Genomic DNA, 72,089 nt, shown 5'->3' with positions numbered 1-72,089 from the left:
TAAGATTATAAGATAATAGAAATAGATTTGGAATACTTAGGTTTTTAGAAAATAATTTACATAAAATAAATGCTATCTATTATTGTTATGGTTTTGAAACACTTCTATAAATTGTTCCCTACCTACTTCTCTAAACTTTTCTCTTGCCAATTCATCTCAGTTTAAATACTCATGCAGATTTTTATGAAGTTTATAGTTCCCTGCAATCACATTTAATTTCATGCTCCTCTGACTTTGTCCTTTCAGATCCCTTTGCCTGGAATTTTCTAGATTATTCCTACTCTTGTGCATACTGTATTGTGATTGAATTTTATGGAAATAGCCCCCCCCTTTTTTTTAATGAGCATGCTCTCTGCCACTGCAAGTGACCTGATAGAAATGTTCTTCCAATACCTAATTTACTTGATAACACCTACTCTGCTTAAATTGTAATAGTTCCTAAAATCGTCACTCACTTGAATAAAACAACTAACTTTTAAAAAATTTTCCCTTATCCCTGTGTTGAATTTCTATCCTTAGTACTCACTCTGCTCCCAAATTTAGAAACCTTTGCTAATTCACACACACACACAATTTCTATTGCCTAGATTCTTCCTTCCCCTCATATCCAAGCTGAGCCTTCTCTTTTAGCCTATGATTAGTTTAATCATATATTAATAATTTACCCTTCTATCTTTCCTCCTACAGCTCAGCAAGTTAGCTTCCTTCCAGGGTGCTAACAACTCCACAAATTATGCCTCCCACTGAAGTTAGGTCTGATTATTTGGAAGACTGACCAAACTAAATACATTCTGCCTTTTCATAAACATAGTGAAGAATCCAGGTACAGTTTCTTGCCAAATATGTGAAACTGTGTTTAGTGTATATTTACAACATGAATAAATTATATGACTTAGGTTGTAAATTCATGGAAAAAAATAACAAAATCAACCATGCTTTAAATATTCCTTTAAACGTTATCTGCTATACATTAAATCATTCATGAATGTTGATGGATCTTTTGTGCTTTTTATTTAATCATGGCCTCTGTCTTCTTTCTTCTCTTTTCTCAAGAAAGGATAATGTGGTACTTCCTAGTCTCTGCTGCTTATATTATTATTACACTACTTACCTTATACTCTTGTTATGCATTATTTTAATTCTATAGTTTTAAGACAAAATGTAGGTGAAATTGGAGAAGGAGAAATTTCCGTGAGTTTTAAAGGTATTACGAAGGCATCTCTGAGCCTGTAAGATAAAAGAAACAGATTCATTTTGATCCATGGATGATAATTACTTCTCTTCAGTTTAAGAGTATTAAAATACTTGGGAACATTTTATTATTATCCTTAAGTAGGAAATTGTACTTTTTGAAATGCCAGATTTTAAATATTTAATTTAGGAATAATGCCAGCTCCTATGTTTCTGTTAACATTAGGACAGAGAAAATCAATAGCTCCTAACAGGTTGATATGTCACATGAGAAAGATTATCTTTACTGTGAAACTGTGCCAATGTATTAACTATTTTTATTATTATTCTGGATCAACACCATAATTAAGTTCATAAACCTATGACAGTTGGTATGGTTTAAATTTAGTTTCCCTCAGAGGTAAATTTGGAGAACTAAATATTGAACTGACTTCGCTAACATACCATATGAAACATCAATGGCTCCACTTATTCATGTATTCACTGTTAAACCCCTCTTTGCCTTGACTTCTGCATCATAGTAAAGATTAACTATACCCACCCACTTGCTCAAACCAAAACCCAGGGGACATCGTTAATTTTTCACTTTCCTTCACACACCACATTTAATCCACTAGTAAGTTGCTGTTTCTACCTCCTAGTACTTACTGTATTTCATAGTTCCTTTCTGGGTTCAAGGCTACAAGTTTAACACAGGTTCCTATCATCTCCCACCCTATTACAACAGAGTCTCGGCTGCTCTCAATGAGCCTCTCTTACCCTCATGTAATAGTTACCTTTGTAAATAAATAAGTCACCAAATGCTTCCACCTACTATCCTCTAATGGCTTCTTAATGCACTTAAGATATAATTAAAAACTCCTTATCAAAGCCAACCAAGGACTGAATATGACATGAGTCTTGCCCATCCATTTGACCTCATTCTGTCAACCTCTTATCAGCAACAATCAGGCCAGTCACACTGGTGTACTTTCTGTTTCTTGAACATGTACAGCTCATTATCATTTTTTCCCTTTCTATTCCCTCTAAAGAGAATGCTTTTCTCCCAGATATTCTCTTTGCTGGTTCCTTCTCAAATGTTAACACTTCAGAGAATTCTTTTCTGTTACTTCATCTATAGTCACCTCCCAACAGCCACAGGGCAGTCAATTTCTTTACTATATCACCTTGTTTCACTTCATACAATTATATGTGAGTATCTGAAATTATTATCCTCCTTGTTCATTGTCAGCATCTCCTCCACTAGAAATCTTGCTTGTTTCATGCACCATTTTGTTAGGAAGGTTAGGATAATGTCTTACATTATGACAGAAGAACATCAAACACCTCTTTCATGAATGAAGTCTAATATTTTTTATAAAATTTAAAATTTAACTTGATCTTTTAAGAAAGTATAGATACTACATGAAAAACTATGATTCTGAAAAATTCTGAAAATCTGAAATCTCAGTTTATACATCCCAAAATGAAAATCTGTAAAACATTTGACTTTCTCAGGAGTAATAGACACTGAGACATGACTGCTGCCTTGAATCTTTGACTCCAGTTTTGCTATTTGGTGAACAAAATCATCATACAACGCAGAGCATATCACTTTACTAGATCTGAATACTGTTAATAAACTCAAAACCTCTGAAAAGTGGCAGAGAGCCTAATTATGAAGAACATGGGGAAAAGAGATGCTCCCTCCCATACAATGGATTGCATAAACTGTCACAATTCATTGCAGCTGAGAGCACCTGAATGACAAGACTTGGCTCTTTTGGAAGCCTGGCACATGATGACAAACAGGATTGTAGGATGCCTCTCGTAGTGTTGTAATATGAGTGATTACAGTACAGAAGTTTTGGTTCCTAGTTGTTCCCACTACTTACACTGAGTTCTTATGACACTAGAATTGCTCAGTGTTGCAGAGGAACACCCCAAAATGCCAAAAGGGATCCTATATTTTCTAGCAAATACTGTGAAAATAAAAAACCTGAGAGAGCACATAGAACAAAACTTACTTCACATGATCAAATGAACTTTAAAGAGACTCATCAGTTTTTTAAGCTCTATTGATGTATAATTAATACAAAAAACATTGCACACATTTAATGTACACATCTTCATGAGTTTGGACATATATAAACACCCATGATATCATCACCACAATCAAGGTACTAAACATATACATTACCTTCAAAACTTCTGTGTGTGTGTGTCTGTGTGTGTGGTGGCAAGAAAAATTAACAGATCTATCTTCTAAATATATGTTATTTTTTCCAGCTTTATAGAAACGTTGACATATAACATGTAAGTTTCAGTGTACAATGTGATGACTTGATGCATGTATATATTGCACAACGGTTACCACAATAAGGCTATTTAAGACCTCCATTCCCTTACATAATTACCTTTTTTCGTAGTGATATATATTTAAGATTTACTGTCATAATAAATTTCAAGTATGTAATACAGTACTATCAGTTATAGCCATTATGCTGTACTTTATAACCTCAAAACCTATTCATCTTATAGCTGGAAGTTTGTACTCTTTGACCAATATCTCCTAATTTTCCTCATCCTTGGCCTCTGGCAACTGCCACTCTAGTCTCTATTTCTATGAGCTCAGTTGTTTAGATTGCATGTGTGAGTAAGAACATACTTATTTACTTATATACTCATGTAGTTATAGATATAACATATATATATACACATATATATACACATATATATACATATATATATATATACACACACATATAGTAGTTGTCTTTCTGTGTCTGAATTATTTCACTTACTAGAATATCCGCAAGGTCTATCCATGTTGTTTCAAAAAGCAGAATTTCCTTCTTTTTTATGACTGAATAAAATTCATAAAATATATATAATACATATGTAACATTCATATACGTACACATACATACACACATATATACACACACATACATACATATATATACATTTTCTCTATAAACTTGTCCTTTCATGGACTTAGGTTGTTTCCACGCCTTGGCTATTGTAAATAATGCTGCAGTAAATATGTAAGTCCAGGGAGCTCTTCAGAATAGTGATTTAATTTCCTCTGGATATATACCCAGAAGTGGGATTGCTGGATCATATTGTGGTTCTATTTTTTATTTTGTTGAAGAATGTCCATACTGTTTTCCATAGTGGCTATACTAATTTGCATTCCCACCAACATTGTGTAAGTCTCTAAACATATTTTAAAGAGTACCATGCTGTATTGTTAACCATAGGTATTATGTGGAATAGCAAATCCCTAGAATTGAATCATCTTGCATAACTGAAATGTTATGTACACTGAGCAATAATTGCCCATTTCCCCCTCTCCCTAGCCCCTTGCCACCACCATTCTATTCTCTGCTTCTATGAGTTTGACTATTTTAGATTCCTCATATAAGTTCAATCATGATGTATTTTGTCCTTTTGTGACTAGCTTATTTAATTTAGTATAATGTAATTCCCTCTAAGACCATCCATGTTAACACAAATGGCAGGATTTTCTTTGTTTAAGGCATAATATCTTGTTGTATGTATATACTACAGTTTCTTTATCCATTCATCTGCTGGTAATATCTGTTTTGTTTCCATACCTTGGCTATTGTGAATATTGCTGCAGTGAACATGGAGGTGCAGATATCTCTTTGAGATGCTGATTTCAATTCTTTTGGGTATGTATCTAGAAGTGGGATTGCTGAATCATATGGTAGTTCTTATTTTAACTTTTTGAGTGACCTTTGTATTGTTTTCCATAGTGGCTACACCTTTCTACATCCATTCTACGTTCCTATCAACAGTATATAGGGTTCGCTTTCTTTCACCATGTCAGTATTTGTTATCTGTCTTTTTTTTATAATAACATACTAACAGGTTCAAGGTGATATTTTATTGTGGTTTTGACTTGTGTTTTCATGATGTTTAGTGATGTTGAGCACCTTTTTATATACATGGTGTCCATTTGTAAATATTCTTTGAAGAACAGTCTATTCAAGTTCTTTGCCCATCAAATCAGTTTTGAATCAAGCCAGAACTAGCCTCAGTTATCCTCATTCCTCTCTTTATAATGTTCTCCTTTCTTATGTCAGACTTGATTTCTTTAAAAGAAACTTAATTTTTAAAATTTAGTCACAAAGTTCTGAAAATAGATTACATGATGCATAGATAATTGACTCATATATTACACCATTGCTATAATACAAAGACTCTAAAATGCCTTCTCATGTCTGAACATGCATTTAGTAAAATAAGCTAAACATAATGTAAATTCATAGAATATAAGTTCCATCATTGCTAATACATTAATTGTCACGACCAAAGATTCTTTTTTCTCTTTCTCCCTATCTGTCCACTCTTCCATCTTTGGTGGGAGTAGGTGTTTTCACAGCAAGATAAAATAAAAGAAGTTATATTTTTGTAAAAGCAATGGAAGTCCAGAGAAGAGATTAGATACTGGTGGTGGTGGTGGTGGTGGTGAAGAGTTAGGTACTAACCAGAAATTTGGGGTATTGATGAGAATTGGAGAGACAAGATGTAGGTCTAAAGAGTCATTCTGCTATGTGGGAGTCAAGGGAATGAGGGAGGAAAAGGGCATACCAGAGGGGATCATTTGCTTATCCCCCGGAGGCATGAGTAATGAGAGAATGGACAGTGTTATCTAGTGATCTATACAACTGAAGAATAGTACCATTCGCATTTTTACAATTGGGAATTACAGAATGTAACTCAAACTGGCTTATGCAAAGAAAAATATAGTGATTCATTAAGTGAGACCAATCTAGAGTTAATCTAAGGTCAGAGAAGGTAAAGTCCAAGGCCATTGATAGCGTTTTCTCTACCTAGTTTCTTCATCTGCAAAATGGGAAAAATATCAGTATTTACCTCATAGGGTGGTTGTGAAAACTAAGTGACTTGGCATATGTAATGTACTAATAAAAATGCCTACCATGACATAAGTGTTAGCTATAATTCTTTTTTATTAACAAAGATATTTTTCAAAACCTATAGAGTAGTTTTTGCATGTTCTGGTTTTCTTTCAGGAGGGGTTTTTCTAGTGAAAAAAAAAACATTTCAATTAAACTAACATATAAAGATTTTAGCACAATTAAAAAAGAACATTTTGAAGAAAATAAATTAATAAAATATTTAATAATTATGCCAACTTTGTGGGATAAGATTCTACTTCCTTGACCAAAATGTGAAAGAGAATTATAGCTCAACATTTTAATTTTTAAATCTGAAACACATTATTAAATCCATTTTAAATATGCTTCCCTGTTTTAATGTTCACGATCATTGGTATTTACAAATATGTGAGCCAAGAATGTGGATGAAGCAAATGAGCAGGACATATTTTCTACAACTCTTATGGGGTAACACCTTACATGTGTTCAACAACAACAACGACAAAATATACAAGCAATGTCAGGCAGGTGATAAAGCACATGCTCAAAGCACAAGCTTTAATACTCAGTCAGGTATAAGATCCCTTAACTTTCAGTCTTCCCTGCTCCAAAGATAACACCTGCCCTAATTTAATAGTCAGACTTCCCTCCTTCTTTTTCATTTTAAGTAGTCTCTCTCTTCCAGACCAAGTTGGACTCTCCATATGTACATTGATTCCAATCCCCTCCCAGTCTCAAAACAACATCGTTGACCTTTTTTCTCTTTCCATTTGTCATGATCCTTTAAATTCTCCCTTTCCATGTGCCTTTTCATCTGCTAATCATGATAATAACCTTTCTTATATTAACAATGATTCCTTACCTGCCTATATTGTGGCTATGTCATTTGTCTCTATATCTTGTCAAATCTAAATACCTCAAAAGATGGTTCACGCTCACTACCTCTTCAGCTTATGTTTTGTTCCTCTTTCCCTCACTGCAGCCTGACTTCCATGTCCTCCATCACATCAGCAAATGTACTCTGACTTTGGACAATTGGCCTAACATCTCCAGCTTTAGTTTTGCCATTTGCAAAGCAAAATATCAGCACTTACTTTTTAAGGTTATTATGAAGATTTAATGAAATAACATAAATGAATTTTTATGTGCAATGCCTGGCACATAAGTAACACTCCAATAAATCTTTATAAATTAATAATGGTGATGTATTTACTGAATAAATTTAAAGTTATTCTTGTGAAATTTCACTAATATAATGTAAGTGGAAAACTATATATAGGAAATGGATAAGGCATGAAAGTGAGTATATTTTCAGAAAATAACTGTCTGCTTCATGGTGGTGGTAGTGGGGAGACCCTTTTATTTAGGTAGATTGACACTTTATGAATCTTTTTGAAGAGTGGCCAAGATGGCGGAGTAGAAGGACCCTAAGCTCACCTCCTCTCACGAGCACACCCAAATCACAATCTGCAGAAAAACTAACATTGAAAAAGTCTGAAACCTACCAGAAAAGATCTTCTACAACTAAAGACATAAAGGAGGAATCACATAAAGGAGACCTGTGGGAAGGGTGGACTTTTGGTATAATCAAATCCCATACCCTCTGGGTTGGCAGCCCACAACCTGGAGAATAATTGTGTTACAGAGCTTCTCCCACAGGAGTGACAGTTCTGAGCCCCATGTCAGGACCCCCAGCCCGGGGATCTGGCACCAGGAGGAGGAGCACCCAGAGCATTTAACTTTGAAGTCCAGCGGGGCTTGATTGCAGGAACTTCACAGGATTGGGGGAAGTAGAGACTTCACTCTTAAAGGGCACACACAAAATCTCATGTGCACTGAAACCAAAGGCAAAAAGCAAAAGCAGTAATTTGATAGAAAACTGGACCAAACCTACCTGCTGGTCTTGGAGGGTTTCCTGGGGAGGTGGGAGTGGCAGACATATCTGGGAGTATTCATCTGCATGAACTCTCCTGCAGGCTGACACCTTGCTTTGGTCATTAGCACCAAGACCTGGCTCCACCCAACAGCTTGTAGGCTCTAGTGTCAGGATGGTTCAGGCCAGATAACTAACTGGGTGGGAACACATCTCCAAGCATCAGCAGACAGGTTGCCTAAAGAATTCCTGAGCCCACAGCTGCCTCTAGACCCACCCTTTGACATGGCCCTACCCACCAGAGGACAAGCACTGGCCCCTCCCACCAAGAAGCTTCCACAAGCCTCTAGACTAGCCTCACCCTTGAGGGGGCAGACACCAGAAGCAAGAAAACTACAGTCCCGCAGGCTGCAGATGGTATCCACAAATGCAGGCCAGACACTACCCTGGGACCAGCTGGCCCCTGGCTCTTGGATGACGAGAGGGGAGTGCACTACTGGGATGCATATTACATCTCCTACAGAGGGCCACTTCTCCAGGGTCAAGAGACATAACTATATATAATATGGAAATATGTATTATTTCAGCATTATTATTTCACAGAATATGTACATAGGTAATATATGAAGTAATAAATGAAAAAGTAAGTAAAACCCATCCTCCAATAGCCGTAACTACCAAAATAATCATGCCACTCAGTTATGGATAAATTCCAAGATTTAATTTGTTTTTCTTTGCAATATTTCAAAGCCTGACTGTAATCAAATAGCTAATTGATTTTAAAGACAGTTTTTCTTCAATTTTTACATTATGTCATCAATACTAAATGATTCAATTAATATTTTAAAATCCTTGCCTCGTGTAAAATATATAGGAAGGAGAGTGTGAGCTTAACCCATTTTCTGTTAGAGGATTTTGTTGGAAAAACGTCACTTTTTTTCAGTCACATTTTCATAATGGAAATTGGTTCCTGTCCCTAATCTGACTTAATGGAAAGGAAGATCAAGTTCTTGACGTATCTGATAGGATATCAACACAATTTTCTGGAACACTTGCCACTTGATGATAACACTGTCAGAACTGAACTAATGAGAAAGGGATGCTTTGATTAGATGCCTTGTTGAATGTTAATTATGAAGTTAGGAAAATAGTTTATATTCTGACATGAAGCTCCTAGTAGGATAAAATGGATTCATAAAGGGTCAGGAAGTTGAGCTAAAACAAAGTACCATTTCTGATATGTTGGCCAAATAAATACCTTCAGGCTGACCTTGAAAGTTCATGTAACTTGCTGGTAGCAAAGATAGTGTCCATTTAGATTCCAAACTCTAATGCTCAGAAGGATAAGTTTTAGTAATGCTGGTTCCATATTCTAAGAATAAGAGTTGCAAGTTAGTGTGGAGTTAGAGTTAAGCAATTAATATGAAAAATCTAGCAAAGATGTTACATAAGAAATACATAATATGATACTGTGATATATGTTTAGCTTGGATACATAAATATGTGTTAGGCATCTTCAAATATTTGAAACTCTATCATGTAGAAGAGAGACCTGGCCTATTCACTGTTTAGTTAAATTTGCAAACAGTGCCGATATTGCAAATGCAGCTGTCCAACCATGGAAAGCATAGTGCCTGCTAAAGAAGAGATTCTATGTTAGGACAGCCTCCACTAAATGGGTCTATGATATCTTTAAATTTGGTTTTCTATGATTTGCTGAAGTTAATAATCATGTTTTCTGTAAGTTACAACAATATTAACATAAATTATTAAAGTACATCAGAAGTAAGTGAGTTGACTGTTAGCTTCAAGAGACTATTATATATTTACCAGAAATTTTGCATTTGGGTTCCATTCAGAAATTTCTCTTTGACCGATTACAACCATTTTATCTTTTAAAAAGTAATCCAGTTTCCTACCAGTTGCAGGATGATAAAGTAAGAGATAATAATAAGACCATTTTTAAATTTCATAATCATTCAGGGAAAACAATAAGATTGTATCTACGGAAAAGATGAGGCAATTTTCTAGTTAATTTAATTTGCAAACCACTTTTACTTGACATTTCGGGTAACCTAGGAAAAAACTATTTTATTTTCAATTTTACTTGTAGAAACACAGAGTCACTTGAATATTGCACTCCTGCTTTGCAAATGAAGCTTTAATCAACTTGGATAATTTGATAATATTGTGCCTACAAAGGGACATTGTTGCATGCATGCCTGTAAATGTTTTATGCTTGTTACTCTTGATAATGTCTGAAATCTGAAGGACTATGCAGTAATCCCCATATAATATCTTCATGTACACCTACTGCAGCAGTTTCATTTACATATTCCAAAAACACTAATTATTTTCATAGAATGTACTTAATTAACTCTATCCCACTGCAGAAATCTCATCTAGAGGAGATGATGAAACAGTTAATTGCAATCTGAGAGAGTATGTGCCTTAAACAGGTGCAATGTCCTGCATCTATTTTGTGACTCTGTTTATGAATAAACATAAATTTTAGGCTATCATGTTTAGTCTTGTTCTATACACAAATGATAATTTATGGGTGTTTCCATCCAAGCCTTTGGTTACTGGTTTAAGGTTATTATTAGAAAATAAGTAAAATTAAATCACGTTACATAACCTATAAGGGGTATTTATAGGTATTTTAATTTAAGCAAATTTCCTATCAGTGTCTGCTTTTAACTTAGAGTGAAAATAATCAAATTGGTCTACTTTAAAGTCATAGCTGGTGAATTGTTATTGCTCAATACATTTGATAAATGCCTCTAAATTCCTTGCAGTAGAGAACATTAGAAGAAATTGAAATCATTCCTCTAAAGGCAGTTGGAAGTATTTTGAATGCTTTTCAACGTCTATAAACCTTATCAATTTTATAGTATATTTAATATTTTGACCTTATAAAGTGTGTCTTCTAGAGCAGGGCATATCAACAACACTATGTAGTTTTGTGCATAAGTGAAAAAAAGAAAGAAAATTCTACATAATATATTTTGTAAGGTTGTGAATAAATAGCTTACCTACTGGCCCTCCAATTTTTTTTTTTTTTTTTTTTTTTGTGGTACGCGGGCTTCTCACTGTTGTGGCCTCTCCCGTTGTGGAGCACAGGCTCCAGACGCGCAGGCTCAGGGGCCATGGCTCACGGGCCCAGCCGCTCTGCCGCATGTGGGATCTCCCCAGACCGGGGTGCGAACCCGTGTCCCCTGCATCGGCAGGCGGACTCTCAACCACTGCGCCACCAAGGAAGCCCTGGCCCTCCAATTTTAATTTCAGAAATTACAATATTTCTTGGTTCCTCTCAATGAAATTTTAAAAATAACCAAATCAAAGGCAAAACAAATGAAAACAAAAGCAAAGCAAACCAACACACACACACAATTATAAAATAAGTACAGCAAAGTCCAATAAAATCTTGGTATTTTCTCTGAAGATAAATTAAAATACTTTTGAAATTTCAGATTATTTCCAAAATATTTGTATTGATACCACTGCTTTGTAACTCCACGGCCTGTATTAGCTTACATGAGAGATAGAATTATAAAATAGCTCCCAAGTTTCCCTGCCTTTTGTTGTCCATGCCACACAAATCTCTAGGAGGGTAAATATGAGGGATTTTATTTCCATGATTAGATTATGTTATGTGAAGCAGTTGACTTAAAAGAAGATTATCAAGGTGGACCTAACTTAATCACAAGCCCTTTAAAGAGCAGGAGGTTTTCTCTGGTGGGTAGAAGCAGTAAAGGAAGTCAGAGTTTCAACGCATGAGAAGGATTCAATATACCATTGCTGGCTGGAGATGTAGGGGTCACGTGAGAAGGAATGTGGGTGCCCTCTAGGAGCTGAGAGCAACCCCTGGCCAACAGCCATTAATTAAATGGAGGGCTCAGTCCTATAACTGCAAAGAACTGAATTTGCTTAACAGCAAGAATGAGGTTGGGAGCAGATTTTCCTCTAGAGCATCTATATGAGAATTCAGCCTGGCCAGCACCTTGATCTGAACCTGAGATGCTAAACATTGAACCCAGTGGAGCCCATTATACTTTTGACCTACAGAACTGTGAGCCCAAATACAGATTTTTAAAAAGAGGCCAAAGTTTGTGCCAGCACAAAAAAAATAATAGCTATAAAAAATCACAGTTAAAAAAAAAAAAAAGCTAATACAGCTAATATTACAATACTTCAGAGTATCTGATGCTATAGGCCAAGGTATTAGTTTTCCAATTTATTTTAACAGCATTATTCACTTTTGAGATGAAAACTGATATGTACTCTCAATACCTATAATAAACAAATGCACCACTATAATAGAATTGAGACAAGCCTGTCTGGATTAAGGCAGGTTCTGTTCAATATTAATTTAACAAAATATTAATTTCACTAATATTACATCACATCATACTTTATTCCATATTCTTAATACTTACCTGGTATTTATACAGCACTGCCAAAAGTTCGGATGATAAATGTTATTAGAAAACAACAGGATAAAGAATAATTAGCATTTAGGGGGACCACTTTTGTTGAGATAGTTAGGGAAGGCCTGGGTGGGAAAGTAATATTTAAGCTGAAATCTAAATGTCAAGATGAAGCATACCAGGTAAACTGGTGATAGAGCATTTCAGGTAATCTTCCACTCATCACCATGAGATGCCTACTACAAATTCTCATTCCTTAAAATAAGTTGGAAAACCATTGGCTTAAGACAAGAAGTCATTATAGGCAATAATTATAAACTGTGTTTTTTTCCCAGAACCCAACAAAATTAAGGTCACAGAATGATTAATCATTGACTATTAAGTTAACCTCATGAATCCATGAATACTGTCACTCTCTCAGTGTCATTGACTCAGCTGGAAAGGAGTGTAAAGGACAGTTTACAACCAGAAGCACAGTTACTTCCAGCATTTAATATTCCATGGCTCCATATGGAGCATGAGCAAGTAGGACTATACTGAGGAACTATAAATTGGGTGATACAGAAAAAATGCCAGCTATGATAGGACTAATCTTACACAATAAAAGGAGTAATATCTTGTGGAACACATCATAAAAATGTATTTTTCTATGCCCCCTATTCCACTTGAGAAAAAGTAGATCATGCTTATCATTGTGAGATTTAGTGTAATTTAATCAGTTTTGAGGAGACTTGGGGACCAGGCTCATTTCCTATTCACTTAGCCACGTCAACCTGGGTAGGACCCATTTCATTCTAGAGGGGAAATCTTTTTCCCTTTAGTGAATTCCATAACATATGCTAACAGGGAGGAAAAGAAGGATCCAGTGTAATTCCCCCTTTGACTTTCCTTTGCAGAGTTTACTCTCTGTGGCTCTTTGTACAAATGCATACCACATAATTTTTTTATTATAATTACTGGTTTATACAACTGAATCCCTCCCGCACATGATTGTGCATGTTGCCAAGGCAAAGAGAATATCAGTTGGATATGTTCCAGGATCCAGGATAGCAATTTAACAATACATGTTTGTTAAATGAATAAACCTAATTTGCTCTGTAATGTTATTAGCTGATGAGAGTTCCTTATGTTAATGCTTTAAGAGCAGTGGGGGTTGACATAAAGTTGGCCCTTAATACAAGTGTGTAGACTGAATGAAGATAATGTAGACAAATATGAATCTTTTGGGATTTTTTCCCTATCGAGTAGGTATAATAAATATAAATATTTCTTTCTATGTGTGTAAGTAGGGAAGAATGATATGAGAAATTATGAGTAAGCCAGAAGAGAACAGGAAACACTCATCATTGGGTATTTGACTCACAAAAATACTATACACACACAATTATGTATACATGTCTATACATAAATAAACATATGTCTCTGTGTATATTTGTAGCAAGGAGTACAATATTTTGTTTTTAGTCCCAAGGGATATACACTGTGCTGCATTTAATTTAGTTCACAATGGAGCCTATTTTAATTAATCTCTGATTAGAGCTGGGGTGGAGCAATTCAGGAATAGAGAACTATTTCAAGTTTATGTAGAGCAATGTGCACACAGAAATATTGGAAAGTGGTCAGGGATTTTTTTTCTGTCTTACTTTTAGGCAAAACAGGGCAGATCTCAGATGCCCTCACTGGGAAAGAAAAAAGAGGAAGCTGAATGCTTTCTAAAGATCAGATGTAAATCATAAACTCTGAAATGTTTGCTGTCAAAGCACTGATTCTCTGTAAAAATAAGGCATTGTGCATTTCTTTCTTGTTTTTCATTTTCATTTGAAGTGGCTCTGATTTCTACTATTTGCCAAATGTTAGCCTCTCAAAACTGTAGTGCTTGATAGCCTCTCAAAGGGAATTTCTTATAGAATAATCCACTGACATTAATGCTGAGGGAAAAGTAATGCCCATGTCAAAACTATAGAGCAGAATACAATTAAGTGAGACAGCCTGTATGTTATAAAATGAGAAATAGATTCTTTCATTATTTTAAACCTTCTCTATCTCAAGGCAGGATTTATTAGCCACTCTTTTATTTTCTATGAGATCTACAAACTGTCATGGATCAATGAGAAAACAGACATTGGCTTCTGTGTCATCGATTTTGCCCACATGTTAGTATTCTAAAATTCCCATTGCTAATAAATTGTTCTTTGTTTTAAATTAAAAACAGAAAAATCAGGGCATCTCATGTAATTTGTAGACATTTAGATTTTTCTCATAGAAGTATTTTTTAGAATCTCAAAAATGTTATACACACATACTAGAAAATGTAGAACATATAGAAAAGTGTGACATATAGAAAAGCCAGACAGCAGGTGAATAAGCATCAATATATAGACGTGGGCAAGAAATATTCTATTTCTTTAGGTATTGGAAAGCAACATCTAGCTCCACAACTGAGCACACGATGGAAAACTTAACCTTTCTCCTGGATCACACCACAGTTTGGGGATCTTTCAAAAGATGAGATTGGGGGTGGTCCTGGCAAGTTGTAATTTGTCCATTCAACTTACCACTGAGACAGCCATTAGCCCATGGCAAGGATCAGTTTACATCCAGCTCTTCGTTGCTAGTTCTCTGCAATCAGTGAACAAGGTGATTGTCTATATGGCTGCTTCTGGTCCTGTCTTATTGAGACTAGGTCTTCTTCTCAGAGTCTCATCCATCGTTGAAGGGCAATCAGCTAACCAGTCTTGCCAATACACCTGCTCTCTCTTCTCCATGAATTCTGATGCTTCAAATCTCCAAATGTTTTCTTCACGTTGGGAAATCTTTTCTTCTCCTTTCTTCAAGCCTCTGCTCGATCTCCTCAGAAAACCCTCTTCATTTTTATTCTTCTACAATAAACGTCAATGGTCCCTTGACCTCCGAATCCAAATTTACAAAAATATTGTTGGTTGTTTTCTTTCCAGACTAAGGAAAGAAGACTTGACTTGTAATTATTACAAATTTGACAGCAACAAAAATGTGGGATCTTCCTGGACCAGGGCTCGAAGCCGTGTCCCTTGCCTTGGCAGGCAGATTCTTATCCATTGAGCCACCAGGGAAGTCCCCTAGATATGTATATTTTCTTGAAGAAAGAAATTAGCAACATTGGATCAGAATTCAATTCTTGCAATGCTTGATAATAACAGTGTAGGGACAGCAGCCCCTTCTAGTTGGGGCACATTTTGTGAGTTCCCTGGTTCACCACAGTCTCCACTGGTTATTTCCACTGACTTTCTTTATCTTCCTGTCCCATAGTTATTTGTATCTGTGATTCCTGTTATGCACAGGTTTCTATAAAAGAAGTGTCCTTCATGACAATAATGTATAATGTACAATAATGTCTCAAACCAATCTATATATAAAGCTGTGGTTTTCAGTGTGGGTTGGGGAATTTGCCTTGCTAGGGAACATCTGACAATGTCTGGAGACATTATTGTTTGTACACTGTGAGGGGACTGGTGGATGATTATATTAGAATCTAGCAGGTAGAAGCCAGAGATGCTGCTGAATATTCTACAAAGTATGAGAAAGCGCCCACAAGGAATATCCTTGATGTGGATGATACATATAGTGATTAACTCTTAAATAATAAAGTAGATTCCTATAAAGGAGATCAAAGGATAATGGCAGGTTTTATATAATTGGTGGCCATTGTCAAATTTCTCTCAAGAAAGGCTTTTCCAACAGATGCTGTTTTAATTTCTTATTTATTTAATAAGAATATTCATAAATAAATACAGGATAGATTGTGATCGAATTTGAGAAAAAAAATCCTGGATACATAATCTTGCCTTGATGTACTTCTGAGGTCAAGAATCTCTTTGAAGTATAAACTTTTCCTGTATCTTCTTTACAGTGTTGAGGACACACCTCAAGTTCAAGAAATATTTAATCACGATAATGGGACATTCTGAGGCTGCCTGCTAGAAAAACATTATAGTAAGCAGTTCAGTGTTAATTAGCATTTGTGGGCATTAACAATGCCTGGGGACTACACAGAAGCTGAGAAGTTATGACATTTTTAAAAGTAATTTCAAAATAAGTAAAAGACTTCTCTTTCCTTTAGTTTTTATTTACTTTCCTCTTAAAAAATATTGTAATTTTTTTTCCCTTAATGATGAGGTTCTGAATGTTCTGAAACTAGATTCAAGAATTAACCAGAGATAAAATTTCAAGAATATCTAGTTTATACAAATAAGGAAATTGAGGGCTAGAGAGAGTATTTTCAGCTTGACCCAAACTCTGATGTGGACTCAAATGACTCAAACGAAATCAAATGGACTGAGGTGTATGCCAGTGTAGGGTAGGGGCCATTGGATGCAGCAACAGTCTAGTACAGGGAGTCAGAGAGCAAACAGAGTGAGGAGGGTGTAGGGAAGTGGGGAGAGCAGTGGCATTGCATGGTATTCTGAAGCCAAAAGAGGTTAAAGAGGATGGGTCTCAGGGAAGCCAGTAGGGTTAAGGCATCCATGAAATTGTGGCACAATGGTGGTGGTGGCCTGGCGTCATGTGTCATGGGCTGAAGTGGGGTGAGATGGGTACTATGCCTAGGGCATTGTAATAGCTCCCTGGCTGAGAATTGCAGTTCAGTCAGAGTTGGGGGCATACATATTTGAGTGAGTAACAGTAGTAGTAGCAATCCAGCATAATGTGTCATGGTGGATGTGGAATGTGGGAGCTTGAGCAGGTACAGAGGGCTCCCCTCTGGTGAAGGAAACGATAGATGGTCAGAAGTTCACCGTGATGGTAGATTGTTTACATATAGGGGGATAATCACATAAGTAAATATACTAAGGAAAATAGAGGCCAATTTTCTGGCCGTCATGGAAGGAATTTGCAAATATGCAAAGGGAGAAAATTACAATGAATCCTGTATGGAAGATTGAAATAGAAAGCATCAGTGTTCAAAGTTTGTAGTATATATAGATCGATATTAAAATTCAGATGCATGTGTATGAGTGCGTGTTTACTGTGAGAGCTTTAGGGTAACAACACCTCAGTAGCTGTGAACGAACATATCACCCAGAAATCAGTTTCTAAATTTGATGTTCCACCGAAATTAAAGAAACTATTTGAAGATATGGTAAATTCCAGGGCTGGGGTACAAAATATACCAGATGATCCATGAATACCATGTCATGCCTAAGAGTAAGGAAATGCTGAAGGAATGATGGGTACAGGTGAAAAAGACACCTGACCAACTTGAAGACATTCACTGGCCAAACTGGAGACAATCTTAGATACTATTAAATAATAATAATAACTGATTATAAACCATTGAATAAAATAGGAATCCACATGTTCATGATGATAAAAATATATAAATGAATAAATGAAAAGACATGGAGAGAGAAATTTTTTTCTTAGAGTAAAATGCCACTTAATAAAAGTGGAAAAATGATTGAGTTATGATCAGATTTTGACAATTATGAAAGTAATAACTAATTCAGCCAGGTAATATCAATGAATGCTAAAATAAGCGGGTAGAAATTTGATAAGATATTGGATATTTATATAGTCATAAAACACCTCCCCACAAAATAGTATAATTACTGTTAATTATAATATTAAAAAATGTAATTTTTTAAAGGAGAAACACTGAAAGTGTTTTTTATTTAAATAATCAAAGTTAACATGGGAAAAACCAAATGGAACTTGGGATAAATCAAAATTATATGCCACATGGCAAAATACAGTGTTGCTAGCTCGAATATCATCATGCAGAAACATTAGAAAAACTAGTTTAGGGATGTTCTACAAAATAATTGTTCTACAATTCTTAAAACAATATCCGTCCTGAAAAATCAAAGGAAGATTAAGGTGTTCCAAACTGAAATAGAGCAAAAGGATATGACAACTAAATGTGACACATTTTGGAATAGATTATTTTGCTATAATGGAGATTATTGAGATAATGGGCAAACTTGAAATAATTCTGTGAATTATCTGATAGTTTTAGTTTCATTATATTGATGGTACATTGTAGTTATATAAGAGATATTCTTGATAGTATGGCATCATGTTGGCTACCTATATTCAAATAGTTCATGGCAAATAATTACCTTGCAACTTTTTTGTAGGTTTGAAATTATTTCAGTGTATACAAAAAGATAATATTTACTTTTAAAATAAATTTTAAATTTCTTCAGTGTATTATGCTAAGAAAAGAAATGTGACTGTCAGAAATAATACCTTTTATGATTATCTTCTTTTGCTTAGTAATGTGCATTTAAGGTTCCTCACTGTCTTTTCATGGCTTGACAGTTCATTTCTTTTTAGTCTTGAATAATATTTTGTTGTCTGGATGTACCACAGTCTAGTTATCCATTCACTTACTGAAGGACATCTTGGTTACTTCCAAGTTTGGGCAATAGTTAGTAAAGCTGCTATGAACATCCATGTGCAGATTTTTGTGTGGACATAAATTTTTAACTACTTTGGGTAAATACCAAGGAGCACAATTGCAGGATCATGTACTAAGATATGTTTGTAAGAAACTGCCATTCTGTTTTCCAAGTTGGCTGTACCAGTTTGCTTTTTCACCAGCTCCACATCTTGTCAGAATTTGGTGGTGTCAGTTTTCTGGATTTTAGCTGTTCTAATGGGTGTGTTATGTTATCTCATTGTATTTCTTATTTTAAAGAACATAATCGACACTCAACATACCATAAGTGATGTACAATGTTTTCTAAGGAAAATCAAAGTCAAAAGTGGTTAATCATAAATGTAAAAACATAGTGTCATAAAGAGATACTAGTTATAGACTTAATTTTTTTTAACCAAAGTATATGAATTTTTTAATAATAGGTGAATAAAATAGAGGATTTAAACACAAATGTATATGTTGTAATCATGCTGAAAAAATGGGATGGATCCCCACCCAAAATTTGTTTCAGATATTGAGACTAATTGTTAAGTAATTAAAAAGGGCAACTCTCATTGAACTCCATTCTATGTGATGTTGACAAAGCCTTCTATAAAGTAGATGAACTCAACTGCCGTGACTCACTTCATCCTAAGGGGCTCCCAAGTAACCAGTGGATTTGGAAGAAGGCTGAGCCACTCCAGGACCAAGGTATCTGGCAAGGGAGTAAGGATACGAGAAGCCTCTCCCTTTTGCAAGTGGGATATACCAGGGGGTTTATCTTTCACTCCATCTTATAGCAAGTAAATCTTGGTAGTCTTACTGAATCTGTGGGGTGCTGCTTTCATGATCAAAGGAATAACAGGCAGCGGAGTACAGAGTGTCACAGGTTCAGGGCCTATGAGATACAGGAGAACCTACTTATGTGGTTAGCAATTGCTGCATCAATGGTGTATGTAGCACAGGGCTGAGGAGGGCAGTTTCTTGTATCAGAAGTCAGTGGGCAACTTATGGCCCTCATGGATTGTCTAGAGATTCCAGGAATCATGAGAGGATGTTGCTAAAGCACCTACAGATAGCAGTCTCTGGGACCATTAATGGGATGCTTGTTGTATTGCAATTTGGACAGATTCTAGAGACTTGTTGGAAGGAGACCCATTCAAAATGGGCCACTTTGCAAGTAACAGTGCAAATAGGCTAAAGTCAAATTCATAAATGAGAAATATGTTGCCTCTCAAGACAGAAAGAGTTTAAAAGAAGTTGTGGATGCTGAAAGAGTCAATAGAGAGTCAATGCTGTTTCTTGGCAGTGTTGGGGTACAGCTCTCAGTTTACCAAATAATTTCCAGAAATTTAACTGAGGTGGTGGCGTCTTGCATTATGTGTAGGCAGTGGTTTATCCTCTTTCTGTGAGCTCCTTTGTCAGTATTTGTTGGTTTATGATTGAATGGGGGTCAGTAATTTCAATAATATTGTCTAAGGAGGTCTTAATGGGTAATACCACAGCATTAATATGGCTAAAATGTACCAATTGACAACCTTCATGGTCCTAATTAATCCTGGGGATCAAATTACAGTTATAAATTGGGATTCCACTAAGTTTTTCTGTGGTTTGAAATTTTCTTACTGCTTTCACAAATTTTAAGTATCAAACTAAAAGTATTGTTAACCTAATCACACTCAGAAAAATAAGTACTAATTTGATTCTCTTTTGATTTACCCACATGAGATTTAGTCTCAATTCCAAGGCTGATGACACCACACATATAACCAAGAAGATACAGGAAAGTTTATAACTTACATAGTGGAGGGCTTCTGGGGAGAGAAAGGCAGGTTTCCAAAGATGGGCAAAACTGACTTGAGAGAACAGGGAAGGGAGACTGACTTGGAGCTTTAATGGTGCTTAGTGGGTGGAGCTCATGAAGATTTTCACATAAGCTGGGACTTGAAGTTTGAATCTCTTGCCAGTGTCAAAGGGGGGAGCATCCAGGCTTTCTTGTCAGCTTGCCTAGATGTGGGACAAAAGGGGTAAGAAAGAGTGGTGAGGATAAAAACTGTCAGCAGTCAAATATCAAAAGAGGGGAGTCTAGCTCTTTAATACAGTATAATTAATTTCCTGCTTAATACATTCTTTTAGAATATAGTTCATAATTTTTGTTATGAATTCATTGTATCTCAAGAATAATATAATAAGTTAATTGTAAGGTTATAGCAAAAAGCAGAGCTCTCTGAGCCATTTGGAAGAAACTCCTAATTTTATAGTGAGGAAAAGCCCCCTGAGGTTTACTGTTTTTCTCAAAGGGCAAATTCAGTGAATATTTCACAAAGAGTTCTGGTCAATATATTTAGGCAGGAGTCTAGATGCTTTTGTTGAACGTAATTCTTGCCCTCGGGTTCTTATAGTCTAGTAGAGGAGACAGACCAAAAATAAAACAAAATGAATTCCAACAGAAAGAGATGTAAGGAAGTCACATACACATGATATTTGAGCAAAGAAGAGAGAATTCCGTGTTAGAAAACATGGTCAGGATATGTTTCACAGGGAAGAAAACATCTAGGAGGTAACTTTCATAATGAGTAGAAGATTTTGAGCCAAGATTTCTACCTTTGGTAGAGGATCCATTACATATAAATAGTCCTTCACCCTCAATATGAGAGAAAGCAGGGGGTAATAAAATATTTCTCGGGCACACGATTTATATGAAAAAACCCACAAAACATTAAGTCAGTCTACTCACTTTTCCTAGTATAACAAAGTATATGTTTATTTTCTTGTATTTGCATAGTAGATATCCTAAATTTAATATAATTTAAGATTTTTAAGTGGTGTATGTATGTTTCTGTGCACAAGAGTTTAAACAAGAAAACAAATTTTATTGGATTCATAAACCAGCAAAATATTCATAAAGTCAAAAGATGTTGAATTTATTTGTTTTGCCCATTTTGCCCATAGGGGGAGTACACAGTGGGATTTCAACCTGAAATCATGAGCTACCTCTACTAATTCCTGCCAAGTTATTGAGAAAAAGTTCTCAATGTTACAATTTTACCAGGTCTCTTTCTACATTTTCCTTTGTTAATTAACTCACTAATCACACAATGATGATAGCAGGTATAGAAATTAATTCAAAGACATTTATTTATCACTTTGTATGTGCACGATAATGTACTACAAAGTGAAAACGAATGGAAGAACAAGACATGGTGGTCCCTTTTTCTTATGAAACTTCCATAGCATACCAAAACAAAAAATCTTACAAAGGTATACAAAGAAACAAAATAAAAGTTATGTTTCATTATGAATCAAAATAGACTCAAATCTGTACTTTAGTTTTCTAACTAAAACTAACATTATTTTAGGGTTTTTTAGTTTTTTAGATCTATACTTGAAATTTATGAAATAATAAAATTTCCAACCACAGAAAACTTAATTGAGGGATACATTATTTTTAATCCAAAAGAGAATTTTCAGAGCAAAACTACCAATTCAGTTAGCTATAAGTCAATTATTTATTCCTCAGTAAGGATTTTCTAAGCACTCCCTCATCTACCTTGGCACATTTTTTCCAGACTGCATGTCTGTACTTCAGCATGCAGCCAGGAAAGGGAGTTAATGTTATCTATCGCTCCGTTAAAAAAAAAAAAAAAAAATCCCCAAAATTTATTGGCTTAAAACAAACGTTTATTATCCCACAGTTTTTGTGGGTTTGGAATCCAGGTGTCCCTTACCAGGTGTACAGTGCTTAAGTCTCTATTGAAATTATGGGCAATTTGTTGGCTGGGATATTAGTCATCTCAGGACTCAACTGGGGATAAAAAATATGCTTCCAAGCTCCTTCACATGTTTGTTGGCAAACATCAGAAGATCAGCTTCCAAACTCATTAACTTCACGTTTCCACAGGGCTGTCTCACAGCATGGCAGCCAGTTTCCTGCAGTCAGTGATCCAAGAGAGAGTGAGATAGTGGCCAGTCTTTTTATAGCCTAACCTCAGAAGTAGCATCCTTTTACATCTCCCATATTCTGTTCATCAGAAACAAGTCAATAGGTCAAATGCATGTTGGAATTCCATCTTCTAAGTCAGGTTTAGATGTGGAGGAGGTTGCTTGGTGATTGTTCCTTAAGTACAGCTCCTCATGTGAAATCTCATTTTAAATGTATATCAGAGATAATAAACAGACAATTATCAACTCCATAAATACCCAATCTTGGGTCAAATGACATAGGACAACTATTATAGATAATCCTGTACAAAAGGAGTTAAATGGAACTGTTTTGAGGTTGCCTAAGGTTTGATTTAATCAGGTATGGTAAGACACACAAAAATGGAAATGACTGTCATAAAGAAATAAGTTAATACACACAGTTACCTAGAAACAGGGGGCACAGCACATGACACCAGAAAGCACTGGAGCCAGTCAAAAGGCAGAGGGAACAAGGGAACTAGTGAGCTAAAGCTTTTATTGTGGTTTCTGTGGGAAGGAGGGGGTAGGGTAGGGCAAGTAGACTTAGTGGCTAGTTTGAATAATTTCAGTGGGCTCTGAGTTGTATGGGCTGTCTTTAGTTGTATGGTGACTGGCCTGGAGTAATTAGGGCAGGGGTTAGTTGCCCAGAGTATAAAAGTCTATAATGGAAATGCTAGGGTTGTGAGCTCTGGATTGGTTGGTTTGCATTTGAATGGTACATTTAAGAATGTTATTCATCCACATCTCTACAAATGACCCAGTTTTGTTCCTTTTTAGGGCTGGCTAATATTCCATTGTATATATACAGAGTGAAGTAAGCCAGAAAGAGAAAAACAAATATCATATATTAATGCATGTATGTGGAATCTAGAAAAATGATACAGATGAACCTAGTTCCAGGGCAGGAATAGAGACATAGACATAGAGAATGGACGTGTGGACACATGGAGGGAAAGGGAGGGTGGGATGAGCTGGGAGATTATGTTTGACATAAATACACTACCATGTGTAAAATAAGTAGCTAGGGGGAACCTGCGGTATAGCACCGGGAGCTCAGCTGGGTGCTCTGTGATGACCTAGATGAGTGGGATGTGGGGGATGGGAGGGAGGCCCGAGAGAGGGAATATATGTATATACATATAGCTGATTCACTTCCTTGTACAGAAGAAACTAACACAACATTGTAAAGCAATTATACTCCAATTAAAAACAAAATGTTCATTGTCTCTAGTAATTGACTAACCCAGGGGCAGTAATTGGCAGTCCCCCAGGATGACCGCAAGGCCCCAGATGTCAAAGCATCAGAATTTAAAAAAAATTAAAAGACATGGTTAATTTAAGGAAAAGTGGGGTCATTGATCCACAGCAATTCTGAAATCCAGTTTGGTGATCATAGGAACTTCTTTGATTAATTATATGCCTGAGAATAATACTTCATGGTACTCAGCTTTGCCCTCCATGGTCTTGGTTTTGACGTTTGAGTCAACTTTCCTTTTTCATGAAAAGAAACATGTTTGCAGCTGAGCAATTCTCTTGGCCTCAGTTCTGCCAGTAGTACTCAGGGGTCCAAATGCTTCTCAGTTGGTATCGCCTCTATGCCCCTTAGTCAAAGCAGGTGATGCTTCTGCATTAGACAAAAGCCACACCCCTAACTCTCTGAAAGAGAAGCACTCCTCTCTTTTGGGATCCTGCTGGGAGAGCCTAGGAACAATATCCTTAAGCTTCCTGATTCTCATTTGTTTGATAAGAGGATCCTGGAGGCACACATTTTTAATCTTTTTAAGCGTCTTTTGTGTGACTGAATATTTGATACACCACCTTTGATCTTTCTGAGGTCTTAAAACATTTTACAGTCATGCCTTTGGCTTCATCTTTTGACCAAGTTTTCCTGGCAGTGGACTAGATTCTATGTTTGCTTAAAAGCTATTCCTTAATTTTAGTACTTCTGGTTATCTGGAAGCGTTGAGGGTTTATAAAACTATTGAATTTTGGCTCCTTTTAGTTTAACAATCCTCCTTTCCATTTATCTGTCACCTCTTGCATTTTACTACAGTAGCTAGAAGAAATAAGGGGGCACCTTTAACATTTTGCTTAGAAATCTCCTTAGCTAGATCAGCCCCTTCATTCGGCATATGCTCTACTTTCTGCATAACTACAGGCAAGAATGTTGCTAAATTTCTGCCTTTATAAAACTGTCACCTACTCCTCACTTGCTTTTGAGCCTTCACATTTAGCATACTTAAAGTCCAGATTTCTGCCAAAAATCTGCTTAATGCAATTTTAGATTTGTCTAACAAGTTAATCAAAATCCTTCCAGCCTCCTTCTACTTCCTGGTTTCAAAATTATTCCTACATTTTTAGGTATTTGTTATAATGGCACACCTCTCCTGGAACCAAAGTCTGTATTATCTATTTCTGTGTAATAAATTTCTTCCATATTTAGTGGCTTAAAAGAGCAAATAGTTATTATCTCATAGTTTCTGTGCCTGATGGATATGGATCTAGGTTTCTGGATATCTATGCCTGAAGGGTCTAGATCTAGGTTTCTAGATATCTGGGCCTGAAGGATCTGGGTCTAGGTTTCTGGATATCTGCCTGAGGGTCTGGGTCTAGGTTTCTGGATGTCTGTTCCTGAAGGATCTGGGTCTAGGTTTCTGGATATCTGTGCCTGAAGGGTCTAGGTCTAGGTTTCTGGATATCTGTGCCTGAAGGGTCTGGGTCTAAGTTTCTGGGTATCTGTGCCTGAAGGGTCTGGGTCTAGGTTTCTGGATATCTGTGCCTGAAGGGTCTAGGTCTAGGTTTCTGGATATCTGTGCCTGAAGGGTCTGGGTCTAAGTTTCTGGGTATCTGTGCCTGAAGGGTCTGGGTCTAGGTTTCTGGATATCTGTGCCTGAAGGGTCTAGGTCTAGGTTTCTGGATATCTGTGCCTGAAGGGTCTGGGTCTAAGTTTCTGGATATCTGTGCCTGAAGGGTCTGGGTCTAGGTTTCTGGATATCTGTGACTGAAACTTTCTTCTGTGGTCAGAGTAAAGCCGTTAGCTGAGGAATAGTCACCTCAAGACACAACTGGGACTAAAGGATCTGTCTCCAACTCTCCCATTGGGTTACTGTCAGTCTTCAGAAAGTCTGCTTCCAAGCTCACTCATGTGAGGGCTGTCTCATCACATGACAGCTGGCTTCCCCAGAACAGGTAACAAAGGAGAGACTTAAAGAGTGTTCAAGAAGAAAGCCATTTTTTGTTTGTTTGTTTTAAAGATTTTTATTTTATTTATTTTTTGGCTGTGTTGGGTCTTTGTTGCTGTGCCTGGGCCTTCTCTAGTTGTGGCAAGCAGGGGCTACTCTTTGTTGTGGTGCACTGGCTTCTCATAGCCGTGGCTTCTCTTGTTGCAGAGCATGGGCTCTAGGCATGTAGGCTTCAGTAGTTGTGGCACACAGGCTCAGTGGTTGTGGCTCCCAGGCTCTAGAGTGCAGGCTCAGTAGTTGTGGCACAGGGGCTTAGTTGCTCCACGGCATGTGGGATCTTCCTGGAGCAGGGCTTGAACCTGTATCCCCTGCATTAGCAGGCAGATTCTTAACCACTGCACCACCAGGGAAGCCTGCCATTGTCTTTTATAACTGAATATCAGCAGAGGCATCCTGGCATTTCTTCCCTAGTCTGTTTGTCAGATGTGTGTAAAGAAGTCCAACCAAGGGAAGAGCATTACAAAAGCACATGAATACCAGGAAGCAGGGGTCTCAGTGACCCACCATAAGGGTTCCCGGTGAATGCTAATTTTGCTAAGGGAGATATATTCAGATCTAGGTCCTATCCCAAACAAATTCTACCAATCTATTGATATTTGTGGGAATCAGGTTTAGAATTTCTACAGATCTGGGAGGACTGTCACTCAGCGTGGATATTTGCATTTTCAATATGAGCATTGTGAGGTAATTGTTTCTGCAATGATCTCCCAATGAGAAAGAGGGGTCAAAAAGAAAGATTAGGATTTGCTCCTGCTCTCACCACTTCAATTGGTGTCAAAAACAGTGTTCAAATAAACAATGTGATATCTCAGGCCTAACTAAAAGAATAGTGTAGGACTTCCCTGGTGGCGCAGTGGTTAAGAATCCGCCTGCCTGTGTGCCACAACTACTGAACCTGCGCTCTAGAGCCTGCAAGCCACAACACGTGCCGCAACTACTGAAGCCTGAGCACCTAGAGCCCGTGCTCTGCAAGAAGGGAAGCCACCACAGTGAGAAGCCCGTGGACCACAAAGAAGAGTAGCCCCTTCTCGCAGCAACTAGAGAAAGCCCGCACGCAGAAACAAAGACCCAACGCAACCAAAAATAAATAAATAAATAAATTTATAAAATAAATAAATAAATAAAATAAAAGAATAGTGTAGGAAAACCAGATATCCTGTCTGTAATTCTTTGTAGAGAAATCCTCTCATCTTCTCTTTTATGCTAGAGAATGGATGCATTTAATATAGGAAGGAGATGGATGGTAAATCATGCAGGGCATTCAGATGGACAGTTGCCAAATAAATATGTGGTTCATGCTGGGGTGATGGGAGACAAAACAATTGAAGCAGGGTTTCCGGCTGCTATAATGTTGCACAAAGTATATCAGCTAAGAATTATTTTCCACTAAAACCTATGGAGGGATATAAAAGCAACGATTTCTGTTCTCAATTATGTTCTGGTGTTCAGTACACTTAAAAATGATTTTCCAAACCACAACTGCAAGCATATTAACATGTTACAATGCGCATAGGACACTTTGGAATATGCTCAACACAGAGTTTTGAGGGGTTGGTGTGGTACTTTGGTAAGAGGTGTATCGTTTTTACAAGATAGATAATGGTTTAAATACTGACTTTGTCATTTATTTTAAATAATAAATAATAATCCTGTGTTATAGAATGTTTTTGAGGGTTAAAGTGGAAAATAATATTAAAGTTTCAAATAGAGCTTGTTACATAGAAAACCCTTAAAAAAATAACAATTTGAGTACCCTCCCCCTTGTTAGTAAAGCATTAAGAAAAGCTGCTTGCCTTGTGTTCCCTCTCTAGAAGCCAGATTTTTATTTTTAAATTCAATCATTTTAAACATATTTAATAATTCCTGAGTGAGATTTACCATTTATTTCATCCTCATTTCTGCACAAAACACAACATAAAGGCTAAATAATTCTGAGTAAGTTGGAGTTAACCATGTTTTAATTTCTTGACAAAAGAGCAAGTTGGTAGTTTTGATTGGTGTGCATTGCCAGGACTGAAAAAATTGAAATCTTGGAATGTGGGGCAAGTCACTTTCAAAATAACAAGGGAGCACAGATATGTATAAGCATGTAGAATATACTTATTTGTACATTTATTGATTGAATTAAATTTGAACTTGGATTTAATATAACTTTAAGTTTTAGTCTACTTTAGGTCTTGAATAGGTAAATGCCAACATGGAAAATGTAATTGAAAGGTTTTTTTCTAGTAGTTTTGAGTACAATGAATTTGATAAAGAAAAAAAGGCAAGAGAAAACTGGAAAGCTGACATATCAGTAATGGAAAACGGGAATAGATATAACAAACACCCTTTAAAGTGCTTATTAAATCAATGAGTAATTCATAAGCCTATTTTATATCATGTAAGTTACAGTTGATTGAAAGCATAACTCATGTAAAGCATGTGTCTAAATTAGTAAGAACTGTATTTATACGTGTCATTTTAATAGGTATATATCTTCTTGTGATATCATACAATAAGGTATTTTGTTGGAAATTCAATTATGACATCTAAATGCCTTATTCAGGGAACTCTGACAGTAATTTTTTATCTGAGAAATTCTAAGGATCAAGTAGATGATTCATATAGTCCATGATATATGTAATGGTTTTTCAGTAAGCAAACTGAGCCATTATTGCCATAGACTTCTCTGAAAGAAATTGTTGACACTGTGAAACCTCATTTACTATTAATAGGCTGCTCTACTAGCATTGTCTACCAGCTTAAACTGTTGAGCAGACCAACAGAAAAATATACAATGGGAGTGGATATTGCAGGTGACCATGCTGTTCAAAAAACATGACATTTTATATCTCATCCTCTTAGAGTGTTTAGATCATCTATTTCTAGAACCACATAGGCCTAATACTCTTGGGTTGAAACTCGGCTTGAAGTATATTTTTAAGTCATTATGACTCTGCTGGACATATTCTTTTATGCCAACATAATGCTTGGGAAATAATCTTTCCCCACTCCAGTTGAATTTTTCCATCTCTGTTTTTCAACTCCATCACTTTTTGTGGATAGTCACAAAATTCTCTCACAATGTTTTTTGGACAATGACCAACAGCTCTTCCAAAGTATTTTCTCCTGCACTTGCTCTTGGCTCAAAATAAAATGCCTGGGAGTCCCTGATGGCTTTAGTGCTCACAGGAAGTCTTTATTTTCTCTCCCAGTTTTGACTGTAATTTATATCAGTACCGTCATCCTTCAAAATTTCTCAGAGTTATTTTTAACTGGATTTTTCCCCTGTTTCTTTATAAAGGTGAGTGGTGGAACTCAGCCCTTGTCATGCAAGCCATTAGAGTAAAAGAAGCTTACTTGTTTCCACAGCCCCATTTATTGTACTTTAATTACCTGGGGAAACATGAAGCCAGATCTAGATTTAACATATCAAGAACAAAATTCTAACTTTTGAAGAGTGCTGTCTCATGTGTTTGAATTTAAGCAACTCAAATGTGATTCACAATCCTAATCAAGGAACTAACATTTTGGTTATAACAAGGGCCAGTATGTTCTACTTTATATTATTGCCTTCAGAAATGTTTCCATCAATGGTAGGTTATTCTGGGAAAACTCCAGTAAAGAAGGTAGAAATTGTTATTGATTTATTTTGACATGAGATCTTTCTTATCATAATTGAAGGTTGGGAGATTATACATTTTAAAGGAGAAATGAATCTATAATTTTAGACATGAAAGGGACTTGCTAAACAGTTAATCTGATATGTCAGCTTATTTTACAAATGAGAAAGTCTACTCCACTGAGGTTAAGTGATGGTCAAAGACTGCAACTATTACTGAGTAACACAGGAGAATCCATAACCTGTGATTTTTCCTCTGGCGCTTTTTGCCATGAACTTTTTACTGAGATTCTCACAGGGTTGGAAATTAAGCCATTTTGGATGTTTATCTGTGTTTCAGTCATCCAGCAAGCTTAACTCTTTCTGTTTGTATGAAGCAAAGACAGAAACCTAGAAAATGGCAGCAGAATTTGCTTCTTTATATATATCATAACACCAGATGGACTTCTTTACTAGCCAACTGTTTATGCATTAACTCTTATTTCAATAGAAATAAGACTGCTTTCAGCACAGTGAAAATTTTGAAATATTCCTAGAGGTAGGAATATTTCTAAAAGCTCCCCTTTAACACTGCTACTTCAAAGTATGATCCTTTGCACGGCATCTCTTTGTCAACTGTATGTTGCTGGTTTATACGAAACAAGTACAGAAATTGGAAGAATGTATATAGAAAATGTATAACAATTTGTATCTGTTGCAACTTCCAAGTGTATTATCAGGTACACTTTTATTGTAGAGCAGAGTATAGAATAATTCAATTGCTGTTGAACTCCCCTGATGAGGTATATGTGGTAGTCATGTACTGGAGGACTTTTTCTTGGTCCATTAAAGGTAGAATATATTTTTTAAATGGTCCTTTACTGCATCGTTTGAGCAGCACTGGTCTAGAGAATTGAGAAGTCCAGGCCTGGTAGCTTCTTGCCACTGACTGCTTAAATATTTGGTTTCAATTCCCCACAGCCTTGTCTTCTCAAGGTAGCACACAGTTCAGCTCTCTCTATAATTATGAAATTCATTGCCTAAAGGACAGAAAATACTAGTGACTATGGTCTTATTTCACCTGTGAGCTGAGCAGAAGTTACCTACTAGTAACGGGTATGATGGTTGAGAAGGTAGAAAACTGTAACACAACCCAAGAGACTTGTTTTGATTTTCTTCCAGACTGGAGGAAAGGAAACAATGGGAAAATATTGTATTCATTTGCTAATTCCTAGGGGAAAACATACACTTTTCCTGGGAGGTGGGACATATTAAAGCATTTGCAGCTTCTCAGCAATGTAGTTTTTCCCAGGGGAGAAAAGAATGGGGAGAGAAAGGCAGAAAGGATTCCCCTCAGGGACAACACTAAATGCCTTTTGAGATGACCCTGGAAATCAGGGGGTTTGAAATATGCAAGCCACCTCTCATCCATCTCTAAAAATGAGCTCTAGGGATTTTGTAAGGTTTCAAAATATGCTCTTGAAAAGAATAGGAAAATAAATAAATAATATCTTTCATCACCAGAGAAATATTCTATAATCACTGTAGAAGTCAGCAGGGAGGGTCAGAGAAAGTGATGGAACATTTGTGTTAGAGCTGAGAGGGTTGGAAACATGTTTTGCTTGGGCAGCAGGCACTTTTAGGGAAGTTGTTGAGGCTGTTTGAGCTCATTGTTTATGTAAAACTCTAAGAAAGAGACCTCAGGATGGAAAATTCAGGGTAAGGATGTAAGAGAGACTTTATGTAAGATCTAAGTTTTCCTAAGCTCTGTAAGAAGAAATGCAAAATTTATAATAATAAATTTCGTTTGTATGCCTCATTACAGTTTGGAAGAGTGTTCGTGTTGATTTTTCTCATTTCCTACAAAAACAGGTAAATAAGAGAGTTATTTCCATTTCACCGATGAGGAAACTGGATTACCAATATGAATCAAAGAAGCAGGGCTCCACAAACCAAATTTTGCTGTTTGTTTTTTTTCCTGTAATAATCTGCAAGGGGACATAGACTATGTTATACTTTCCTTACCCCCCTCTCCTTCTTCCAAATTCAGGACACATGGCCGGTGTTGGTGAATAACCGTTCCACTATTAAAAAATATGTAGACTAACCTTGACCATTATTTTTTGAATTCTTGTAGCTTTTGTCAAGGTGTCCTGCTTTTAGTCACAAAGCATTCCTTCTAAAGACATTCTAAATATATTCAGTCAACTGTAGATATTCAGTCAATTTGGTGACAGACCAGATTACATGTCATGTTTCACTGTTTAGGTTGCCTTTATTGTTTTGATGTCTTTATTTCACAAGTTAGAAAATGGTAATCTGAATAAGTTCAGGGATGTTTCAAGATTATTTGAAAAATCAAAGGAATATCAGTATGGAGATACCTGGGAATTTATCAGAACATAAGTAGAGGAATAAATTCTAGCAGTTCTACCAAGTTAAATGATAATAGGATATAATAACTGTTATGTTTAAAGGTTAATTGGGAAGTCATAAATATTACACAATAGAATTTAGAAATATTTCATTACAAAGGAATTCACAAAACTCTGGCTTATTTTTTGCTTTCATTTTTGAGTGAATCTTGAAATAGGTATTACATGTGTTCAAAAAGTAACTCAGAAGCATAAATGATTTGATTGAAGTCAATAAAATCTAAATGGTGTTTTTGAAATTCTGTGGGGGAGTTTTTGCTTTAGTTTATCTCATGATTTATGATATTTTTGATAGTCATTGATTGTATTACATTTTAAAAATTTTGCTGTTAGCTCTAATCATTTTCCTTGCCTGCTAAATGTACTACTTCCATGTCATTCTTTCTCCCCTAACTATACTAGTTTGGTGAACTGCTTTGAAATCAACATTACCAACATGCTAGCTATCCCCAGCTATAAAAAACTATTGCATATTTTATGATTAATATATCTACCCTCAAAATACATTTTCAACAGGTAGAAAATATATGATGGGATGTTTCATGTATAAAGTCAGTGAGTACCTTTTCCCAATGAGGTAAAATTGATTCAGATCCTTGCTCTCATCCCTTTCATGTGGAAAGTCGTGGTTAAGGACATTCTATAATTCCCAAGGAATGTTTCTGAAGTCTTTTCTTTTTTTTTTTTTTTTTTTACAGATACTTGCTTTTGATAGTGACCCATATGGACTGTATAGAGTCAGAAGCAAAACCCTGGTGTAAAAAGAGCAGGGAAAGAGAGAAAGAATAATATGTTAATAGGAAGTGAAACCCAAAGAAGAATAGACAGAAACCTGTGAATGGGGAAGAGTTGCTAGAAATGTTCTGTCTTCCATTTGGAAATCACAATTCATTCTTCCTGCAAAATATACTGACAATCTATTCTGTGGTAAGCATTGTGTTGGATAATAGAGGTCCACATTCAACACAGTGCTTTTCCTCAGCCCTTATATCTAGTCAGGCGGGCATTCATAGCCATCCTACTTTTATCCATCACTATTATTTCATCCACCGTCCAATCCTTCATTATCTCTTGAATAGATCATCATAACTCCCTATTTTTTAATTCTCCACCATCCTCCCAATTTTAATCTTCCCATCCATGATAATTTTTCTAAAAGGCAGATATAATCTATATTTAGGAATATAACCTAGTGTTCAGATGAACACATGTTTTTATAAGATCCAGGTCACACTCTTCAGTATTGCGTCTGAGGGCTTTTAAACCCTATCCTACATATTTTTTGATACCTCTGCCACTTCGTTTCCACACATTTGTCTGCTGCTGCTCTCATGTATTGGCCATAGGTAGATTGGGGTCAGTGCCTTAGGCGCCATGTATACCTTTTTTTTTTTCTGTTCTCATGACCTTAATAATATTGCTCTCTTTGCCTGAAATATTTCCCCCCCCCTCAGGCTTTCAAACGTGTCCTCTTTTCAGTGAATCTTTCCTGACTTCCTTACACAGAGTTAATTGCTCTCTTTTACGGACTCCATCATAATTTTATCTCCACTATAGCAAAACACATTGTGTTGCAATTATACTGCCTGACTTCTGTGAATTTTTGTAAGTTGAAAACTCTGTATTTTCTTTTAGATTGCATATATCTAACTTAGTGACTGGCCTATATCAGATACTTAATAAATATAAAATAAATGAATGAACATATCTTGACAGTAGCTTTAGCTTTTATGTCTGCATATGTCAGTATACCATAAAGAAAGTATATTAATCTTTATGGGTTTTATAAAGCATGTAATTGAGTTTAAGATACAGCTTTTTTTCTATGTAGAGAGGAAAAAACAAAACAAAACCAGTAAATCTTTCTGCATGTCTTACCCTACCCACAGACACAGACACACGCACACACACACACACACATGCTCATAAGAAACACCATTTGGAGGAGGCAATTCCCCCAGGTTAAACTATCAATCCCAAAGTCTTGGACAGTGAGAGGGCAGAGAATTGTCTGTGCTGGGGAGACCAGTTGGCCCACAACAGTCTTCATTTCTTTCTCCAGCAAGCCTTTTATGTTGCCCTGACAACATTCTGCCCTTGCCAGGAAAGCCACTGGGCTGTTGCTGGTGATTTCCCTGATGAAGAAGCATGCGGTGATTGTCTCAAAGTAGGAGAGGTGAGAGGCAAGAGAACAGAATATAATAATTTTCTTTCAATTCATCTATTTTCCCTTCAGCTTTCATCTGTTCCAAGTAGCAGGCACCACCCACCTGTCCCCACGAACCCAAGACACACATCCAATTCAAGTTGAATTTCAATCTGTTCAATCTCTGAGGCCCATAATTGTGGACCTTAGGGATCCATAATTGTGTTTCACTTCTCTAATTTCTTCAGGGATGCATTTGATGGGGGAAGATGACAGGCCCATGCTAGATTGCCAGTCTTGAAAGAAACAAACCAAACTGTTAATTATGAGGTAGGCGCAGAAGGATCTTAATGAAATTCACATATTTGATTTTTTTAAAACAATATGATATTACGACGAATCATTATTTCTCAGTTTCATATTGTGTGCTAAAGGGTTCTTTAGGGATTATGGAGTTGAGCATTTCATTTTGTCTATAACTAAGCTAAGGAGCAAAAGGATAACATAATTTGAAAAAGGTCATGGAACTAGTTGATGGCAGGGCTTGTGCTTGATTTGGGTTTTCTCCAGCTGGCCAAGAATACTTTCCACTGCATCATATTGCTTTCATTAAAATGAGATGAATTCTTGGAAGAACTAATTTAACTTAGGTGAATAGGTGAAGTATAAATTAAGCAACATGAAGCTATATGATATCCTTAGACAAACAGGCCCTATGTGATCCAGGTCAGGAAACTCTTAGCTGTCTTGGACTGTGCTTTAATGAAATCTTTAGGCTGAAAGGAACCTCTTAATTTCAATCATTTCAAATACATAAGATCATTTATTTTGTTCAACCTATGGGATATGAACAGTATAAAATTAGAGCCACTCAAAAATTATGATAAAAACAGCTTTGTTCTTGCAAATTTAACAGTTTAAAGTGACGGTATCATCAGATGATGAATAAGCATATGTTGTTCAGTGCAATTACCATCTATTTTATATGATAAAGTGTTTATATGGGTTTAATTATGGGGTGAAGAACAATTAGAAATCCTGAACTAGGTTATTGCTGTCTATTCCGCTGGTGTCTTTTTTTCTTACGGGGTGCTGTGGGGAGGTGAGGGTAACAGGAAATTATCAACTTGCTCTTTTTTATTAGGTGCACAGACCTCCAGCTTTTGGTTCATTGGCACTGATTATATTTTATACAAATTACTATAGAAAATGATTCTTTGGTAGGTGATTGCAATCAGGATGATAATATATAATTTTGATTAATCAAAGAAGTTTGATTAATTTCAGTGTTGATCATAGCATAATCCCACGCTAGAATGAAATGCTGTTTACTGTCATTTGAGATGAGTAATATCCCATGGTGAATTGAGCCCTTGAAGTTCTCCAAACTTTGAACTGAAGTTATCTAACATTTCTAGTTATTTCTATTGATGATTATAAAAAATGTTTTAGTGCTTTCAAAAGTCTAAATCCTCAAACTCATTATAATATATAATAGCTCTCTAAGAAGGATATCTCCAAAAAGTACCGTTAAAGACGATTGTTTCCTTATTTCCTTCCATCAAAACCTTGCATATCCACAGTGTTATTCACTTCCTCTTGATATGATTGGATTTTTACTCTATTGTGTTTAATTAATTCATAATTTTTATCTACAATCACATTGCAGTTTTTATTTCATTGGTGTTCACATGTGACTTTCATCATTTGAGGCTTAAAAGTTAGATGTCGTTAACCCTAACCATTAATAATCAACAAATCAACTTTGCTTTTGGTTGACCCTCATCTCTGCTAGACAGTCCTTTTATTGATTTTTGGATATAACCTGGGTCATTTACCACTATATCTATTTGAGCATTGCTTATCTTTTTATTTTTATCAGTCACCATATTCTCAACTAATGACCCAGTTTCCTACCTTATTCAAAGTAGTTGTGCCCTGGATGATCCCAAGGCCAGATCTTTTTCAGGGTAAAAATACTTATTGTGTTGCTTATAGTAAATACTTAATTCGTCCTATCAGCACTCTAGCACAAATTTTCCTGAAAGGGAGGTAGAATCAAGCTACCTCCCTTTCATGAGGTGAAATGAGGAGATGCATGAGGTGTGTGGGTTGCTGAGGCGGCCCGCAAAGTCACTAACACCACTTCATATACTCGGTGACTCAGTAGAATGAGGACTGGGCTGATAGAATGTGAAGAGAGAGAAAAGGAATGTGGAGTGAGGAAAATACAGGCCCTGGCTAGTACCTTTGACTGCTAGATGGAGGAAAGAGGGCAGGAGACTCACCCTGCACAGAAGGGCTGGAACTACACACTCAAGCTGTGAACCTCATTGTGTAGAGAGAATCAAATGAGCCTCTCTCCATCTGTCTTGTATTAGGACCCCCTCCCCAAGTGCTCCTTTGTCACCTCTGTTCTTTTTTCCCAAATCTGTATTCCAAATTTTGCAATTTGAACCCAAGTTCTGTCTTCCGTCATTATTTATCTAAAGCATTGCTTCTCTTCCAGTTATCAACACTGTAACACACTGTTGAATTGTTGTTTCAGCACTTACCATTTTCCATAATTAGTGCTTTTATTAATTTTGCATTTGTTTGTATTTGACTTCTCCATCTACATATCAACACTATGAGTGCAGAAAGCTTTCCTATTCTGTTTACTGCTCTATTTCCAGAGTCAAGGAGAAGATTTCATCTATAATGGATATTAAGAAAGAAACGTGTTGAATGAATGAATAGATGTTCTAATGTTCCCTTATTGACCCTTACTTTTATTTCTATGATTCTATCAAAGATTATCTGCTTTTTACTTCTAATAGGATCTGCAGATTTATTCAGTCTAAGTTCAATGTACATGATCAATCCCAGGCTCCTAAAGATAATGACCTTCATATGATATTTCCTTTTTTTAAATGTTCTTAAAGCTCTCCCTCTCAATTTTTAAAACAGAGTTTACGACATGGACACTGAAATCTTACTGCTTGGTATCGTCTCTACAATTTCACAATTTCCTAGCTGGGGCACTTGGACACGTTCCTCAGGCTTCTGGCATCTCAGTTTCTCATCTTCTTTGTTGATGTTAACAACGCTACCAAATAGGTTTATTCTGGGAATTAAGAGTTCAGTCATGATGGTTCTCAGAAAACCACCTGACTCATAATAAATTCACATTAAATGTGAGCATTTTTATCATAAGAAACTAATTCTTATTTTACTTTAAAATTTTTCAATAGACAGGGAGAAGGTAAGAGAATTTGAGAAAATATTTAGATGACTTTCTTTTCCATAGTATTAGTACTTTCCTATGACCTATCTTTATTCCTCCCTTTTGGATACATGAAATAACAGTGTATGATCATAATATTCTCTTATTTTTAGGCCAGAATAGTTATGATTTTTTTAAGTTGCAACTACAAGCATCTGAACTAAACAACAGCAACTGGACTTTGTTTAAGGCCCTATCCTTTCAGTTTATCATTCCAGCAATCTACATTACCAGCTCTATTTCCTTATCTTTTTACCCTTACTCCTCACATCTAGCTTCTTCATCCATCAAATTAATTTTTCTGGTAAGAGTGTCATAAAAGTCTTCCTTGAAAACCCACAGACAACATCCTTCTTTGTCCTATCAGAAGGATAATGAGTACCGGTTAATGCATGAAATAACTGGAGAAGGAGTAACTCTTGTAGCTCCAAGGCCAGGAAAGAAACCACAGGGCAAGGCAAGACAAAGCTGAGGCCCACATATAGAAGTAATTTTGAATTAAACATACTAGATTCTATTTGTATGGTTTCTTACTCCACAGGCATATGAAAGATGAATTCCTAGAAACAAATGCGATAAATTAAGAGTCAAGTTAAAGAGCTGCATTGTCTCCATACAAGATTACTGAATTAATTACTTAAAAGGCAAAAGAAAAAAGAAAAATCTTGGAGTGCAAAACAACAGTATTCAGAGACCAAGTTGTAGAGTAGAATACAGATACAGGTGAGACTGATCTTCCAATTCAGCATGATGATTTTAGCTAACTCATACGGAAAAGTGGCAAAGAATATTATATAAGGAAGATGGGAATTGATGGTAGAACCAACTCCATTATTGCCTGAGAGATAGGACAGCATCAGCATTTGCTCTCAGCAGTCAACGAATTGGGTTCAGAGCAAAAGGTAAGCAAGTGTGCAAGAGGAAAAATTGCACACAAGAGAAACACTGGTGACTATTTCAAAACAAAATCAATACATTGAGTAGAAACATTAATTTCAGAGAGAGGATTGGGATCAGTGAGTATTTGGACTTGGTTGATAGAGCCTGAGTTAAATGTTACATTTTATTGTTTTAACTGTAACTCTTTTTTTCCTCATACTTTCTCCTTCATCCTGGTGCAGCCTAACAGTCAGTTAGCAGCCTAACAGTTGCTATTTGTCTCTCTTCCCTTCTGCCTAATAATAATTCGTGGACTTTTTCTTTGTCTTCATTTTTTTCCCTCTACTAGAATGGGAAATGTCTGAGACCCAGGCCATAGTAATTTACTCTTCTTTCTCTTATGAAAATTAGCCTTCTCGTGCTTCAATCATCATCCCTGAAGAATGGCTACCACACTTAAATTTCTGAGTCCGATCAAGTCAGTGATTTCTAATTGTGTTTGGTCTATTGTCAAGAATCTATTTCTTGCACAATGAAATATGTCTAATTGTTTCCTCTCTTAAAATCATTCTCTGTTTTCCCATTTCTGCTAATTGCTATACTATACTCTTTTCTTTCTTCCAAATCAGAATCCCTCGACTCAAATGCCTTCCCATTTTTTTCTCTTTAACTTGCTACTCATCAGCAATCTCATCAAATCATCTTCTAGATGATTTCTCAAATTTGTCTTTTCCATTCCATTTTGCTGTTTCATGAGCTGTTTTCAAATCTGAAATGTCCTCCCCTCTTCTAATATATTCAATAATTTCAATTCTTGAAATTTTTGTCTATGCTCCATTCTTCTTAAATATTTTTCTAACCTGCCTTCTAATCTAGCTTCATTTTCTCTAATTCCTTTTGACTTATTGATCTTATTATTAACATGTTATTTATATGTGTGATCTTATTGCTGTCCATGTCAAAGAGAGTAAAATTTCTTTGTGGGTAGATCCTTTATCTTTACTTAATTTTTTTTATCTTTCTCTTTATATTGGATAAAAGCTGTTAAGAGAATTACAGTAGTTCAAGGATTTTAAAATGAGAAAACAGGCAAAGATGTACTTAATGGTGGTAATCTCAGTATAAAACTATTTATTCAAGCCCATTCATGCAATCAATCATTAGTTAATATAAATACACCCATTTAAAGATTCATTCATTTATTTTTGAAAAACATGTTTATGTTGAGCACATGTTATGTGTCATGCACTGATGCTGGCACTTTGGGTATTAAGAAAAGAAAGACAGTCCCTGTCCATATGATCCCCAATATCTAGTAAGGAAAACAGTAAAAAAGATTTTATACTGTCATCGTAATTGATATGATACAGTTAACACATGTTCTGTGAATAATACATAGGAAAAATATTGAAACTTCAGATAAACATATTACTTTACAAACTTTATAAGCATATTACTTTATCAAACTTTTGATGTTCTCTAATTAAAATAACATTAGTAAAGAAGTCATCGCTATTTTTATCTTAGAAAATACATGTACAACTGTGTATATAGTTTCTGGCAATAATTGATACCAGTACATATTGTTTTAATATTACATGTTTATAATATTATCATAGGTGAAATGAGGTAATTAATGAATTAACTAAAAAATTAAAACATAAAAATACTATCATGGTAAACTTGATAATACTATGTGAAAACTTTACTTCTGTTTGAAATACTTATAAATAATCAAACAATTATAAATCAGAGAATTGTAAAATCTACTTTCCTATAATTATTTAATAAGAATTTTGCTATTACTACCTTTAAAAGTTTTTATTAAACTGCTTGTAATAAATGTAATAATTGATTTTTTCCAGTAGAGAATCTGGCTAATAAATTATAGAAATTTGTGTGATTAAAAACAATATGACTTGAATATTAAATTATCTTTATTTGTTTCTAAATAATAACATATTATAATTGTACTGTCTCAGATTTTACACTTATCTGTATGTTGACTCTTACTAAGTAAGCTAAAGGAAATTGAGGCATGTATTATGTTTTGACTCCAATAATGATGCAGTTCCAAGAATTTCTAAATAAATGGACTTGTATCCTTTTTTCATTTTTGATAGAACCAATTTGCAGAACATTTTTCCCCATCATTTATCTTTTTAGACTCTTATTCTTGTCTTAAAATTGTTTAATCTATGGCTTCTAGTATCTCCATCATGTTAATTCCTGAAGATTTATCCTCTTAAAAAGTATCACTAAAAAAATCCTCTTTGACTTATTTATATTCATTATGTGTGGTTCTAAATCAAATGAACACTAATGCTAAGTAAAACAAATGGGATCTTTTGATCTTCATCAGCTTTTTCATGCTAAAGGCTATGTTAAAGAAAGTGAAATGTATCCTATACAAAAGTTATTTGTATAATGTCTTATTAAAGATGAAAAAAATAAAGATTTGTCAAGAAAATAACTCATTATAAACAAAGAAATTACTTAGAAAAATACTCTTAGAATATAAAAGTTATTTTCTTGGACATCTAGATAGAAACTTTCAAGGTAAAAGTGATTCAACCTGGTTCTCTTGGGTATTTTATACTGAATTTAACTACTGTCATTTTCCATCTTCAAAGTTTCTCTCTTTTTCTTCTACTTTAACTAATTAATGAGTATTGATTAGTCAGATTATGATATTATGAACATAAAGCAACTCTCTTCACCTCAAATCCAGGTTTTCGCTATTCAACAAATCCTGATGATGTTGAGTTTCATTTTATTTGTTGGTGAAACTGTTGCGTTCATCAATAGAGACCATCTAACTAGTATTATCCTTATATCTAAGAATGGTTTATAGAAATACCATAAAGATCCTTCCTTTGAGCAAAATTTTATAGAAATTAAGTGTACTTTGAATCCATTAATAGGCATGGAGCTTGTTTTCTAAAATATCAGATGAACTTATTATGGGCCAGTTTTATTTTTGGCATCTTCCACAGATCGAATAGTACAGTAAATTCCTACTTTATTCTTAAAAGTGACAGTCCAGCAGAATCAAAGTGTTTTGTTAAATGTCATTTAATTATATCTTCAAGGAGATGAAATGCTAGTTTAGAAGCTTGGTTTTTGATATAAGAAAAAGGGAAAGAGCTTCCCTGGTGGCGCAGTGGTTGAGAGTCCGCCTGCCGATGCAGGGGACACGGGTTCGTGCCCCAGTCCGGGAGGATCCCACATGCCGTGGAGCGGCTGGGCCTGTGAGCCATGGCCGCTGAGCCTGCGCATCCGGAGCCTGTGCTCCGCAACGGGAGAGGCCACAACAGTGAGAGGCCCGCGTACCGCAAAAAAAAAAAAAAAAAAAAAAGGAAAAAGACATAATATCACTATTTAAAAAACTAAAATAAGAAACTTAGGATTTCCCACACAAATGGATATGTCTTTTTTCCACATGTTTTATTTTAGTTTGGAGCTGATGTTTCCTTGAACAGGTGTTTGTCAAGAAAAGAAAATGATTTAAATGGATATTTTACAATTTAAAAAACAAATTTAATTGCATTCTCAGTGCAATAGTTTTATGAATGCTGTATATATTATCTTAAAAGATAAAATATAATTGAACACAGAAAAAGTCTTTATGACTAAATTATAACTAGAAAATTGGCATACAATTATATTAAAACATTTAGAACTGTTTTTCACCCTCCACACCATGAAATTCATAATTTTAGCTGAAAGTACAATGTCCTTCACTTCAGAGAATCTTCCACCTCTTAATTTGCAGACAATTTCACTAGAAAAATGTAAAGAACAATTAACTAGAATTAAAAGTTTAAGAAAGTACCTCTATTCACATGATGTGTCAATAGAAACGTTTTCAGCATTACAGTAAATCCTCCTTTAAAGGAAGAATATTTGATGATATCTTTAGAAAACAAATCTATTATCTTAGTTAATATATTGGGTTTCCTATTGTTGCTGTAACAAATTAATACAAATTTAGTGACTTAAAACAATGCAAATGTATTATCTTATAGTCATGGAGGTCAGTAGCATGAATTGGGTTTCACAAGGCTAAAATCAAGGTGTTGCAGGCTGTGTTCCTTCCATAGGCTCTAGAGGAGTGTCCATTCCCCTGCCTTTTTGCAGGTTCTAGAGGCTGCCCATATTCCTTGGTTCCTGGGTCCCCTTCTTAATCTTCAAAGCCAACAGTGTAGCACCTTCACAACTTCAAACCTCTCTCTGACCCTCCTTCTGTTACCATATTTCCTTCTCTTATTCTGACTCCCCTGCCTCTCTCTTTCCCTTACTAGGACCCCTGTGATTACATTATGCCCACCTGGATGATGGAGGCTAATCTGCCCATCTCAAGATCCTTAATTTAACCACATATGCAAAGTCCCTTTGTCAGATAATATAGTCGCAGATTCTGGGGATAGGGAGGTGGACATCTTTGTGGGGGAGTCATTATTCTGCCTACTGCAGTTACATATGTGGAAAGGTTATTTAAGAATCCCAGTCTGTTTCATTTACTTAATTTTCTTTTCTGGTAATACAGTGACAGTGATGAAAAGGAATATTGTCATTTAGATTGTTGTCCTTATATTCCCCAGCTTGTGACCTCAAGAGAATTATGAATTTTAGTGGCTATATTAATGTCCTTGTAAATTGCAGACAAACTAAGTCAATGGAGCCTTTTTGAGGAAAGGAGATAAAATATTATTAATAGCAATTAATTATTGACACTAGGATTATTTTAAATATTTTTTAAAATTGGAAAGGATTGTTCTAAATATTTTAAACATTTTACCATTATTCTCCCCATATTACAGATGACAAAATTGAGGCTTTGAGAGATTAAGGAACTTGCTTATCAGACTTACATTTAATAAGTGTCAGGCCTCTGTCTACTGAACCTGAGTTTTGAACAACTGCAGCATATTTGTTAATTTGCTGCTCATCTTCCTTCTGAATTTATTATGTCAGTGAGAAATCTTAATCACTTTTGTAATTTTTCAGTCTATGGTCAATACATTTGCTGATATTATCCATTTTGAAATGTCAAGTAAATGCCTTTAAGTCCTTTTATATTTGAATACTTATGTTTCTCCAAAAGTGATCTTGAATTAAATGCAGAGTTGTTACTGTTTTTGATTTTATGATTATGATTATTTTCCTAACAAACTTTATCCTACCTGATGAGGCAGAAGAGTATAAAATATGTCAGTTTTAGAGTTAGGAAAGATGTACTTTCGTTTTTTTGTTTGTTTTTTGCGGTACGCGGGCCTCTCACTGTTGTGGCCTCTCCCGTTGCGGAGCACAGGCTCCGGATGCGCAGGCTCAGCGGCCATGGCTCACGGGCCCAGCCGCTCCGCGGCATGCGGGATCCTCCCGGACTGGGGCAGGAACCCCTGTCCCCTGCATCGGCAGGCGGACTCTCAACCGCTACGCCACCAGGGAAGCCCAAGATGTACTTTTGAATTTCACCATTTCCTGGTTGTCTGGTCTCAGGTAAATTATATATCTAGGCCTCAGTTTCCCCTTTGGCATATTGGTGATAAATAATACTTGTTTCAGAAATGGGTTGCTCTTTATAAACTACATAGTAGCAGGTAGTTTCCTGTTTTCAAGATGATGAGGTAGGCCACTAATTTTATCCATTCTCCATCTCTAAATACTATTGATAATGTAAAGGATAATTAAATACAGTAGAAAAGTTATTGTAGCAGTGCTGGGAAATAGAACAGTAAGATATATAAAGTAAAATCCACAAATAATTTAAAGATGGCATTAAGGAGAGAGATCACTACCAACCAGTTAGGAAAATATTGATTGAACGCTGACCGGTATTTGTCACATTCTATGCTCTTTGCTTGTACTGTACTATCTCATTTAATCCTTCACACTCTCATGGATTAGGTACCAAAGGTAGCATCATCTTATATATGAGGAAATTAGGGCAAAAATAAATGAAGTAGCTTATGTAAGAACACACTGTTACTAAGTGTCAGTGCTGAGATTTTAACCCAGAAATTTGGCCTCCGAGGCCATGATTTTAACCACTACACTCCTGCTTCTGAGTTTCAGACCTCACACTCAGAGGAGCATGGGTGAGGAATAAGGGTGTGTCTCAGGGAAGTTGTGCAGATGGAGGATGTGTCAAATGCAAGGATTTGTGGGCCATACCAGTGTCCAACCCACAGTGAACATTCCTAAGGTAAGGGTTCAATTTGAAGATTCACTGGACTTACTTTTTGCTAAATTAAGTAAGAAATTAGTTGGGAAGAAATGCCTCATGTAGTGTATGTAGAAAGACGAGGAATAAGAATAGAAAAAAATGTAAAGAAATAGACATTTCTCTCCTATTCAAAACACATGTCTCACTTACCACATAAACTCCTATCATTTTTTAATGTATGGCATGCGTTTTGATAGCATGGAAGGCATTCATGCAGGGCCAGCTTCATGGGCATGTGTCTTATGCAGTCTCATAAGACCCTGCATTCAGAAGAGCCCCACACTTGGTTTAAGACTCTGGTGTCTCTATCATGAGTAAAGTCAGATGGGGCAATTGAGCATGCAAGTGAGCAGAAGAGATCTGTCCAATGCATGCCTGCTACCATTCCTGCCACCCTCTTCACGTAGAGCATTCGCAGTGCCCCAGGAGCAGAGAAATCTGGTGGACTCACAATGTGTAGGGGTCCATCAGGACTCAAACTGAGTACAAGGTGTGTTTGTATCACTCAGTGAGTAAGATGATAGCCCCAAGAGGCTGTGTTTTCTGTTATAAACAGAACTTTCTTCAAATGCAGTAAGAAGGCAATGGAACACTGAGAAACACAAGCAACAAAGGAAACTTGCCTTAGTCTTTCTTATTTTTTACTTTTCTGTGTTAGCCAACCATGTACACTGAGAATGATGATAAAGGAAAGGGAAAGATAGCACAACTGAAAGTTCCTTTAAGTCCTTCCTTACTCATCAGTAGGGCAAAGGTAAAGTGTGTTGATGGAATATGTGTGTATTAAGACATGAAGTAAAAACATTTGAGTTATTTCTATGCAGTACTTTCATGGTTCTGGTAAGAACAAAATATGTGTGTTTGTTGAAACTACTATGTACCAATTGTACAATATTGGTGATTCCGCATATGAGTTAAATTCTCTTATATTTGCGCTTAAAACTGACCGTACACAGTGTAAAGATAAACAGTAAAATTCATGTTAATAATTTAAAATTTAATTTTTTCTTTACTTACAACATTAAATGAAAAATGGAAAATTCCATGGCAGTTAGAGAGAGGTCACAAAGAAAGGAAAAATCATTATATTTTTGTACCTTTAACAGAAGGGTTTTTGTTTTTGTTTTTGGGTTTTTTGTTTGGTTGGTTGGTTTGCTTTCTGTTGTTGTTGTTTTGTATTTTGAACATCTTTATTTTGCACCAGGCCCCACAAATTATGTAGGTGGATTTGCATCCAGGGAATGCTGAGTGGCCCAACAATCTCAGGAGAATACCTACTCTAGTAGGTCTTTCCATGGTCATGAGGAAACTGCAATGAGTATTCAGAAAAAGGAATTCTGAATGAAAGAATATTCTGCATTTTTAGCCACTCCCACAGGGGACACAAACCAGCAATTTGTAGGCATGGGGATTCACACAGCAGCAGAATTGGGAGGGCTGGATCAATGGGAAAGAAGCGGGGGAAGGAAGGGGTTTCCTAGCCACCTAGTAGGTTTAACAAGTTTTTTAATTCTTTGGTTAAGTTTATTAACATAATATTTTTCAAGTATATATATATGTATATATGATGGGAAAATATTACCAGCTTTAGTGATATGGAATTTCACTAAATTAATTCATTACACATAAATAGCTAGCCACAAAGTAAGTGCTTGATAAATTTCAGTTATCACATCATGGTCATTATTATTTAACTCTCAAAATAACTCTGAGGAAATTATCATCATTATCTTCATTTTATAAATGGTAAAGCTGAAGATTAGAGAGATTAAGTACCCTATCCACAACTCCGTGTCTAGTCATGGGCAGAACTGAACATGAAACCCATATTCATAAAGAAGACTGCTTTGCGTTCCTTAAATGCCTCATTTCTAATGATGTTGTCCTTCATGCCACCTTAGCCCCTGACATCTGTGTTTTGTAGATCTTAATAATAGCACATTGCACCTCCTCCATAAGCAGGATTTTAAGTACCTCACTCTCTGACCACTGATTTCTAATTTCCTGCTCTTTCACTCTAGGTATTACTAAAAATTCTTTGTAACCACCCTACTTGATAAAATTTAGAGACAATTCTATAATCTTTTCCTGTTCATTCGCGGCCTCATGGTCTCACCTCTTTTTTGCATACAATTATAGTTCACTTACAACTTTCTCCCTCAATTACACTCAACCTCACAAAATTTCAACTATCTTTTAAATCTGAGTCATTGCTGCTACACACATGCAACATAACCCTAACCCTAACCCATCATGCTTTAAATTTGTTTTCTTGAATTTCAAATTTCCCCTCAGTGATTTCTGACAGTCTTAGTTTCCTTAGTTAATTCATTCTCCCGCGCTCCAGAGGTGATCAGTTCACACCTTGTGTTTACTCCTCAAAATTCCAAAGATATTCCTATTCCTGTCTTCCTTATTCTTGGTTGTTGACCTTGATTCTTGAAAGAAAATATGAGCAATTAGAAGAGCTGTTCCACATGCTGCCAGAACTATCTAACCTCCCTGCATCTAGTGTGTGCCCCGTGCCACACCTCCTGCTTCTGTGGATGCTGTTGCACCTCTTCTTCCCTCCTGTTAAAAACGGAGGAGCGGGGCTTCCCTGGTGGCGCAGTGGTTGGGAGTCCGCCTGCCGATGTAGAAGATACAGGTTCGTGCCCCAGTCCGGGAAGATCCCACTTGCCGCGGAGCGGCTGGGCCCGTGAGCCATGGCCACTGGGCCTGCGTGTCCGGAGCCTGTGCTCCGCAACGGGAGAGGCCCCGACATTCTCTCCAGGGCTTTATTTTTGAAATAGTTGAATCTTTTTCTCTTATATTAACTTATTTTTCCCTTTCTACTGGATTGTTTCTATCATCAAAGCACTAATCTCTGTATTGTAAAAATAAAAACAAATTAAGAAAACAAAACAAACCCCTTATTTAACCTCACATCACCTTCCAGTTACTACTGCATAACTCTTTCCTTGTGTACAGTATAAGACTTTGAGTTTGGAAGTCCACTTTCACACCTCCAGGTCGATCTTGAATCCACTATGATCCAATTCCTATCTCCAACATTCTACTAAAAGAGTTTTTGTAAGAGTTATTGGTAATCTCCATGTTAGTAAATCCAAGGTACGTTTTGTCTTCATTTTTCTAAACTTCTCATCAGCAATGGAGAGAGCTAATCGTTTTCTCATGTGATATTCTCTCTTCCCTTGAATTCTGGGTTCTGTTCCTACCTCTCTGGCTTGTCTTTCTCAGCCTACTTTCTTGGTTCAAATATCAAATTGCTGGAGGGCCAGAGAGCTCATTCTTCAGAACACTTTTTCTATGTATCACTTCCTGCCTAGACAATCTGATCCAGTCTGCTCATTGTCTTTAAAGATTATCTTTATGTTGACGACTCCCAATTTGCATCTACAGTCTCCTCCTTTACCCTGACCTACAGAAAAACATCCATTGCTGACGTGACCTTGTATTTAGATGTCCACACAGACCCTGTGAGTGCGACCTCATTTGGAAATAAAATTTTGCAGATGTAATTAGATAAGATAAAATGAGATTATACTGGATTAGGGTAGGGTCAAAATCTGATGTAACTGATGTTTTTATAATGGGAAATTTGAACACAGAAACACAGACTCTCAGGGGAGAAAAGCATGTGAAGAGAATGGTTGGAGTGATGCATTTACAAGCCAAAGATTGCCAGCAACCACCAAAATCTAGAAAAGGCAAGGAAAAATTTTTTCCTGGAGCTTTTAGAGGAAATATGGCCCTGCTGACACCCTGATTTTAGACTTTTAGCCTCCAGAATTGGGAAAATACCTTTTCTGTTGTTTTAAGCCTTTCAAGGTTGTAGTAATTGTTATGGCAGATCTAGGAAAGTCATTACATCTAGATATAGACATAGATATAGATAAACTAATTATATATATGTGTATAAACTAGTTATATGGATAGATAGATAATCTCCTATATATCTCAGGTTTAACCTTCTGTGACTTTTTGAACATTAGTTTTTAAAAGTTGTTAATAGTAATTAGCAATAGCAATTAATAGTTAATAAATATTAGACATACCAGGTTTTTGGATAAGTTCTTTTACATGTGAATGTTACTTAAAAGTAACATTGTCAGCTAGAGAAGAAACTATTATTTTCACTTTTTAATTAACCAAATTGAGATTTAAAGTAGTTAAAGTAATTTCAAAACACCAGCAAGTGGCAGAGCATGGACTCATATTCTGGTTTCTGTTGTTCCAAAACTCAGGTTCCCTGTAGTAACACTCCATTTGAAGTAAGATTTTCAAGGTACAGTTAAATATTCATTTTAACTGCAGCATGTTTAAATATATTGCCACACTTAACTTTTAACAAAAGTTAGGCACATTTAGGCTGTCTATAAATATTTATTGAATGAAAAAATACACCCAGCATTGCAGGATTTTTTATATGATAATATTTCTTTAAAAAATTGTTTTGGCTGCAGTGTGTAAAAGTACATTTTAAAGTGGGAAGAAAAACTGATTTTATGTCATTGTATCTCTTACCCCAAAACCAGACTTTTTTCCTAATGAAAGCAGCTGCTTCCAAAAAGTACAGAAATCAACACAAACGTTTATAGGGGCCTCTAAGACCCATAAACTACTCACCAGGCACGAAGAGCTTTTCTTCTAAGAATGCTCAAATGGATTATAAAACAATACATTACTTTTATGTTCTCAGGGCCCATTAAATCTCCTTTAATGCAGTATTCTTTTGAATCAGTAAGTGTTGAGTATGCAGAAGCAGTGGCACTCGCTCTGGTTTTCATTGCAGTGGAGGGTTATTGCTCATTTGCTTCTATCTTTGATTGTTACCTCCATAAACAGTATTAATTCCTCAGTTTATAAACATTGAATTAAGAATATCTATTTTTTTTTACTAAAGCAAGGAAAGAGTTTTAGTCTTGTTCCCTTGAAAAAAATGTGAACTCTGACTCTATGCTTAAGCCTACGGTCAGAAAAAGTAGCATGCAACTGATCAAATGCTTGACTTCCTGAATATCAAGGATCCAAGAATCTGAAAGTATCTCACTTGGGAATTTAACATATAAAGGAAATGTCTGATGTGAGGTGAATTATATCCCCACAAAATACATATTGAAGTCCTAAGTCCCAGTACCTATGATTGTGACCTTATTTGGAAATGGAGGTTTTGCTGATGTAATTAAGATAAAGTTATACTCCACTAGGATGGGCCCTAAACCAAAATGACTGGTATTCTTATAAGAAGAGAAAACAGAGACAGAGGTGAGTGCCATGTGAAGACATAAGAGACATAGAGGGAAGATGCTTATGTGGGTACAGAGGCAGGCATGGAAGTTATGCTGCCACAGACCAAGGAATGCTCGGGGCTCCAGAAAATGGAAGAGGCAAGGAGGGATCTGCCTGTAGAAGCTTCAAAAGGAGGAGGTCCTGCCAAGACCTTGAAATTGAACTTCTTGCCTCCAGAATTTTGAGAGAATAAATCTCTGTTGTTTTAAGCCACTCAGTTTGTGGTACTTTGTTATGACAGACCTAGGAAACTAAAACAGCATCTAAATTTTTGCCAGTATTTCCAGGCTGAAGTGATTATACACGTTAAGAATCTTAGTGTGTATGTTTCCTATCATTCTAAGGAATGTGGGGCCTTAAATCTAACTAAAAGAGTTTGTAGCTGCTGAAGAATTCTTCATTTTCAATAAATAAGTAGATATTTATTACACAATATTGAGGCCTCTGGATTGACTTAGCTGCTATGAGGGAGCAAATATAAACCATGGATCACATTCCTCAGAAAAATCATGAGAGGCATACATGAAACACTTGAAACATGCTAATATTTTAAAAATCAATTCCCTTAGGTAGTTATTCTGACATATTGCATGTGGCATACTGCCCTCTTCCTGCAATCTGGGCACCATCTGCAATCTAATATATTGAACATACGGTATTACTTCCAATTCAGTTAGTAGAAGATACCTATTGCTGTTAATATCAATCATATTATTTGAATGTTGTAGTAGACCCCTAAAGAAGATGTCAGGGTGATTGTGGCTTGGTAATGCCAGCTACTGATGTCCAAGGAAGACAAACTGTATACAAATTTCAATCTTTGACTAAACTAGACACATCTTCCAATCTTCCAAACAATGTGTTTCCTACTTCTGATCTTCATATGGCATCTAACAAGGAGGCAAAGTCAGCCCTAAGTCTTAAACCAATGGGTCACAGTTCTTAGTAAATCTTCAGGACCTTAGCAAAGGCACATGGACCTCAGCAAAATCAAGGGCAGAGGCACTCTTTGAAAGTGGAGCTGAGCAAAAGTAAAGGCTAGCTTAATTGTACACTACAGTTTAGAGAAAGGGCATACTTTTTGCTGTTGTTTTTAATGTAGTTGACCACCATGGAAGTTATCTTTGCAGAAACAGGACTTGGAAACAAAAAATACTAAAGCAGTTCTTTCCACGGTTAACATGCAAGGCAGCTGAGCCTCATGTGCTCAGTCTATAGAACACACTTTGTTTTAGCAAAGTTTTAGGTTTGAATTTTATGACTATTCAAGATAAATAGCAATACCTCAGCTGATCCAAACTTAATTCTTTATTTAGGATCATAGTGGAAACTTTCTAGAGATGAATTTTGCATTCAGGTTGAAGAGGCAACCTCACAACCTGATTTTAAGATAGCTCCTGATTTAAGTTAGCTTGAATGGAAAAATCACCCTTAAGATGTAAGTTTCTTAGGACTAAAGAACTGCATAGCAAGAAGTAATAGAAACACTCTGTAGCATGGGATGGAAAATACCCCCTCACAATCTAGTCATAGTGCAAAGCAGAAGAATTGAGGAATTTGACTCACAAGACAAATATGGGGGAAAAGCATTCAGTCTTTGACCGTTAAATATGTTGTTGGTCCTGTAATTTCATAACATGATGCGTGCTTATTTCGTTGTTGTTGCTTTTGTTTTGTTTTGTTTATGAAAGGGTTTTAGATTTTGTCAAATGTTTTTTTCTCTATCTGTGGAGATGATCATGTGGGTTTTGTTCTTTTTTTCTTATTAATATGATGATATCTTACATTAATTGCTTTTTTGTAATTTAAGCCAACTTTGCATTCTAGGGATAAATGTTTGGAATCCAGGATAAAAGATGACTTAACTGAGTGATGTGCAACCCTTTCTGTACGTTGCTGAATTTGATTAGCTGGTATATGGAGCATTTTGCATCCATATCCATAAGATATGGTTATATCCATATCCATTACTTTTCTTGGTATGTCTTTGTCTGGTTTTACTAAGGTAATACTGGCCTTATATGATGAATTGGAAGTGCTCTAGTTTTTGTAAGGATTTTGAAGGATTGGTAAAATTTTTTTTTAAACATTTGGTAAAATTTATCAATGAAGCCATATGGACCAAGATTTTTTTTTTTTCAAGAACACTGCAGAGTAAATTGAAACACCACAACTTCCTATATCAATGGGAAGTATTTTATTTACTAATTCAATTTCTATATTTTTATAGGTCAATTTAGATTTTCTATTTCTTTTTCAGTTAATTTAAGTAGATTGTTTCTTTCTAGGAAACAATTTTTCTAATTTTGTTGCATTGAGTTTTTTTCTATTGTTTTTCTATTCTCATTTCACTATTTTTGCTTTAGTCTTTAATTTTTCTTTAGTTCTGCTTGCTCTGGGTTTAGTATTCTCTTCCTTTTTTAGTTTCTTAAGATGGAAGTGTAGGTTATTGATTTGAAACCTTCCTAATTTGCTAATAGAGACATTTTCATTAATGAATTTCCTTCTAGACACTGTTTTAGCTACTTAAGTTATATATATTATCATTTCCACTCATATCAAAGTAATTTCCATTTATCCTTGTGATTTCTTTTTGGATCCACTTGCTGTTAAGAAGTTACAACGATTTGACTGTTAAGTATTGTGCTGTTTGATTTGAACATACTTGTGAATCTCCTAAATTTCCTTCTATTAACCACTTCCATTGTGATGAGAGAATACACATTTTGTAATTTCAATACTTTTTAGATTAATGGAGGCTTGTTTTAAGACCTAGCATATAACATGTCCTAGAAAAAGTTATGTACCTTTGAGAAGAATTTATATTCTGCTGTCATTGAGTGATGTGTTCTACAGATATTTGTTAGGTCTAGGTGGTTTTTGGTGTTAAGTCTTTTATTTCCTTATCGCTCTTCTGCCCAGTTGTTTTATCCATTGAAAGAAGAGTATCAATGTCTCTATTATTTTTAATTATTTATTTCTCTCTTCAGTTCTTCCTTTATGCTTTATGTATTTTTGAGCTCTGTTTGTTTTTTGTTTGTTTGTTTGTTTGTTTGCGGTACGCGGGCCTCTCACTGTTGTGGACTCTCCCGTTGCGGAGCACAGGCTCCGGACGCGCAGGCTCAGTGGCCATGGCTCATGGGCCTAGCCGCTCCGGGGCATGTGGGATCTTCCCGGACCAGGGCACAAACCCATGTCCCCTGCATCGACAGGCAGACTCTCAACCACTGCGCCACCAGGGAAGCCCTGAGCTCTGTTTTATATGTGCATAAATGATTACAATTGCTATGTCTACCTGATGGATTGATCCTTTAACATAAAAAAAAGCCTCTTCTTTATCTCTAGTAACAATATGTCTTAAAATCTATTTTGTTAGTTTTAGTTATTTGATTTATCTTTTTTTATTTGTCTTTCGGTACTAATACAGTGACTATTTCTTTGTTTGCTGTTTACACGGTATACATTTTTAAAAATTTTGTTTTACTTTAAATCAATTTGTCTTTGAATATAAAGTGTGTTTCTTGTAGACACTATATAGTTGGATCATTTTTAAAATCCATTGTGTAAATTTGTCTTTCCATTGGAATATTTAAACCACTCCATTTACATTTAATGTATAATAGTTACTAATAAGATATGATTCACATTTGCCATGGCTCTCTGTTTTCTATAGGTCTTATATCCTTATTGTTCCTTTATTACTTCTTTTCTGTGTTTTTATATTAAATGCATATAATATATTTCTAGTATACTATATATTTTAATTTCTTCTCATTTTATTTATTATGTTTTATGAATTATTTTCTTTTTCAGTGCCCTGGGGTCACAATTAACACTTAAATTTAATACAATTTAGCTCAATTTAGCAACTTAAATTCAATACTATATAAAACTTTACTGCAGTGTAACTCCATCCCAACTTTTATGATGTTACTGTCAAACAGATTACATCTTTATAAATTATAAGACCATCAACATATTTTTATAGTTAATTTGTTATGAAGCTATGTTCATATCATATAGGGGAAGAAAATAGTAACAAACAAAATACATGTGTACCACCCATCCTTTATATTTTTATATTTACAAATGTAGTTAACTTTACCACAGCTTTCTATTTCTTCTTGTGGACTTGGATTACAATCTGGTGTTCTTTCAGTTAGCTTGAAATACTTCTTTTAGTATTTCTGGTAGGCAGACCAACTGATTTCTCTCAGTTTTTGTTTGTCTGGGGATTTCTTAATTTCGCCTTCCTTTTTGAAAGATTGTTGTGCTGGATATGGAAATCATTATTGATGGTCTGTTTTTTTTTAATTTTTATTTAATTTATTTAAAATTTTTTAAAAGTTCACCCATTTATTTCACCCCACCATCCCCCATACCTTGTTCTAATAATATTTTGAATAAAATTAGTGAGAGTAAACCTCCTTGTCTTGTTCCTGATTTTAGAGGAAAAGCTTTCAGGTTTCACCATTGAGTATGTCAGCTGTGAGTTTGTCATATATTGCTTTTATTATTTTCAGTTATTTCCCTCTATACTCACTTTGTTGAGAGTTTTTATCGTAAATGGATGTTGAATTTTGTCAGAAGCTTTTCTGCATCTATTGAGATGATCATATAATTTTTATCCTTCATTTTGTTAATGTGGTATATCACATTCTGATTTGAAGATGGTGAACAAGCTTTGCATCCCTGGAATAAATTCCACCTATCATTGTATATGAGCCTTTAAATGTATTGTTGGATTCAGTCTGCTAATATTTTGTTGAGGACTTTTGCATTTATGTTCACCATGGACATTGGCCTGTAATTTTCTTTTTTGTGGCACCCTTATCTGGTTTTGGTATGAAGGTAATACTGCCTTCTAAAATGTGTTTGGAGAAAGAACAATAAGTGGCGCTGGGAAACTGGACAGCTACATGTAAAAAAAATGAATTTAAGACACTCCCCAACACCATACACAAAATAAACTCAAAATGGATTAGAGACCTAAATGTAAGGCCAAACACTATAAAACTCTTAGAGGAAAAAAACATAGGCAGAACACTCTTTGACATAAATGGCAGCAAGATATTTTTTGATCCACCTCCTAATGAGAATAAAGACAAAAATATACAAGTGGAATCTAATTAAACTTAAAAGCTTTTGCATAGCAAATAAAACAAAAAACAAAAAAGAGAACCCTCAGAAAATATTTGTAAACGAAGCAACTGACAAGAGATTAATCTCCAAAATATATAAACAGCTCATGCAGCTCAGTATCAAAAAAACAAAGAACCCAATCAAACAAATGAGCAGAAGACCTAAATAGACATTTCTCCAAAGAAGACATACAGATGGCCAAAAAGCACATGAAAAGATGCTCAATGTCACTAATTATTAGAGAAATGCAAATCAAAACTACAATGAGGTATCACCTCACACCAGTTAGAATGGCCATCATCAAAAAAATCTACAAACGATAAATGCTGGAGAGGGTGTGGAGAAAAGGGAACCCTCCTACACTGTTGGTGGGAATGTAAATTGGTACAGCCACTGTGGACTGTAATGGAGTATGGAGGTTCCCTAAAAAACTAAAAATAGAACTACTGTAAGACCCAGCAATCCCACTACTAGGCATATACCTGGAGAAAACCATAATTTTAAAAGATACATGCACCCAAATGTTCATTGCAACACTGTTTACAATAACCAGGACATGGAAGCAACCTAAATGCCCATCAGCAGAGGAATGGATAAAGAATATGTGGTACATGTAATGGAATATTACCCAGCCATAGAAAAGATCAAAATAATGCCATTTGTAGCAACATGGATGGACCTAGAGATTGTCATACTGAGCGAAGTAAGTCAGACACAAAAAGACAAATATCATATGATATCACTTATATGTGGAATCTAAAAAAAAGGGTACAAATGAACTTATTTACAAAACAGATGTAGAGTCACAGATGTAGAAAACAAACTTATGGTTACCAGGGGATAAGGTCAGGGGAGGGATAAATTGGGAGATTGAGATTGACATATACACACTACTATATATAAAGTAAATAGCTAATATGAACCAACTGTATAGCACAGGGAACTCTATTGAGTACTCTGTAATGGCCTATGTCGGACAAGAATCTAAAAAAAAGAGTGGATATATGTATATGAATATGTATAACTGATTCACTTTGCTGTACACCTGAAACTAACACAACATTGTAAATCAACTATACTCCAATAAAAATTAAAAAATAAATAAATAAAATTGTGTTTGGAAGAGTTCCCCCCATTCTGTCTTTTTTTGGACAAGTTTGAGAAGGAGTGGTATTAAGCCTTCTTTTAATATTTGGTAGAATTTGCCAATGAAGCTGTCTGGTCCTAGATTTTTGTTTGTTGGAAGGTTTTTGAGTGATAATTCAATCTCTGCTAGTAACTGGTCTGTGAGAGTCATCTTTTTTCTATACTTTCTTTATAGAAAAGGCATACTTTCTGTATGCCTTCCCACTGGAAGGAGCTCTCTGGTCTCCATGAATTTTGAGGAGAAAATATATGTTAATCTTATTGAAGATCCCTTATATACAATGAGTCATTTTTCTTTTGCTGCTTTCAACATTCTCTCTTTTTTTGGCCTTTGACAGTTTGACTGAAATGTGTCTAGGTGTAGATCTCCTTGACTTAAACGTACACTTTTATCTATTTTTGGGTCAGACTTTCCTATTTCTATGTGTGTCTCATGTATGTTTTTTGGTGAAACTGGATATTTTAAATAGCACAATATAATAATTCACATTCCAGCACCCACCCTTCCCAGGTTTTGTTGTTGTTGTTCCAGTTTACAGTTGTTTCTATTTGTTTAATGACTTTAATAGGTGAATTCTATTAAGTCTAAACTCTTTGCCATATGTGGACACTGGAGTCTTTGCTTATTTAGCTTATTGGTCAGCTAATTATTGGACAGAGCTTCCCTTTACTATTTTAAACCAATACACCTCCCATCCTTTGCCAAGGGACACTCAGTATGTGCACACACAGGTGCATGCCTATACCCCTGAGATGTGTGCAGCCTTCTTGTACACCAGGAATACTTCAGAGCTTTTCAAAGGCTGCTATGAACATGTCGTTTCCCAGATTTTCCTTTTAAGTTTTTTGGCTAGCCCCTTGTTTGCCACGGCTTCTATCACTCCCTTAGTAGCTGCAGTGTTAAACAATTTCTGCTCATTGTTTTTGACAAACACCCTGGAAATAGGGTTTTTCTCACTGATCTGTCTCTGAATTAGATCAAATCAAGACAATATCCATGAATGCGTCATGTCAAAGGACTAGTCTGAAAGGTTAAATCACGATAATCTCTGAGAATAAAACTTGCTGGGGCACTGTTGACCTCTTTGGCTCCTAAAAATGGCTTCGAGGCTGTTCTTTTCATGGATAACCTGGTCTGATGCTCCTGGTTTTCAAGACTACTGCAGAGCAAGTGGAAATACCACAAAACTCACTATTTTTGCTGCAATTCAACCAGGTTTTTTCTTGAACAGACATTTTCTGGATTGTTATATCTTTCGGCTAATTTCTGAAAAAGCTGATTTTGACAATTCCTCCAGTGTCCTCATTACTTTTATGAAGAAGCAGATTTTTAAAATGTAAATTCTGCCATTCTAGAAGCGCTTCTGACCAGTGTTGCTAGAATTTTAATATTGGGTTTGTTTTTACATGTGTTATTTTTTTGTGAAACTTTATGATGTCTTTTGAGCCCACTGCAGTGCACCTCTGATAAGAAATATTGAACTTGTGGCCAAACATAAGATGCTGTGTAATATCAAAATCAGGGTAAATATTTCAGATCTAGGTATAGAATGGCCTTAAAACTGATATCATTTTTGAAGTCGTTTGATAAATTTTGGAGTTTTCTGAGAGAAAAATGTATATCAATCAACATTAGACCAAGGAAAATAGCTTAAAGAATGGTTAATATTGGGGATTAAACTTATACAGATGTCAGCAGGACTCTCATACATACCTGCCCGTATCCTCCCTTGAGAGAGTGACCATTTATCTGGCCAACAATTGCCTTGAGGTTACCAACACTGGATTAAGAGAGCCTAACCTTGAGAATGTTATTTGGGATTATTTCTTCCCAACTCATGATGTTTTCTTCTATGTGAAAGTATTTCTATTTATGGAACACATCTGGCCCTTTTTTTAACCAATTTCCTAATCATTACATCTGAGAAGATGAGTAACTTAGCTGATTATTGGGTTTGGAAGGAGAAACTATGTATAACAGCCCATGCCTCTTTTTCATCCTCTCTTTTAGAAACAGTTCTGCCTCTAGGAATCAAGATCTGTTCTCTTCCTCCAAGCTGTGAGTTTTATTAGAAAGTTACTCCTTGGGAAAGCCCTTCAGGAGTGAAAAAAATGGTTGCCTCATTATTACTTGCTTCTGTATTAATAGGTCTAGTTGGCTTTAGACAAAACATTACATTCTTATATATCACTGTTAGTTTTCAGTTTTTTCAGAACTTGTGCAAGAAAGTGGGCCATTTGTTTTGGACCTATTCAAAGTCCCACTGTTAGAGTCTGTAGTCAATACGAAAAATAAAAATACAGACCCACAACCAACCAATGTTATCAGACTTCATAAAAATTATAGTAATCTTGGAAATCTTCTGTTCACAAAGATATAAGCTTGAGAACAAATTCTGCATCTTTCTAGTCATGTGACTGAGCAGTTCATAGGAGCCCTTCAAGTCTCCAGTTTCATCATCTTTCACATAGTGTGTCATAGTGTCACATAGTGACACTGACTTTATCATATTTGGGGGTTATTAAAATGAGATAATGGTTCTAAAAATATGTTTTGATATTTAACAAATACCGCAAACAAGCATATTGGCTCTGAGAGTTGGTGGATAGAATATACCTGGCCAGAAATGAATGAAATGGAGAGTAGTCAACAAAAACATTGATTATGCATGAACAGAGGATATGAAATGGGAATGGTAAATCTAGGTAAGTTGGAAAAGAGGCATAGGTCTTAAGGAATAATTGTCCCATTGAACTTTAACTCTTTTTTTAATGTTTCTCTTTCCTACTAGACTATGAGCACAAATATCTTACTTATCATTATTTTCCCAGAGCCTGGCACAGAATAGGCACTCAGTAAATTTGGCTTCATTGAATTGACTGACTGAAGGTAAATAATCTGGCTAATGAATGCATGCCAGATCCTCTTTACCTGTAGGTTAAGCCAGGTAGAGAAGCAATTATAAAAGAGACTAGGAATAATGCCAAGCTTCAAAAAAAAAGGTAGGAGAGGACTCGTTTATCCTGTGATCTTATGCTGCCTATGCTCCAGTTTTAATTTATTTTAATTATCTATTATATTTTAGATACTGTGTCAGGTACTGAACATACAGAGAAGATTGAAAGGCATCTTTTGACCTTAAAAAGCTTAGATTCTTGTGATATAGAAATTGTACTAAATGAAATATCCAAAATATGCATGAGAACAGCAATTTACCAAGCAGTTTTTGTGTGCCACACCTGTACACGGACATTTAAAGGATTATCTCTTTAAATTCACACAATAAGCCCATGTGATTGGTAGTTAATACACCGTTTTACAGATGAGGAAACTGAGGCTTAAAGAAGTTATTTAATTTTCACCTAGGGTATGAAGTTTTGGAAATAGCTTTGCCAACAATTGAAAGTAGGTTTGTTGAACTCTAAATTTTAGCGCTCCTTCTAATGCTACATACTGTTTCCCATGAAGAAATCATGAAGTGCCTTGGGAACATAGAGATGAAAATGGGAAAATATAGGTTGATAAACTCAATGATAGGAAAAAGTAGCATGATTATATGTAATCATCCTCAAGGAATATGCATTTTAAAACAGGATCATGGAGAAATGTCAATAAATATGATAACTATAGATATATTTGTGATAGAGCTTCCTTGATGAGGCTGTCAAACCATTTCATATGCAACCAGGCCCTATCATAGACCAGCCCTCTGGGAAGCAGTGGTGGTAAAGAGGATGAGGGGAAGTCACATTGCCTACTACATGGTTCCGTGCCATAGAGGTGGCTCATAATCCCTCCTGGGAAATACTGGTAGTCAGAGAACAGTGCCAGAGGCAAGAAAAGTCTCTTTCTGAGCCCTGTATAGAGGATTCCTTCCTGGATTTCCTATGACCATAGCTGCCTCATGGGAGAAATTGCCCATGGGGTCAAAGAACCATGACCATCTTGTCACATGACTTCTGCTTCTAGACTTTTAGGGGACACCTAGAATTCCCAGCCTGAAGAATACTTAGCTCACTGCCCCAGAGCCTCTTCTGAGAAGATAGGCCATCAAGCACATCTCTAAGCATAAGAAATGGCCAAGGAGCAGTTAGTTATTTGTGGAGTATGTGAGCTTGGATGAGTGGGCTGTGGTATCCATGCATGTACCTGAATCCCCTTGCAGTATTGAGTACAGTTCATGAATAGAAAGAGAAGGGGGCAGTTGAGTCAGGGACTAAATTAGCTCTCCTTGTGTTACTACAGAAGACTTTGAGAATTCTAATCTTGGCCTTTCAAGTTATTTTTAAGATGTGTTTTTAAAATATTTTAAGATTATTGAGATAAGATTACATTAAGAGAGAAGAACATTTTATTAGAACATTTTTGAACCTTTTATGTATATTTTATATACATCAACTTTATATAAGTATATGTAAATATATGTAGATATTTATATATATATATACACACACTAGTTCCATGTTGTCCTAAATGTCAGGAGCAGAACTATTAGAAAGGATTCTGTGGAGTCCACTAAGGAAATCTTGCCCTGAGCCCTAGAATTTGAACTGGAGAGCCATTGTATTGAAATATTAAATGCCTGAAGGTGAACTTTCTTAATTCTTCCCTCCCTCTAGGGCCTAAAATTTAAACCTATACCGGGGCAGAATTTCTTGTAATTTAGGTTGTACCATTTTACGTGTATTTCACTTCTACATTCTCAATTACTCTTTCCTTGGATTAATTTTTAATATGTTATTTACTTGAAAATTAAGTACAGTGTAATGTAGTTGCTAAGAAGTAGGCCAAGGGATTGAGTGAGTAGTAGATTTTCTGTTAACAATTCCTCATGATATGTAGCATGGAAAAGTAATCAATTTTGATTGGAGATATTGTCTCCAGGGAAGCTAGTAAAAATGAGCTTTCTTTGCTTCTTGAAGCAATATTCTTGAAGCTACTGAGATTAGGATCAAAAGAAGTTCTTGGTTATACTTTGGGGGCTTCCTCCTCATTACATCTAACTCTACATATCTTTTCCAAATGTGTACTTGCTGCATTGTTTCAGAGGACTTCAGCATTTCTCAAACAGAATATGAAAGAGCTTGTGCCTTTTGTTTTGATTTCCCCTTACATATCAGAGGCAAGGACATATCAAAATGGAAGTATTTACTGTAACATAATTTGTGACTAATGCTTGAGTTATCGCTGTTAGAGTACAAAGATTTTACAAACGTGACATTCAAAACATCTAACATTAAACACAACCATAAAAATAAGCGAATAGTTACATTCGTTCCAGTTATCTGTCTGGTTCGTGATTATCCATTTAGGCAGGGTCTGTACATTGAATCTTGCACTTCTGTGGAGACTTGGTCAGCATCAGCTTCACCTCATATTATACTAAAAGGAGGCTCTTTCTTTGCTTATGCAGCATCACATATCTTCCAGTTTTCTTTACGTCATAAGACCTAAGATACAAAGATTTGTCTGAAATATATAAAAGACCTAGGCTTTGCCTCTGACTATAGTGTGAGCAGTTTGGGGGACCAGGTTTTTACTTCACTGTACTCCCCATCTCCAATAGTAAAATCAGGGAATCCTATAATATTACCTTTTAAGTCTCATCTAGTTAGAAATATCTGATACCAATATTTTTTTCTCTCTAGATTAAGTAACAGATCTTGAGATGAACTTATGCATACCTACGCATACCTTGAGAGTATATTTTAAGAAAGCTTCTGTTATACAATTTAAAAACATGTAAAAATGTTTGATTTGCATTTAACTGATGTAGGATATAGTCTTGCAGTCCTTATTAGGCAGGAATTAAGTAAATTATACTTGCTTAGGGCTTTAAAGGCTCTTGGTCTGGTTTAACCTAAATTTCTATTCCAGTACTGATAGTATTGGTGTAAGGGGCAGGAATATTGTGGATATTACGATCATGGTTGGTAGGAGGGTTATTTGTTTTGTAGAGTCAAAATGCCATTTTATTTTCATGTTGTTTGTGGAGGGGAACATGGTCAGTGCTGTGGAGTATGTGAGTCGCATGTAGAAGTACAGGTTAAGTAGTGCTGTGATGGCTATAAGTGTGGGTAGAATAATATTATTGTTTTTTGTTATTTCTTGAATAACTATTCATTTAGGCATGAATCTTGATAGCGGTGGGAGTCCCCCTATTGATAGTAGAGTGGCTATGGTAAGGGTTGTGATAATAGGTATTTTGTTTCATGTGTGTGATGGTGACAATGTAGTGGTGGCCGAGCTGTGAATGTATAATATGAATATAGTGAGGGTTATTGTGATGTAGATTACTAGGTTTAGGGTTGTTATAGTTGGGTTGTATAGTAAGACAGCTGTTATTCATCCTATGTGGGCGATTGATGAGTAAGCCGTGATTTTTCAGAGTTTGGTTTGATTTAACCCATCTCACCTTCAGATTAAGATGGACAGTATGGATACGGATAGTATTAGGCTTAGGTTGATTGATGGCAAGATTTGATAAAGGACTGATAGAGGCGCAAGTTTTTGTCATGTCAACAGGATTAGGCCTGCCCTTAATGGGATGCCTTGTGCTACCTCGGGCGCTCAAAAGTGAAAGGGGGATAGTCCTAGTTTTATGTCTAGGGCTAATAGTTTTGTAATGGTTCATTGGCTGGAATAGAGTAAGTTAATGATGACTGCTATTATAAGTAATATGGATGTGATGGCTTTTATTAAGAAATACTTAGTGGAGGTTTCTATGGCTCATAGGTTAAAGTTTTTTATTATAATGTGGATAATGGCTAGTATATTTATTTCAAATCCAATTCAGCCCAGCAATCAGTGGGAGCTGGTTATTACAATCTTAGTCCCTAAAACGACAGTTGTTAAAATAACGACAGAGATAATGGGGTTTATTAGTACGGGAAGGGTATAAACTAGCATTTTCAGGGTACAGGCCCTATAGCTTATTTAGCTGACCTTACTATAGAATGGGGTGTAATATGGTAGCATGGAGAATTTTTTTTTTTTTTTTTTTTTTGCAGTACGCGGGCCTCTCACTGCTGTGGCCTCTTCCGTTGCAGAGCACAGGCTCCGGACGCGCAGGCTCAGCGGCCATGGCTCACGGGCCCAGCAGCTCTGCGGCATGTGGGATCCTCCCGGACCGGGGCACAGAACCCATGTCCCCTGCATCGGCAGGCGGACTCTCAAGCACTGCGCCACCAGGGAAGCCCGCATGGAGAATTTTGAATTCTCAAGGGTAAGTTCGATTCCTATAATTCCAGAAATAAGAGGGCTTGAACTTCTATTATTTATTCTATCAAAGTAACTCTTTAATCAGACATGTTTCTTATGTTTGTGGGGAGATGCTTGCTATTATGATGGGTAGTGATACGTGTCATATGCACAGGGCTAGTGTTAAAGGCAGGACATTTTTTCAGAGTAGGTGTTTTAACTGCTCATACCGGAATTGAGGGTAGGATGCTCGAATTCATAGGAAGGATATTGTTAATGATAGTGTTTTGATGGTGAAGTTGACTGTATACAGCTCTGGTGTCTGTGGGTTGTGAAATGCTCCTAGGAACAGAATTGTTGTGAACAATTTATTATAATGATGTTAGCATATTCTGCTAGGAAAAATATACCAAAAGGGCCTGCTACGTATTCTACATTAAAGACGGATAAGAGTTCGGATTGTCCTTCTGTCGGGTCAAATGAGGCTGGGTTAGTTTCTGCCAGGGTAGAAATAAAGCATATCTTGGCTAGTGGCCATGATGGGAAGATCAACCATAGTTGTATTGTGGTGAGGGTCGATAGGATGAAAGACCCATTTATTAAGAGCACAGATAAGAGAATAATTGCTAGTGTTACTTCGTATCAGATTGTTTGTGCTACTGTTCGTAGGGCTCCGATTAGTGCATATTTTGAATTGGAGGCTCATCCGGATCATAAGGTAGAGTATATGGCTAAACTTGATATGGCTAGTATGAATAATACCCCTAGGTTTATATTAATGAGCAGATATGGCATGGGTAGAGGGATTCATACTGTTAGGGCTAGAGTCAAAGCTAGGATTGGTGCAATAACAAATATGGAGGTGGAGGATGTAGCTGGTCGTAGTGGTTCTTTAATGAATAGTTTGATTTCATTGGAAATGGGTTGAAGTAGACCATGTGGTCCTACAATATTTGGTCCTTTTCAGAGTTGTTGCTCTACTAATGTTAAAAATGCTACGGCTAAAAGAATAGGAATAACAAGCATTAGGATATTGATTATAAACATTTTGTTAGGGAGAGCGTTTGAACCTCTGAGTATAAAGGCTTAAGTTTTATGCAATTACCGGGCTCTGCCACCCTAACTAAACCCTGGTCTTGCGTGGTTATTTTGTGTTTGCTTATGAAATTGAGATTACATCATTAATTGTTTTGAAGGCACTTATTCAAAGTGGGCCTTGTTTCTCTTGTCCTTTCGTACTGGGAGAAATACATAATAGATAGAAACCGACGTGGATTGCTCCGGTCTGAACTCAGATCAGGTAGGACTTTAATTGTTGAACAAACGAAGCTTTAATAGCAGTTACACCATTGGAGTGTCCTGATCCAGCATCGAGGTTGTAAACCCCTTTTTCAATATAGACTCTAGAATAGGATTGCACTGTTATCCCTAGGGTAACTTGTTCTGTTGATCAATTTTTTGGATCAATAAGTAATATTATGCTTTGACTAGTGGGTCTAAGTTTTAATCACTCGGAGGTTTTTTGTGGTTCAAGGTCACCCCAACCAAAATTGTGAATCCATGTGAAATTTTGTTATCTCTTGGTGGTTTAACTATGTTTTTTTTGGATTGATTAATTGAAGCTCCATAGGGTCTTCTCATCTTATTTTGTCGTCTCCGCCTCTTCACGGGGAGGTCAGTTTCACTGATTAAAAGTAAGAGAAGTAAAACTCTCTCATGTGGCCATTCATACAAGTCCTTTTTTTTTTTTTTTTTTTTTTTTGCGGTACGTGGGCCTCTCACTGTTGTGGACTCTCCCATTGCGGAGCACAGGCTCTGGATGCCCAGGTTCAGCGGCCATGGCTCACGGGCCTAGCCGCTCCGCGACATGTGGGATCTTCACGGACCAGGGCACGAACCCGTGTCCCCTGCATCGGCAGGCGGACTCTCAACCAGTGTGCCACCAGGGAAGCCCCATACAAGTCCTTTTTTAGAGAACAAATGATTATGCTACCTTTGCATGGTCAGGATCCTGCGGCCATTTAACAATTCTCACTGGGCAGGCGGTGCCTCTAATACTAGTGATGCTAGAGGTGATGTTTTTGGTAAACAGGCAGGGTTTGTGTTTGCCAAGTTCCTTTTACTTTTTTTAAATCTTTCCTTGGGTGCACACCTGTGTTGGATTAACAGTATGTTCAATAAATAGTGTTGGGTTATATTTGTTTACTCCTAATTATCGGTATATTATTAGTTGCTGATGTAAACTTGTGAAAGGAGAAATACTTCTTGTTACTCATATTAACAGTATTGCTTCTATAATTGTATAGATTGGTCCAGTAATAAGACTAGGAGCTGATTTATTTAATATTGAAATTAAGATATATTGTCGAGCTTGAAGGCTTTCTTAATTGGTGGCTGCTTTTAAGCCAACTATGGTGCTGTTTATTTTTACTCTTTAGTTAAGGTTGTACCCATTTCTTAAAAGCTGTACCTTTTTAGACTAATGTTTAAATATACATTAAAACTTATAAGGGGTTCTTAGTATTATTTAACGTTGAACTGAAATTCTTTTCCTGGACAGCCAGCTATCACCAGACCCGTTAGGCTTGTCACCCTACTTGTAAATCTTCTCACTATTTTGCCACATAGATGAGTTTTTTCTAGTAACTATTCATAAGTAGCTCGTCTGGTTTCTGGTAGTTTAACTTAAGTTCTCTTTTTAAAAATTTTGCTAGTTAAATCATTATGCAAAAGGTACAAGGGGTAAGCTTTGCTTTTTGTTACTTTTAATGTTTCTTTCATCATTCCCTTATGGTACGTTCTCTATGGCTCCATTAGTATTTAAATTTCTATCTCCTATACTTTAGATGTTAGGTGAATGTTTTATTTGATTGGTTCGTGCTAGTATGATGGAGGGTTGTGGGCTAGATTTAGTTCAAGGCATTCATAGGCTATGAAATCTTCTAGGTGTAAACTCGGTGCTTTATTTAAGCTATGCTTTGGTTTATCCAAGCACACCTTCCAGTATGCTCACCTTGTTACAACTTATCTCCTCTCATATAATTGACTAGCATCTGTTAATAAGTTGTGGTTTTGTCATAATACTTGAGGGAGGGTGACAGGCGGTGTGTGCGTCTTCATGGCCTTATTCAATTAAGCACTCTATTCTTAATTTACTACTAAATCCTCCTTTGGTTTTTAAGGATTCATAAAAACTTTCGTGCAGATAAGAGAGTGTTCTTTGTGTAGAAGATGTAGCCCATTTCTTCCCACCCCATGGGTTACACCTTGACCTAATGTTTTTACATGCTATAGTTGTGCTTACTTTTACTCCTTTTTAAGGTTTGCTGAAGATGGCAGTATATAGACTGAATTAGCAAGGGCTGGTGAGGTTTACCGGGGCTTATAGAACAGGCTCCTCTAGAGGGGTGTGAGGCACCGCCAAGTCCTTTGAGTTTTAAGCTGTTGCTAGTAGTACTCTGGCGAATAATCTAGTTCTTGTAATTATTTGGGTTTAGGGCTAAACATAGTGGGGTATCTAATCCCAGGTTTGGCCTTAGCTGTCGTGTAATCAGGATATGCTAAAGTCACTTTCGTAGTCGACTTTTACTTTAATTATGGCTTTTTATAGCTAAATTAAGATTTAACTTTATTTTGTATTACTCTTTAACACGCTTTACGCCGTATTTCTATTAACTTGGGTCAATCGTATGACCGTGGTGGCTGGCACAAAATTTACCAACCCTAATTAATATGGCTTAGTCGAACTTTCGTTTATGGCTTAATTTTTATCCCTGTTGTCTCCCGTGGAGGTGTGGTTGAGCAAGGCATTGTGAGCTACTGACATAGTGTGCTTGATACCTGCTCCTTTTCATCTTAGTGATTTAGAGGGCATTCTCACCGGAGTGCGGATACTTGCGTGTGCAATTCTATTAAAAATTAATAGAAAGGCTGGGCCCAAACCTGTGTGTTTACGGGGCTAGAATGCCCATCTAGGCATTTTCAGTGCCTTGCTTTAGAGGCTGTTTAAGCTACATCAACTTGCTGTGTACAGGTGGTATTTATATGGCTGTGTTGTGCAGTTTGTGTCAGATTTAGTATTAAATTTTTGATAAAATGGCTAATGAATCTGGGGGATGTCTGTCTATATGGGTGGTGAATATCTAAGTACTTTATTGGTATGATGGGAGTGTTTTTGAGGCTAATCTGTTTTGATGGGAGTTTGTTTTAGATGGGGGTGGGGGGGAAGAGTGGAATGCTATGCCTTTTGTACATGTATACACATATAATATTGTTATGTCCTGTAACCAATGACTGAATTACACACCATGAATTACTGATGCTAGTAAGTAACTTTCAGTTGAAGTCCAGCTACAATTTGCTTGACTGTGTTAAGACCTTTTAAGGTCATAGCTGAGTCCAAGCATCCCCCCTAAAGCTTAAAAAATACCAAATGCATGAAATCACAGTTATGTGTGAGCATGGGCTGATTAGTCATTGGTTCATCGAGATGTCTTATTTAAGGGGTTAGAGTGGGCGATTTTAGGTGAGATGGCCTTGAAGTAAGAACCAGATGTCTGATAAAGTTCATTAATAGAAACCCTGACAGATTATGGGCCCAGAGTGAGAAGAGGGGTACCTGCCAAGCGGGTTGATGGTCCTGGTGATTAAGCTTGTGGTCTAATGGACGGGAAATGCATGTTGACTGGAATTGATTTGACTTAATGTACTATGTACGATTAATTATCTATATGTACTATGTAATACTAATAATAGGATGTGCATACTTATAAGCATGGGGTAAGTAATGTAATGTACAATTATACATATAATGTAATGTACATATAAGATGTATATACTTATTAATGTGGTAATACAGGTATGTACTATGTACATAATAGTTTATGATAAAATGGGCTGTTTTGATACTGATATAGTACTTAACAATTCTGTAAATGTCTTATAATGTAATTTCAGGGAATAGTTTAAGTAGAATTTCAGGTTTGGGTGCAGGCGGTGAAGCTCGGGGCTTCTTCCTTGAGTCTTAGGGAGGTGTGTTGTTCTCCTTTTCTAGTTTACAAACCAGGGTAATATGATATATTACAGAGACTCTTCTTTTCAAGAGATTGTTTTCAATGATGCTATTTACTGGTATTAGTACTAGAATTAAAAGAAAGTATAAAATAGATGCGAGTTGTCCAATAATGATGAAGGGGTGTTCTACAGTTTGTCCACCAATCCATGTTAGTATTAGTAGGTTTGCCCTAGCACACAAAATAGGAATTGGCTAAGGTGTCGGAATGTTACACTTCATTGTTTGGATGTGTGAAGTATTGGGATAAATGCTAGAATTAGGATTGAGAGTAATAGGGCTAAAACTCCTCCTAGTTTTTTGGGAATTGATCGTAGAATTGCATATGCGAATAGAAAATATCACTCTGGTTTAATATGCAGTGGTGTGTTGAGTGGGTTTGCTGGGGTGTAGTTGTCAGGGTCTCCTAGCAAGTCGGGTGAAAATAGGACTAGTATTAGTGAGACTAGGATTAGTAGTAGAGTGCCTAGGATGTCTTTAATTGTGTAGTAAGGGTGGAATGGAATTTTGTCTATGTCAGATGGGATTCCTGTGGGGTTGTTGGATCCTGTTTCATGGAGAAATAGTAGGTGGACAGCTGTTAGTGCTGTAATGATGAAGGGGAGGATAAAACGAAAAGCGAAGAATCACGTGAGTGTTGCTTTATCTACGGAAAAGCCACCTCAGATCCATTCGACAAGAGTGGTACCAATATATGGGATTGCTGAGAGCAGGTTTGTAATGACTCTTGCCCCTCAGAATGACATTTGTCCTCATGGTAGTACATAGTCTATAAATGCAGTGGCTATAACTGTAAGTAATAGAATAATTTTCTACTTAACAATCCCTGCTTTAAGATGAAACATCAATCTCAAGGACAAAAAAAAAAAATAAGAGAGGAAAATAGTAGCAAGCATGCTCAAAAGCATATAGTTAGGATATGAAAACAAGGAATTATCATCAAGAGTAAATGAAATCAAAGTTAACACAGAGCATTTCTGCAATAATATCTGAGAAAAAGTTGATAATGGAGATTAAAAAATCCCACTTAAAAATTTAGAGGGGACATGAAATCCATAATTATACTAAATACTGATGGTATCAAAGAGTTTTCAAAAATTTATCATCAATTAAAATGTCAAAAATATTCTTTAAAATAAAAAATCTATCTTTCCCAATTATAATGAATATGGAATGGATAAAATAACGTAGCACATTTAGAAAATTGAAAAGAATGCCCGCATCTCTGGTAAAACTAACATTATGACCTATTAGGCAAAGAAGGCCTAAAATAATTAAATCAATCATTTAAATATCTAATTGACATTGGATAAATAAACTAGGGTTATGTCTATACTTTGGGCAATTTAATATTAGTCTTTTCAAAATAAACATTATATATTTATTTTCCTTTTTTAAAAAAGATGTCCACTCATTCATACTTAATTCAACCATTTATTCAACAAATATTTTTCAAAGACCCAATGGGTGTCATGAAATATGAAGAATATTGAAAATTCAGAAGTACATATGATTATGACAAAACCATACCCCTAAGAAGTTTCAACACTATTAAAGAAGGAAAGAAAAACAGAGGATGTTAAAACAAAGTAGAGAAAATGAGAGAAGTGCCTCCACAAGGAGGTTCTACCACAATATTACAGAAACTTAGAAGATGAGTAGCTAATGAAGAAAGCAATTTTGAGGCAGAACACTTTGAAGGATGAGAAGTCAAGGTGGGGATTGGGGGTGGAAGAGTAGAGGTAAGACTTTCCAGGAAAAAGGGATTAGTTAAGAGCATTGGCACACATATTTTGCATTTGTAGCCCATTTTAGAATACTAGATATTTTTTTAGTAGCACACGTAAAGTGATTAAAAATCTCATAAAAACATTATATGAGAGAATAATAAAGAGAACACAATCACCATACACTGTAACAGCATTCCAAATTGTCTATAAAGGTATCCACAGTTATTGCATTGTTGAATTGGTGGTCCTTCAATATTGTATTACTTTTTGAGTTGAACTGTTTACTGCCCTGACCAAGCTTTCTTATATACTTACAAAGCAATTATTATTGATCCCAGGGAGCAAGGATTTGTCTTTGGTGTGGTTTGACATTACATTTCTTACCTCTGTCTTACGGCAAATCACATTCTGTTCTACCCCACTTTGAATGACCTCTGCTAAATAGTCTCTCTAACAGGCCTGATCATAACTGCAAGTATTTTTAGTTATATCAAAACACATTTTTTAAATGGAGCAAAATTTGGCCACATACCTTTGAATTATTTGCTGCTCACTGATGAAGAAACATTGTACTATATTTAATGCGTGCTGAGCTCAGCTCATCTGAAACCTATCAGAAACTGAATGGTTGAAGTTCACCTAGAGTATATATGAAGTTGACTGGTAGAAGTTTGGGAATTAAAAGGGATCAGATTGTAAAGTTTCTTGAATGCTCCACTAAGAAAATTAAGTTCTCTCTACTAAGCAATGGGAAATATAATCAAGCAAGGAATCAATCTACCCAAACTGTGCTTTAGGAAGATTAATCTATGAAGCTAAATATACTATGTAAGCCAAGATAAAATGGAGAGATCAAAGACAGGGTGTTCCATTAGAATGTTGTCTTTGAGAGCAAGTACCAATGCTATTAGCTTAAATAGAAGAGATGGCTGAGGGAATAAAATGAAAGGGAATGTCTATAAAGTTAAAACGAACCATATCCAACACTACCTGTGATGTAGAAAATCTACAATACGTTCTCTGTTTGGTAACATTTGCTATGATAATTAAGCAGGAGGTGACATCACTTTTATCATTATCAAACCATCATTTTAATTATGTCTAAAATTTGTCTAGATTATAACCAAGTTTGAGGATATCAGTAAATTATGTCCAAGAATATTTTTCTATTACTCTTCAGAGTGAGTTATTAGCTGCTCTGTGTCTTAGGGGATTGCTAATCTTTAAGACTGCCTATGCATTAGCTATTATGGAATCTAGAAAACTATAAGTTAATAGCATTGTTTCCTCTGCTTAATGTGATTTAATGGTAATCAATGTCACTCACCAACTCATTAAAAAGCCTTCTTCACAGCTCATGAAAAACTAAAACCTGGGGGATTTGAAACTTTCCAGTCAATTAAAAGACAACAGTACCCAACCGTTTTTTCCAAATACAATTTAAAATGAGCATATAAAAGCATAGCTAAGTGAAAATATTTATTAGTATTTGGAAACTCTGCTTTAATTTGATATCAATTTTTATAAAGAGGCTTAGTCTTATAAAAGAACAATATATAAATTGAAGCCTATTGTTCACAGAAAGTTTGAACTTTTGGCACTCACAACTTAAACCAAGAAGTTTAGAACGGTCATTCAAAGTTAACTCTCTGTCAGGGAGGGGAAAAATTCTCTTTAGTTCTTGTGGCTGGACTAATAAAAAATTTGGCACAAGACAGATTAACAGGAGAAAAAGAAATACATTTCAATTCATGTTCATAGAGGTCCCACAGAAATGGGACCTAAGAAGTGGCCAAAGCAGGCAGCTTTTATACTTTTTAGACAAAGAAACAATAAATTTGTGAGCAACTGATAGGGCAAAGAAACCTAGGTTTTGGGTGCCCAATTAATGAAGAATCTGAACAGAGTTTGGGCTTGAGGAAATAAATAAGTAACAGGTTTGTTTATACAGGCTACTTAGCCCCAAATTC

The sequence above is a fragment of the Stenella coeruleoalba genome, assembly GCF_951394435.1.
Source record: "Stenella coeruleoalba genome assembly, chromosome: 8".
In the NCBI taxonomy this organism is placed as follows: Eukaryota; Metazoa; Chordata; class Mammalia; order Artiodactyla; family Delphinidae; genus Stenella; species Stenella coeruleoalba.
This window is presented reverse-complemented; position numbering follows the sequence as displayed.